Source organism: Rana temporaria, chromosome 1 (genome assembly GCF_905171775.1).
Source record: "Rana temporaria chromosome 1, aRanTem1.1, whole genome shotgun sequence".
In the NCBI taxonomy this organism is placed as follows: domain Eukaryota; kingdom Metazoa; phylum Chordata; class Amphibia; order Anura; family Ranidae; genus Rana; species Rana temporaria.
The window spans coordinates 253,113,776-253,185,864 of NC_053489.1; the positions used below are offsets into that span (position 1 = coordinate 253,113,776).

General features: G+C 42.0%; 2 gene segments (V, D, J or C); both read left to right on the forward strand.

Annotated features, from left to right (window-relative positions):
• The first annotated feature begins 253 nt into the window (after positions 1-253).
• Positions 254-36,651, forward strand: LOC120940888. The segment is given in 7 exon segments: positions 254-301; positions 14,884-15,177; positions 18,070-18,369; positions 19,960-20,283; positions 26,304-26,612; positions 34,234-34,355; positions 36,159-36,651. Coding segments are annotated over 6 exon segments (1,344 nt in total).
• A 14,694-nt stretch (positions 36,652-51,345) lies between these two features.
• Positions 51,346-61,462, forward strand: LOC120911683. The segment is given in 4 exon segments: positions 51,346-51,661; positions 54,285-54,602; positions 57,995-58,321; positions 61,068-61,462. Coding segments are annotated over 4 exon segments (1,356 nt in total).
• The last annotated feature ends 10,627 nt before the right edge of the window (positions 61,463-72,089 follow it).

The following is a 72,089-nucleotide window of genomic DNA, read 5'->3' on the forward strand; positions in this document are numbered from 1 at the left end:
CTGGTAACTCTAGATGTATTCCAAGCATTCACAGAAATCTAGCTGTGGAACCCAATATGCAAACAATGTGGTTTACCATATTCAGTGCTAACATGATTCAGTTTAGATATTACAGTAAATATGTATTGTGCATTGTGTGAAAGCAAGCTGAATAAACAAGGTGTGTACTAAATAAACAGGAAGTGTAATTTCTGAATTGGTTTCATGCGTTTTACTATAGCTTGAACTAATTATGGTAAAAGGAGTGCAATACCTAAGGTGAAGCATTGCTTGGTGTAAGGTACAAGAACATAATGACATGGTAAGCTCTTACATCATATTTCTTTTTGATTAAAGCCCTATTTCTTAATATTTCAGTCAATAGTAGCATTGTCCTAGTTAAATATGCAGCTAGAATTTTTCATCAGGCCTAGAAAGTTCCTAGATTACATCTTCCCTCAGTACATATGTCAAAATGAACCTAAGAAGGATGATTGGTCACAAACCCAGTTTTGGTGTGATGACAAAAACATGAGGATATCTTATTTTCCCTTAACTACTCTACACTGGTCAAAGAAGAATCTGAAAAGCTTATATTTCTCTGGAAATCAATTATCTGATGCCAATTTATCAACAGAAAAAACTACTTGTGGTGAGTATTTTTGTGTGGGAAACTATTAACTTCAGAATTGATGAATAGTGTAAATTGTAGAAGCGGGTGTAAAATTATATCTAGTTTACTTGTATTTCAAGAATATATAATATGCTGTATGAATGTTTTTTTTTTTTTTTGTATGGTTACAAGCTTACCTTCTGCAGTCTGGCAATTTCTTGCTTTTATTTCTCTTTGAATATGCATTGGAACAGATTATTATAGATTTGAAATAATCCTTTGGGTTCAATTTAAAGGATAGCTGTATATGCCCTGTAGTATCCATGGAGAAAGTTACAGCATCCAGAATATCAACAGACCTACCTGAAAATAATGATAAAGGAGTATAACAAATTGGTTAGCAGGACTACAGGCATAGTTATTGAATCACTTATGAAGATGTTAAGTGAGTTGCTAGAGATAAAATCTAGAGAATTGGTACTCTTTTAATAGCTGAGATCCCCCAATTTGCTGGTTGGTAGTGGAGATGTTTTATTTTAACCTCATTTGGGATCCCATGTGGCTTCCAACACACAAGCTGCTGTTTAAAATAGAAACATTGTTCAGAGAATGAAGTGATTTGTGGACTTTATTTAGGCTGCCAGGGTAAATGCCAGAAATATACATTTTGGGCTAATGTAATGCATGAAAAATGTGTATTGATCAATGGAAGATCAGTACAGGCATTACAGAATGTAGTTAAATTCAGACATAGAATGAACCGTGATGGGGCTTATTATGGTTTTATCGTGACCATACCATGTAGGGCAGTGTTTCTCAACTCCAGTCCTCAAGGTGCCCCAACAGGTCATGTTTTCAGGCTTTCCATTATTTTGCACAGGTGATTTGATCAGTTCCACTGCCTTAGTAATTACCACAGGAAATCCTGAAAACATGACCAGTTGGGGTGCCCTGAGGACTGAAGTTGAGGAACACTGATGAAAATTGAAAAGCACAGTAATTGCAGAATACACTTTTTTTTTTAACCAAAGGAGAAGTTAGTAGCACAGGTGAAGGGCTTATTCTGGGTATACAGTGACATGCTACAGTTTACTAGAACAAGCAATACCATGACAAGCTATAACATTCTTAAGAAAGAAACACCATGGCAGGCTAAGCTCAATGCAACACACATCACAATTATGGAAAGCACTGAATACTATGATGGTGGTCACAAATGCAAATGTAGGATTTCAAGTAGGTATACCATGGCAGGATATTGAATATTGGAAAAAGCGCATGAATAGAATGTATGTATTGTAAGCCAAGCAAATAATTAAACCCTATAGATAACCCAGGGTATGGGTTATTGGGAGCACAATAGAAGAGTGCACTGTAAGTAGTGATGAAGGTCAATAACATATGCATAGTAGGTTATAATTCACAGAAACAAACAGGTAGGAAATCCATGTAGGAATAATGCATTGTGAGTGATTTAAAGGGTAGAGCCAAAAGTACAGAGCTTACCCCAGGTATATAAAGCTGTAGTTTGCTAGCATAAATAATGGATTAAAAGAATACATTATAAGGAAAAGTGGCGGTCAAAGACACAGATGCAAGGCTTTCTGTTGCTATCCCATAGAACTTGGCTATAGATCACCAGAGCTTATAGTATGAGCTATCAGCACAAGAATATGTTAATTCTTTTGCAGACCACATAGAGAGTTACCATAGCAGGACTTACAGTACGTATACATGGTACGCTTTAAATTATCTGCTCAAGAACAGGTAAAGAAAATGCATTGTGTACCAAGATATACATTAAATAGAAATATGGGTGAACAAAATGCTGGAGGCACTGTATATAATTGTAGACTTTGGCTTCCTGAGACTAGCAAGGAATAGAAGATGTTAGAAGCATGGGGACAAGGCTGCCTTTTATAGCTTACTAAAGTAGACAAGTAAGAAGAATCAGCGAATGAAAAGAAAATCACTTACTTTCTAAGAATGCACTGTAGGACAAGATGAATATCGTCACAAACTGTACCCATTCTAACTATAGCATGACAGCCTGTTGCTCATTAAACAAGCTTAAGAATAGAAAAAAATCCTTGTAAGTCAGGATAGAAACATTCGTTATGTATATTAGAAAACTGTATTTTACTAAAGGAATAAACTCCACTATACCCAAGTAACATAATTCAGAGAAATGAGCTATGAGTGAAGACTACTGTAGATTTTTATGGAAGATATAGCTTTTTGGGAAAAGCAACAAAATAGAGGAAGGTATTCTCAGAAAACATGGAGATCAGAAAAATAGGTGCATTGCTTGCTATACTGTAGGTATGCCATGACCAATTATAGCCACTGGCCATGGCTCTAATGAAGAGGGATTTACATTTCAAATGTGTTGGCCACACGGATGGTTTCTTCCCATGCTGTTGATTAAGTGCTGCAGATTTAGCGCTCGTGGCTTTATATTCACTGATACGCTTGTTAACCTAATCTGTTTATAAGTATAATATTTGCTTTTATGATATAATAAATGATATATGAAGGCAATTTGCTGAGCTGGTGCGCCCTCTTTTTGTTGTTTTTAAGTACAGTGCATAATGGGATAATCGCAGTCCTAAGAGGGCAGCAAAACGTGTTGGCACCATTTAAGCACAAACTGGAAGAGTGGAAACTTATTAGTCTTTAAGCACCACATTTGAGTGAAGAAGGTTGTTTCTATTAGCAGGGTAGAGCAGGGAGTACTACAGGGCTCAGCGGGAAAGAGTACAGGGGTTTAGCAGGGCAGAGCACAGGGGTCAACAATGCAGAGTACAGGGTTTAGCAGGGCATAGTACAGTGGTAAGCAAAGCACAGGGAGTCATCAAGGCAGAGCACAGGGTTCAGCAGGGAAGAGCACAGAGGTCAGCAGGGCAATGTACAGGGAGGCAGCAGGTCACACTATAGGGGGTCATACAGGCACAGTATAGAGGGGCAGGAGGGCACAGATTAGGGGTCAAGAGGACACAGTATATGCAGTAAGCAGGGCAAAGTATATGTCAGGGTCAGCTAACATGAGATAAGCAGTGTAAGGGGGAGGGGGGCAGCTGAACAGGATTCAGGGCTCAGCAGGGAAAAGTATAATGGTTTAGCAGGGCAATGTACAGGGCTCAGCAGTCCAGAGTACAGGGGGTCATCAGGGTAGAGCACTTGGGGCATCAGGGCAGTGTACAGGAGGTTAGCAAGCCAGAGTACAGGAGGTCAGCAGCACACAGTAGAGGGGATTAGGAGGGCACAGTACAGGGGGTCATGAGGGCACAGTATAGGGAGTCCGAAGGGCACAGTATAGGGGTCAGCAGAGCACAGACCAGGGGGTCAAGATAAAACAGTGCATGGGATCAAATTGGAACAGTACAGGGGGTCAGGAGGACACATGGGGTTAGGAGGGCAAAGTATAGGAGGTCAGGAGGGCAAAGTACAGGAGGTGAGGAGAGTAGAGTACAGGGATTTAGCAGGGCAGAGCACAGGGCTCAGAAGGTGAGAGCACAGGGCTCAGCAGGCAGAGTACAGGGAATACAGGGAACAGTAAAGGTCAGGAGGGCACAGAACAGGGGGACATTGGTTTATAGTACAGATGCTCAATTCTGGGTCGAACTTGAGACAAACAGTGTACAAGGGGGCAGCTGAGCAGAGTACAGGTCTCAGCAGGGCAGAGTACATTGGTTTAAAAGGGCATAGTATAGGGGTCAGCAGTGCAAAGTACAGAGCTCAGCAGGGCAGAGCACGGGGTCAACAGAGCAGAGCACACGGGTTATTAATGTAGAGCACATAGGTCATCAGGGCAATGTACAGGGGCAGCAGAGTACAGTGCAGTGAGTCAGAAAGACACAGAACAGGGGGGGCGGGAGGGCACCTTACAGGGGGTTAGCACAGCAGAATATCCGGGGGCAGGAGGAAACATTACAGAAGGCCAGGAGGGCACAGTACAGGGGCTTAGCAGGGCACAGTACAGTGGGCCAGGAGGGCACAGTACAGTGGGCCAGGAGGGCACAGTACAGGAGGTCAGGAGAGCAGAGTATAGAGGGTCAGGAGGAAACAGTACATGGGGTCAGGAGGACACATTACATGGGGTCACAAAGGCACAGTACAGAGGGGCAGGTAGCTTGGGATCGGAACAATAGAACAATGCATTGTACAATCCCCCCCTCACCAGAACACTTGGCAGAACACTCGCCAAAACACTCTGGTCAGTGCTCTCAGCCATTGGCCGGCTTCTGTTGGACCGGCTGCCGATGTCGATTAAGGCGTATGCGGGGTACACACTATACGTACTAACACATGCTATGTTAGTACGGCGATCTCTCCCACTGAGCTATTGTTTCCTGACAGGGGGACTGCCCCCCCCCCCCCCGCCAGAGCTGATCGGATGCTGGTTTTCTGGCATGCCCGTTTGACAGAGCTGTGGACACACAGCCCTAAAACTGATAAAATAAACTATACTGTATAGTAATATAGAATCATTACCAGTATGGTCTGGCAGAATAAAGCTATGGGGAACCAAGACAATACAGAGTGCTATGTCAATGTTATGATTGCAACTGTGCCAAGAAAACACTGGTAGCCTTTAGACTGGAAATCAGGAGGCTGGACTTTGTTATATGCTCTAAATGCCATGTGTACTCTGTGGACGTGTGTCTGCCTAATTTAATAATAAAGCCAGGTTCAACCACATAACTACAGCTCAAATTGTACAGAAAAATATACATTGTAATAGCGTGTCACTGATCGCCAGCTTTGCTGCTGATTTGTCACCACTATTCCCAAAGACAGTAGGCATGCTGATAAATGTAGTTCCATAGCTTTTTACTTGCAAGGTTTTGCTGATACGGGTTATTCAAAAAGTTCAAGACTGGGTAATCACCTGCTGTTGATTTAATTAGCTACATGCCTGGCTGTTGTTCCTAGTGCCAGGTCCCACATGGAAGTTGAACTCCCACAGGGGCATGTGTATGCTCCTTAGCAGTTTTCCCAATAGGAAAACTGTGGTTTAAAAAATTAGAACATGTTCTCTTTTTTCTCGCCGCGATTCGCGGCAGTTTTGTTCCGCAGCTTTTCTATGGGAAACACTGTGAGGGAGCATACACATGGCCGGTTTTCCCGACCAAAGTTCTCCTGGCAATTTTCCTGTCGGGAAAACCGGCTGTGTGTACAGGGGAAAAGGGACCGAGCCGGTTCCCGGTTTTCCCGGCGGTCTTCCATGTTTTACATGCAGGCATGCTGTGTTCTCCCCTGTTAGTACTAATAGCTATTCTACCGGTCCTGACTCCTCGAGCACCCCAACTGTATCCTGTGAACCTGAATTCCCTGGCATCCCTGTGTACCTCTGTGTTCCTCATACATATACTCAGCATTCCACTGCTGTAAAATACCCCAGTTCTCTTGTATCCCTGAGAGGCCAGCATCCCAGTGCTTTAAGTGTCTCTTTCCAGTATACCTGTCTACCTTTAAGACCAGCACCCAAGTGCTACACTACACTCCTGCCATTCCTGTGAGTCCCTTAAGCCCCATACACACTATTAGATTTTCTGAAGATTTTTGTCTTCAGATTTACCAAAACCATATAATATGAGGTCAAACCTTAAGGGCCCTTTCACACGGGGCAGATCAGTAATGGTCCGCTCCGTGAACTTCCGCTTGCTTAGCGGGGATCGCTCTGTTGATCCCCGCTGAGCCAGCGGAAGACTGGGCAGTCCCCGCACACTGTGCAGGGACCGCCCTGTCTTTTCTACGCTCTCCCCTATGGGGGGATCGGATGAACACGGACCGACTGTCCGTGTTCATCTGATCCGCAGACGGAAGGAAAAATAGTGTTTTCCTCTGTCTGCAGAATCGGAGGAATGCGGAGGCGGGCAAGATCGGGTGTCAGCGGATGTTAATCCGCTGACACCTGCGATCTCATAGGGACCAATGTATGTCCCTTTTTCATCCGTACATGGATGGATGAAAAAGCGGACATACGGTCCGCCCATGTGAAAGGGCCCTAAGAGTTTCAAATTGTATGCAATCAGGTAGGCCATTCCACTACTTGGTTTTGGTAAATCTGAAAACAAATATCTGCAGAAAATCTAATAGTTTTTTTGGGGCCTAACACCCCATTCACACCTCCACGACAAAACGCCCGACGCCGGATGCTCGTGCCGCTGGAGGGGAGAATTCCCATTGCTGTCTATGAGATGGTTCACATCTCATAGACGCCTGCCGCCTGCCGCCTGAAAAAAAGTCCCGGACACTTTTTTTCAGGCGGCATTGGCGTTCGGCCATACAAAGCAATGGGAAGGATTTGTAAAAAAAAAAAAAAAAAGAAAAAAAAAAGTTACACTATTCGCGGCAAAATACGCCGCGTACGCGGTGTTACTTGTCGCAGAGGTGTGAATGCAGCCTAAGTCTGTGCTTTCTCAGATCCTTGTCTCCTGTGCTTACTGGTGCCAGGCCATCTGTAGCCTTCCAGGATACAGGCTGCACAGAGGGTCCATGATTCCCAACCATTCATGGTAGTCCTGTTTGTGGCAGTCTGTGATTTCTAAAGAGTTTGTATGATGTAGTAGCAGTGTAGAAGACAACTGATGAGCCACATACATGTGATAAAAGCAGATCGTTAGTTCCTTGATCAGGCAGTGTATGTGAGAGGTAAGAATACAAAAAGTGGTGTACTGAGTGCTTGTACAGCACCAAAAATATGAATGGAACTGTAATGTTTTCATAACAGTTTTTAAGAGGTAAAACACGATTTTGTCTTTCTGCCACTTCTGGAAGATGTGGAAATATCTGTGAAGATGGACCGGGGGATTTATTTTTTTATATATGATAGCAAGCGTGTCCTTATTAAGTTGAAGGTCAAAAACTCTAGTGAGTGATCGAGGAAGGCACTAGTGTAAGGAACAGGAGTGATTTGACGTGGATTCAAAGTGGTGGTGATAACCTCTGGGAACTAAAGGAAATACTGGAATAATGTTTTTAGAGACTTTTATTGAAATACAGGTACAATTTATGCTTAATTATAAATGTATTGTAGATATTTTTGAAATTCACAATTGAGGTGGTTTACAATTACAGGTATATATACTGAATGAGATATTATCACATGTATTGTGGCAGTACAATTAATGTAATTTATACATTGTTTATGGTATAATGTACAGTACAGTATATATATTTAGCACAAGGGATCAGGGAGTTGGCACTAATATTAGAATATAACAATTGGTGAGTGTGTATTGAACTTTGTTTGAGCAGCATTTCGTTTTTAGAAAAGTGGGTTTGTCCAAAATATTGCGTGTCTAATCATGGAGTAGATCTGCATAGAGGGTTTTCATAGCATGAAAACAAGGTTGCTTTTGCAAGCTTCCTAAATTGGGTACAGGGAGACTCAGCCAAACTAGATGCAGACACAATAAATAATTTTCCTGCTGAATACAGTACAGTAGATCATAGTGAAACAAGGAATTATATACTGTATAGCTTCACATTTTTACTGACAAGCAAAATGTTTAATAATTCAGGAATAACAGACTAGATTTATGTTAGACTGGATGTATGCTGACAGATTTATTTATACAGCTACAATAACACTTAGTTTGTACAGATAAAATACAGAAATATATAGTATTTTATTATACTGCTGTACTACTTACGTTTTATACTGCTATACTACTTAAGTTACTGTAAGTCGTGTAAAAAAAGTTTTCTTTCTAGCACTGTATGTTTCTCAAAATGAATGTAGTAATATCAAGAATAGGCAAATTATGTGGGTGTGAGAAAAGTGCTCCATTTTGCCTATGAATATGTCATAATGAATCACATGTATCTTCAAATTTATTCTGACCACTAGCAAAATTACTCTACAGTCTACATGTCTTCAACATGATAGTAGCAAATCTACAAAGGCAACAATGTTGATTAGAGTCTCAATATGTCAGCTATATGTGATGAATGGGCAAAACATTAGTAGAATTAGCTAAAATGTACTCCCTGCCAGAAATATATAACAAAAGGTATTTTTGCTGTGCCATATTGTTACTGCAGCATAGAGGTGGTGAACTAAAATGGGGGTATTGTAGGATCTATTGCCTGATGCTTGTCAAAGGTATTGCAAAACTGACATACAGTACATACAGGGGTAGCTACATACTTTGGTGAAGATAATGCTATGGGTGACAAAACTGATAAATAGATGGTCAATATCGCCGCACTATCTATATTTATGGTCGTTACCCTCTGACCGAGAGAGATGTGGATCACATAAACACGCGACAAGACTTACAACATAAATAGACCTGAAGTGTGCCTTGGTGGTCTGGTCAGTATGCCAAGAAAAGGGGGCATACCCAAGGTAAGTAATGGGTAGTTAATTGAAGAAGGATATGCTGAGAAGTGCCCCGAAAAAGGGAAGGGCGGGAGGGTGTCGAATGCGATTGAATGCGCAGACTCACGGACATGAGGTGAGCTGGAAAGAGTCGGCCCAGTGACGTGTAGTATCGCACACTGAACCGACAAAGAGCATGTGTGAGTGGGCTGCTTAAATACCCTCCGGGCTCCTCCCATAAACTCAGGCCACCATACTGGCCTTCTTATATATAAAACTCAACGTGTGTGTGTGTGTGTGTATGTATGTTCCAGCATCACGTCCAAACGGCTAAAGATATTAACATGAAACTTGGCACACAGGTTACTTATATGTCAGCAACAAACATAGGATAGGTGGTTTAACCCTTACCCACCCCCATTTGCCATGGTCGGGGTTTTTCTTTAAAGTCCCATTCAACTCTATGGGAAATACATGTTACTTCATGTTCCAGCATCACGTCCAAACGGCTAAAGATATTAACATGAAACTTGGCACACATGCTACTTATATGTCAGCAACAAACATAGGATAGGTGGTTTAACCCTTACCCACCCCCATTTGCCATGGTCGGGGTTTTCCATTAAAGTCCCATTCAACTCTATGGGAAATACATGTTACTTCATAACTTCCAAACGGCTGTAGATATTTCGATAACACTTGGTCACATGTTACTTATATGTCCACTTAAACTATAGGATAGTAAATTTATCCCTTAACTACCCCCATTTGTGAGGGTCGGGGTTTTTGTTTAAAGTCCCATGCAAATCAATGGGAAATGTATGTTCCCACATAACTTCTGTACGCCTGGAGATATTTCAATAATACCTGGTACACATATTACTTATATGCCAAATAAAAATATATGACAGTTAAATTAACCCTTACCTACACCCTTATATAAAAGATGGGTATATTTATATTACTATGATTTTCCTCCCCAAAAGGTTAAGATAGGAAGACCGGGCAACGCCGGGTATTCAGCTAGTAATATATACATTCAAGCCAAGAAATTAGTTTGTGATAGTGACAATACAGGGCTGCTTCAATGGAAAGCTAGAATAGAAGACATCTTCAAAAGAATGTTACAATACAGGACAGCTCCAAGCAATACCAGCAAAGTATTGTTATTCTGGGAAACATTATTTTTTTTCTATAAATAATTAGGATATCTGACATAAATTTGTTATTAGCTCCAATGTGCTGGCAGGGAACTGATACAAAGCTATAGGAAGTTTAGAGATTATTGTGTTTTTTTCAGGCATATCAAGATTTCCATATTATTTTAGCTGCCTACATCTGCAGATCTACATTTTTTTTTACTTTTTACCTGAGGTTCTCAGAATGGTGATAGGCTTACTTCACCTAAGAGAAGCATTATATTCTTATTAACTTTGTCTAACACTAGCATAAGGAAAGCTGTAATGTTTCCTATAGGGTAGCACAGTGGCTTAGTGGTTAGCATTACCTGCATGGAGTTTGCATGTTCTCCCTGTGTTTGCATGGCTTTCCTCCAACACCTAAAGACATGATTTGTTACTTGGCTCCTGTGAAAAAATTCCCTAGTAGATTATTTTACTTAGTGTGCCCAAGATGGTTGCCCCAACAGCATATAAAGTACTTTGCTTGCCCGGGGAGAAAGGCGCTATAGAAGTATTACTTGATAGCAACAAGTCAGGTGTTTATTCCTTTTTGTAACTTACAGCTGACAATTTTTAACCTTAATGCATTCTATGCTTGTTCTGCAGTCTTATATACATGCAGAAATCACTGAGACCAGTGTGTTGGCCTACATGATAGGTAATAAATGTAAAAAAAATGGTGGTGCTTATATTTCTCTCATGGCATGTTTGTTCAAAAGTGGAGCCAATGAAGAAAATAGATTCCTAAAGCCAGTTTATGACTTAAAAGAGAAATATGAGCTTTAAAAAAAAAACAACCTTATACTCAGATTGATGAAGCGTTGGTCAGATGCTGCATTTGTCCCCCACTGGCTCTGTAATAAGAACTGAGCGATCAAGCATCTCTCAGTTCCTCCCTCCACTCTGAGCAAAGAGCCGTGTCTGTCAGTCAGCATCTCTCTGCTCTGCCCCTCCAGTGATCACTGGAACGCAGGGCTGTGGAGGGGGCAGGAGGGGCTGGCTTAGGCTCTTGGCAGATCACTGAGCCAGGTGCTGGTCCAGGCTGCTGCGTGTATCCCGACCATATGGTTGGGAGCTTTTCAGAGCCTGGACAGGCTTTGTGATGTCAGCCAACAGCAGGCTTTAGCCCGCTGTTGGCTGAAACCGAGTCACGCGATTGCTGTAATCCACAGGAGAAGCATAGTCAAAAAAGCTTTGGCTATACTTTTCTTTTAAATGATTTTTCAAATGTATCCAGTTTAATCTCCAGCATTGCATTGGGCTAGATTCAGCATTGATTTACGCCAGCGTATCTATAGATACGCTGCGTAAATTCAAAGCTGCGCCGGCGTATCTTTTTTCTGTATTCAGAAAGCAAGATACGCCGACATTAACCTAAGATCCGACTGGCGTAAGTCTCTTACACCGTCCTATCTTAGGGTGCATATTTATGCTGGCCGCTAGGTGGCGCTTCCGTCGTTTTCAGCGTAGAATATGCAAATGACCTAGATACACTGATTCACAAATTTACGTCGTTTACGTTAGGCTTTTTCGGCGTAAGGTTACTCCTGCTATTAGGAGGCGCACGCAATGTTAAGTATGGCCGTCGTTTCCGCGTCGAAATTTGAATTTTTTACGTCATTTGCGTAAGTCGTTTGCGAATAGGGCTGGACGGAATTTACGTTCACGTCAAAACCAATGACGTCCTTGCGGCGTACTTTGGAGCAATGCACACTGGGAAATTCCACGGACGGCGCATGCGCCGTTCGGGAAAAACGTCAATCACGTCGGGTCACCAAGAATTAACATAAAACACGCCCCCTCATCCACATTTGAATTACACGCGCTTACGCCGGCCCCATTTACGATACGCCGCCGTAACTTAGAAGGCAAGTGCTTTGTGAATACAGCACTTGCCTCTCTAACTTACGGCAGCGTAGCGTAAATACGATACGCTGCGCCGCCGTAACAATGCGCGCCCCTACCTGAATCTAGCCCATTGTTTGAATTACACTGGCAATGGAAAGGCAAAAGTACAGACTCATTTGAAAATACCACTAGAGAGAGCAGTCAATTATATTACAATAGTGGGTAATTCAACTCATAACAGCCAACAGGCACAACAATTTCAAGGATCCATTAACAAGGATACATTTAACACATGCATTGTAATATGCTAAAACACATGTGTTTAAGTTCACAATACTGTTAAATTATGCCTTTTCCTATCAATCTGCTGTGTTGCAATACATTTTTGAATATGGCTCATTTAAATTTTTTATGCGTGGTTATTAGTCAAAAGTTCTATAAAAGTCACTGGCAACGCATGAAACTTCACTCCCTAACAAGCTGTAAAATTGCATCAAAATGTACACACATAGGTGTAAATGGGCCATAGCCTTGTAAGTTAACTAATGCTGTCTTTAAGAAATACTATAAAGGATAATCGCACCTTTTGGAACATGTTACATGTTCCACCCATAGTTAGGGTGGAACATGTAACATGTTCCAGCAGCTGCAGTCATTCCCTCTCTCCCCAGTGACAGCGGGCAGGTATCTTCTCCAGACACCCACTGTCACTCTTTGAAACTAACTTGGCCGTGTGGGACTCCGCCTGCCCGGTCTCATCATTCATTCACTGTCCTCTGTGAATAGAAAACTACAAGTCCTGACAGGCTTTGCGGCTGTCAGCTTGTAGTTCTCAATGAACTACCAGGGCACTGTTGAGCGCTCTGGTAGTTCATTCATTCTTCCTGTCAGAGAGGTATTTGCTTGCCTGTGCGAGGTACAAGCAAACAGATACACTGACCGGTCTGCAGGAGTCCTGCATGGTACCAGCAATCTGCAGATCTCAGGTGCAATGCTTTACAGTCTCCCAAAACAAAAAATAGTAAATGCAAATTTTTTACCTGCAAAAATGTTTTTGTTAAAAAGGTGGACTTATCCTTTAAAGGGTTTGTTAACCCATATAACTCAAACTCTCTATTAGAGCCTGGCAGAGCACATTGTACCTTTCTTATAGAATGTCTTCAGGCTGGTCACATGACTCGCGGCTGCTGTACAGCCCTGATGAAGGGATACTGCAGGAGGGGCCGTGATCTTCCTCTGACATCAGCCGGGGAGATCAGATGGCTGCTCAGCCTCTCTGGCAGTAGCCATAGAAAACGGCCGAGAGTCACGTGACTGGCCGAAAGACAGCTCTAAAACTGTATTTACAGTGCTCTTTTTTCTAAAAGAAAGGTACAGTGTGCTCTGCCAGGATATGAAAGTTGCTGGCAGTGAGGAAAAAAGATTTAACATTTTTCTAGAAGCGGCAGGGGAGGTGGTGACGGAGGCACAGTCACAAGCTGACATGCAGGAAGGAGGAGGGTGAGTGGGGAGAGAGGAGAGCAGAGGGGACAGCAGCGTATGGTGGAGGCCTGCAATAAGACCACAGTGATCAGGGCGGAGCTGCCCTGATTTTTGTGGTCTAATTAGAGAGAGGATACAGGAAGTGATAGATTCAGTTTTTTTTTTATAGTTTAGGGAGGGCAGATTACACAGCACAAGCACTGTGCTGTTTAATCTGCTTTAAATCTATATATATTTTGGGGGGTAATAAACACTTTAAGAGAACTGAACACGAATTTGAGTGATATTTGCTAGTCTTTGAAACTGGAAGTCTTAAAAAAGGTTGTTCAATATATAAGGAGGTAGGAGAAATTTGAAAACCCATACAATAGATCTGAAAGATATTACTGTTATAGCCTGAGCATCTAGTTCAGAATCTATGATATACACCATGTAAATGCGCTGCTTCTTTTTATTCTTTTCAAGCTGCAAACATTAGCAAATGTTTAATCATACCAAAATTAGCTCTTCTGAGTACATGACAAATATATATGGCCCCAACAAAAAGTCAATTAAATACTTAATGGGGGTTATGGCCGAGTGTATGGAATTTAAAGGGGTTGTAAAGGTAACAATAAATAGCTTCCTTTACCTAATATTTCACTAATATGCGGCACTGATAGGCGGCACAGATGGGCATGGATAGGCGGCACGGATGGGCACGGATAGGCAGCATGGATGGGCACGGATAGGCAACACAGATGGGCACGGATAGGCGGCATTGATGGGTACGGATAGGTGGCATGGATGGGCACTGATAGGTGGCATGGATGGGCACTGATAGGCGGCACGGATGGGCATAGATGGGCACGTATATGTGCCACTAATGTTTGTGTTGTACTAATAGATGCCAATCAGTGCCAAACAATGCCTGCCAATCAGTGAAGCCCGTTGTGGGCACTGATTGGCATCCATTATGGGCACTGATTGGCATCCTTTTTTTGTGATTGTCATCCCTGGTGGTCTAGGGTGGCATACCTGTGGTGGGAACGGTCTACAATCAAATAAAGAAAGAGAGGTATCACTGGGGTAATAAGCCTGGGAAATATTTAGCGAAACTAATAAAAAAGAAAAAAAAAAAAGCTAATTACATAAAGAAAATACAAGTACTGGGGAATTAAGATACAACACAATAGAAATAGCTAATACTGAGTACATGAGAACCAATGATAAGAAAATCTTCCAATAATATAGATTAACTGCAAATATGTTGTTTGAAATGCTTCATTGCATCTCTATAGCTGGTTTTAGAAAAGGCACCTTTATTCTTTGCAATATGTATAATAAACTTCAGAGGAAATTATTGGTTAAGAGCAACATCAACTTTTTTTCTATTTGCAGTTTTCTTGATTTAGGATTCTTTGTTATTTTTTCGTGTGGTCTAATAACATTATTGTTTTAATCCACAGCTAATCCAAGTGCTCCATCCGTTTTCCCCATGTTGCCCAACTGTAATACCTTATCCTCATTGACAGAAGTCACCATTGGGTGCTTGTCTACTGGCTACCTTCCTGCTCCTGTGGATGTTACTTGGAATTCAGGTTCCATAACCACTGGAATAAAAAGCCTCCCTGAGATACTTAGTAAAAACGGAAATTATATCTCAAGCAGCCTTTTGACTATTTCTGTATCTGATTGGAAAAGCAAGAAATATACATGTAATGTGAATCACATGGGCAGTAAAGTGGACAAGACTATACCAGGTAGGAACAAAACTATTTATTTTACTGGTAATTTTACCAATATTGGGGTACTTGTCTTGACAACACAACAAAGAATTTGGTGAGCAGTAAAAAAAAAAACAAGGTTCCTAAGTATAGCAGCAGACTGTTAGGCCTCGTACACACGACCGAGGAACTCGACGGGCGAAACACATCGTTTTGCTCGTCGAGTTCCTTGTTAGGCTGTCGAGGAACTCGACAAGCCAATTTTCTCCATTCCCGTCAAGGAAATAGAGAACATGCTCTCTTTTTGACTCGTCAAATTTCTCGACAGTTTCCTCAACAAAAATGTACACACGACCGGTTTCCTCGGCAAAAAAATATCTCCCAGCAAGTTTCTTGCTGGTTTTTGCCGAGAAACTCGGTCATGTGTACGAGGCCTTATACTGTTGTAACATGTTACTCAGGGTTACTAGCAAAAAATAGTATTTTAACTTAGCCAGTAATTGGTTAAAGTTCATGTTTTCTGTGTATGGAGTATAGAAATGCATGTACCTGTAGAAGCTCTGATTAAAAAAGATTCCCCCATCTTTCCCAGTAGTGAAATCTGGTAGTAACTTAAGCATATGAGACCTTACATAAACATGTAAAAGTCTGCCAGTATACAGGTCCCAGATCAAATTAATTACATAACTAATTTATTCTAAAGTAAAGAATAATGCACAATTAAAACAATAATAGGATTTCCCAGGCATAAAAATCTCAAGGGGCTGCAAGCAACTGTCATATCATATCCCTCGTGGTACGGAAGACTATTTTACATACGTAGGTATACCCAGAACCCCATTCTATCTCTTTATTTATAGCTCAATTATCCTATATTTTTCACATAGAATGGGTGGAGGCCTTCCTGCAAAGGGAACTAGAGTTTAAAATTTTCTTCTTCAACGTTTGGGAATCTTTCATTCAATCCTTGCCCGTATAAATGTCAGTAATCTATAATGCAATGCTTTTAACATAGTCAATGGTATCTACTCAGACCCCTATCCAATAATCCTCCAATTTACATTCATCACCTCTCTTAAATTGAATTGCACTTGTTATATAAAAAATGAGGCCTCCTTCTTTTCCCTTTGCTTGCTACTTACTAGTATAACCGTCATCCATTTAAATGTTTCTTAAGGTACACCAGTAGACCCAGCACTGTTAGGTCTGTCTCAACCTACACTAACATACTGTATATTGTCTTTTCTGATTTGACTTGTTGGCCAAATGTTTCGGCCCCTTGTTCTTGTTAAACGCATTCTCATAACAAATAAAAAAGGGGGGGGGGATAACAGGGGTGATGCATACTATCAATAACAGTTATCATAGAAATTCATAAGTCTTCTTATTTGATATCATGCAGATACAGAATGAGGTTATGAAAATGTTTTCCAACGTAAGGCATGTTTACAAAGTTTGCATATCATTTCCTATATAGCCAGAAGAATGGATAGATTGATTTAGGCAAAGCTCATTAAGCCAAAATTAACTGAAATAGAAAGTCCATTTTCTTTTCGCTGAATAATTTAAAGCGGAGTTCCACCCTAAAAATGAACTTTCTATTAACAGCTTGTCTTTAATGTAAAAATAAATAAAAAATCTTTTTTTACTCACTTCTATCTGGCTGTTACTAGGCAGATTTCGTAATATGCCTAGTTCCTAGTCCTAGATTGTTCAACTTCCTGTCCTAAGACCCCATTGCCTCCTGGGAAATTATGACACTCATTTTCCAGGAGTCTCTGGGCATTACTGGGCCTAAAAATCGCCCAGCATGCACCTCTCCCTGAAAACCAGGAAGAAAAAGGAACTGGGCTTCACATACCCACACATATGATGGATACGGCCACAACATGAGCTGGAGGATATAAGGCAAGTGTTTGCAATGATTTCTGGAACGATTGGGGAGCTATTAATATGTTTTATGGCCGGAACCCTGCTTTAAATTTCCTAAAAAACCTTTGTTAAAATTAATTTATATTTTTGCATAATTTACATTCATTGTTTTATTTACACAGGAGCCAGCAAAGCATCATACCCGCAATTAGTAGATCGTGGGTGCACTGCCAGGCTCCTGTAGTCCCGTTCTCTAGCTTTATAGGTTTCCAGGCTCCAACAGACTTTTAGTTAGAAAGCTGGAGGAAGTGTCAATGAACTACAAGTTTGCTGGTTGGCGCACTCATACGGTAGTTTATTGAGAACTATTAGCTCTCTGCCACAGTGGCAGACACGACTTGTTTAACCATTCACAGATCTCTGACGATTTTTACATGTGACAGTGGCCCTGGGGAAGAGGAACATGACAGTACTTAAACTAAAAGGCCAACCACAGCAGCAAGTTGGAGTGTATTTCTGTAGGGTGCAATGCTGGATAGGAGGTTAAAAATTGCAAGAATTTGTAGAAATCTTCAGAACTTTGCTTTTGCCTTCACAATTCACTAAGGCCCCGTACACACGACCAGTTTCCTCGGCAGAATTCAGCTTCCGACCGAGTTTCTGGCTGAATTCTGCCGAGAAACCCGGCCGTGTGTACAATTTCGCCGAGGAAGCCGACGAGGAGCTCGACGAGGAAATAGAGAACATGTTCTCTATTTCCTCGTTGTTCTATGGGAGCTCTCGGCCCGCCGAGCTCCTCGGCGGCTTCAGGGCTGAACTGGCCAAGGAACTCGATGTGTTTGGCACGTCGAGTTCCTCGGCCGTGTGTACGGGGCCTTACCCCATACAAATTTATGCTGTGTATGGGATAAGTAGGTGCCTAACAGAAAAATAAGAATCGCTTTACAATGTATCACACTCATAACTAATAAATTGTTTAGCACTAATACATTTCCCCAAGTATATTTGGAACACTTGGCTTGTTATACTTGACTGATATTTTATCTTTTCATTTAGCGTTCAAATCCAACTTACCCATTGTGGAAGTTTTACAATCATCTTGTGGGCGAAATGGTTTGGTTGACCTTGTTTGTCTTATTAGTGGAGCCTCACCTACAGACATTAATATAACATGGCTTCAGGATGAAAAGGCAATTTCTGTGGTCCCATCAAACAACATGGATAGCCAAGGAAAGTTTATATCAAGCAAACTTAGCGTTTCCCAGGCAGATTGGAATGCTGGAATTGTTTACGCTTGTAAGGTGAACCATCTAGCAAGTTCTACCACAATTAAACAAAACATAACCAAATGTAAAGGTAAGAATAACATGTCCTGCTGTAGACACATGCACAACAAATGTAGTTACTGACTACATGCTGGAGAAGTTACGGGAAACAACCTGACAATGCTTAATATTGGGAAACATTGCCAGGTCATTCCAGATTTATCAATCTCCATAACAGCCTGTCTGTCGGAGAAAGTCTGTAAACAGCAACATGCATGACATCAGTCTCTTAAATCGCAACATGCTATGCTAGCTGCCTTATGCCACCGTGCAGAGGAGGGAGGGTAATAAAACATTGATGTGTGCAGACATAGTTGTTTATAAAAGCACTAATATATAACATTTGAATTTTTTTTTTCTTATTAAGTAACCTCTTATAAAGTTAAGTCCCACACTTACTGAAAGGGAACAGGACAGACCATTCCTAATCTGAAAAAAAATAATATGATACTATTAAATGCTTGTACTTTGAATTTGCTGGGGTGTTCAGAAGATAATGTATCAAAACCAGAGGAAGATAAAATGTAATGTAATCACATTTAAAATATCCAAATGTTATTTTTAAAGTAAAACTGTAAAAGATGGTAAGAGATCTGATTGGTTGCAATGGGCAAATCTCCTCTTCTTGTTTTACCTTCAGTTTTCAGTCTTCCCTAAGCATTCAATGATAATCCCTGAAACAAATATTAGTTTGGTATAAAGGTGTTGATTTACTAAAACTGGATAGTGCAAAATATGGAGCAGCTCTACATAGTAACCAATCAGCTTCTAGGTTTTATTGTCGAAGCTTAATTAAACAAGCTGAAGTCAGAAGCTGATTGGCTACCATGTACAACTGTACCAGATTTGCACTCTCCAGTTTTAGTAAATCAGCCCAAACATGTTTATAAAAGTAGTATTGGAAATTATAATACTTAGGGTTACAAAAATGGCATAGTAAAGCCTAGTATACACTTTTAGTTCTACTGAAGAGCTTGCAAGGAGATTCTGTACTAACTATCCGATGTTAGTACAGCAATCTCCCCCACTGAGCTATTGCATTATGACAGGGGGATGCCTACCCCCGCCAAAACAGACCAATCAGCGCTCTCAGCCATTGGCCGATCAGAAGGTCATGCCCCTTTGACAGAAGCCGGACATTTGGCAGGCTTCTGATGGACCGGCTGACGTACATACGGTCCAAAAGTTGGCCAGTTTCTATTTAACACTGCTCTGTAGCAAAATCGGGGTAAAAACGCATATGATATTTGTGTGTTTCAGATACATTTCTGGCGCATTTTTAGCCCACCTGCAAAATATAGACATGTGACTCAAAAACGCACCCAAAACGCAAATCGCGGCTGCGTTTTTTTACCAAGGTTTTTCTCACGGTTTTGCCACAATTTCCATTCATTTCAATGGGAAGCTGCATTTTTGGTGCACACCCACAGTGCAGTGGTGTGAAAAGTCAAAAAGGATTTAAAGGGAAACATTTTTCCTGTGTTTTTCTTGCAAGGTAAAAACGCTGGAAAAATGTATCTGTGTGAAAGGGCCCTAGCTTTTTAATCTGTAGGTGATTTCATTTGTTTATTGCCAGATATGAGTGGCTATGAATATGTAACACTGTGGCTTTCATTTTCAGAGTCATCCTGTTTCCATCCAAGGGTTTTCCTTCTCGACCCTTCCCCAAAAGACTTGCTGATCACGAAAAAACCAAAACTTACTTGTGTGGTGTCAAGTTTAACCTCTACAGAAACTTTAATCATCACATGGAAGCGCAGTGATAACAAAAATGCTCAGGGAGATACATCGAACCCTTATAAAAAATTTGATGAAACATATACTGTTAATAGTACCCTCAACATTAGTTTAAGCGACTGGGAGTCTAAAGTATGCTTTACCTGCCACGTTGAACACAGGAATCTTTCAATCCCAGTAGAAAAGTCAACTAAAAACAAGAGACAAGGTACAAATGTTTACTGTCACATTTACAGTATATGTTATTTGTTATTTATGCTATTAGGTGTTATTTATCATGTGTTAATTAAAAAAAGAAATCCTATATAGAAAAGGGTTAAAATAAAGTCTGGCACCTGTTAAATGAATGTCAATGTTTTCCACTGCAAGTTACATGTATTGAAGTTAGGTTGAGTAGACAATTCATTTTCTGCAATATTTTGTTGAAATTAGCTATTAAAGTTCATCTCCAGTCAAATATTCTACCCCTCTCCCCAAACCATACCCACAAAAAAAAAACATCCTAAGTTCTTCTTCTTGGGCCAGTGGGAGATTCCTCTATCCACACAGTTCAGCATAAATGGAGAAATCTGTTCCACTTTTTCCATCTAACCATAGAAAATCTGTAGATAATCTAACGGTGTATGGCCAGCACTAGGCTGGCAATATATATTGAATTTTCTTGTACAATTTCCCTTTAGATATTTAGTTCAAGGGCCTTCCTAATTGAACAAAAAATGAAAGTTGTTTAATTTTGAACTCATATTATATGTTTTTTTGGTAAATACCAAGGAAAATTGTACAAGGAAAATTAAACATGTTCAGCCAGCATACGTTTTGGATAGAGTGAGGCTGGAAACTCAGTCATGTTGTCTGTTGGAGAGATTTACCTTTATATCCTATTCTGGTAATATCCAATTGTGTCCTAACATAGGGTGTTACTGCACTGGAAACAAAGGGGGTAAAAACATAAACAAAAACCTAATCATTCCTAATAAATATATATATTTTTTTTAAAGTGAACCGTTTTGCTCAGCTTAACCTCTAAAGAGTTATTTGGTCCAAAGAGCAAGCATTTCCAGGTACATGGGTTTATTTGTTGACCACCCAAGCAATATCTCGCTTTCTCTATGTTAACCGCTTCAGCCCCGAAATAATTTACCCCCTTCCTGACCAGAGCACTTTTTGCGATTCGGCACTGCATCGCTTTCGATGACAATTGCAAAATTGACGTCCTTTTTTTCCCACAAATAGAGCTTTCTTTTGGTGGTATTTGATCACCTCTGCGGTTTTTATTTTTTGCGCTATTAACAAAAAAGAGTGACAATTTTTAAAAAAAGCAATATTTTTTACTTTTTGCTATAATAAATATCCCCCAAAATATATAAAAACACAATTTTTTTTTCCACAGTTTAGGCCGATATGTATTGTTCTACATATTTTTTGGGGGAAAAAATCTCAATAAGCGTATATTTATTGGTTTGCACAAAAGTTATAGCGTCTACAAAATAGGGGATAGATTCATGTCATTTTTTTATAATTTTTTTTTAGTAATGGCAGCGATCTGCGATTTTTATCGTGACTGTGACATTATGGCAGACACATCGGACACTTTTGACGCTATTTTGGGACCATTTTTATTTATACATCGATCAGTGCTATAAAAATGCACTGATTACTGTGTAAATGACACTGGCAGGAAAGGGGATAAACACTAGGGGGCAATGAAGGGGTTAAGTGTGTCCTAGGGGGTGATTCTAACTGTGGGGGGGTGGGCTACAAGTGACACGACAGTGATCACTGCTCCCAATCACAGGGAGTAATAGATTACTGTCCTGTCGGCGAACATTGAGTTTGCAGGGCCCACGGGCACAGTCACAGAGAGCGCAGCGGGCGCGCACAACCCTCGCACAGCTTCTTAAAGGGGACGTACAGGTACGCCCATTTGCCCACCGCTGCCATTGTGCCAACATATATCGGCGTGCATCGGTCGTCAAGTGGTTAATTTGTCGAAAAGGATCAGTTGCCAAAAAGGTATATATATTGCAGTTTACCAATAGTAGTTGATCCTGCCGGTAAAACACTTTGGGGTTTATTTACTGAGACTGTAGAATCTGGTGCAGCTCTGTATAGAAACCAATCAGCTTCTAGGTTTTATTGTCAAAGCTTAATTGAGCAAGCTAAAGTTAGAAGCTGATTGGTTACCATGCACAGCCGCACCAAATTTTGCACTCTCCGGTTTTAGTAAATCAACCTTTTGTGTCAATTGTGTCAGTGCAGTGACAATGCACACTCACTGCACTTTATCTATGGAGGAGCAGCTTTGTCACATAGGACAAAAAGTGTGTTAAGACTACAGAATGCCCCCCTCTCCTCTTCTTCTTAGGGAGGAAGTGTTCTGTAGTTCACAGAGGTGAACTGGGAAAGTCTAAAACCATTGCTTGAGCTTTCAAAGCAGGACGTTACTGAAGTCTCTTAAAGTGTAAGTCCACCCTAACACTTAAATTCTCCCCTGCAATCATTAATGTGAGCTAAGTTCCGCCTTATGACTCAAAATGTCTAAAAGCAGGCAGTGGGTGTGATTACTGAAAGCTAGTGACATCACTTTCAGGAAGGGACCCTGTCCCTGTGTAGCCAGTGGGTATATACAGGATGGGAGGAGCTGATCATAGGTTCCCATTCAGTGTTCTTGCATCAAGCATTGTACATCGTAATTCAAGACCTCCACACAGGACACGGGGGGGGGGGTGCAGTGCACATACAGTATAGCTGCGCACAAGAGAAGTTAGCTGGACACAGGGGGTAGGTGGGGGGTGACTGTCAGTGTAGCTGGAAGTGCTCTGGGGTCTCAGCTCACAGTCTACATGTCATGCGACTTTGGACACATAAAGTTGCATGACAAGCCACAGCCCATTGATTTCAATAGCACCCATTCCCATCTATGTGACTTTGAAAATCAGCGACTTTGAAAAGGTGCCTGCACTACTTTGATTCAGAGAGTGTAAAGTTGGACCAAAGCTGCACTCAAAATCACATCAAAGTCGCACTCTAAATCATGCAACTTTGGGGTTGTAATACTGGAACAGTAGAAATGTACACTAAGACCCCTTTCACACTGGGGCGGCGGGTCCAATAGAAGTAAAGCGCCGGTAGTTTTTAGTGGTGGTTTACCGCTGTTATAGCGGCACTATGGCGCCGCAAGGGGGGTGCTTTTAACCTTCCAGAAAGTGGCGCCCATTCATTTCAATAGGCTGGGACGATAGCGGAGCGGTGTATACAGCGCTCCCGCACCGCCCCAAAGATGCTGCTTGCAGGACTTTTTTCCCGTCCTGCAAGCGCACTGCTCCAGTGTGAAAGCACTCGGGCTTTCAAACTGGGGCTGCAAGGGAGGCAGTTTACAGGCGATTTACAGGCAAAACGGGGGCGGTTAAAATGAACAGTAGGCATGCCTGTGTATGAGAGAAGGACAATGTTTTCAGGAAGTGAGAGGCAGCATGTAGAATTAAAATAAAGGGAAATAAGGTTGTCCCTGAAGAACAGGAAGAAGCTGATTGTCTGGCTTTGATTAGACTTTCTAAGCTTGGTGATCAGCTATACAGAAAATGAATAATATCAAAGATAAATATATTTTACATATAATTAATAGAAAAATGTTCATTTTTGACTGGACTTGAACTTTAACGTAACAAACAGGTTACCCAGGTACAATTAAAATTTGTGTCTATGGGCCAGATTCACAGAAGGGATACGACGGCGTATCTCCTGATACGCCCTCGTATCTCTGTTTCTATCTATGCGACTGATTCATAGAATCAGTTACGCATAGATATCCATAAGATCCGACATGTGTAATTGTTTTACACTGTCGGATCTTAGGATGCAGTACCGCGGCCGCCGCTGGGGGGAGTTTGCGTCGTAAACCAGCGTCGGGTATGCAAATTAGGAGTTACGGCGATCCACGACGGATTTTCGCGTTCGCTACGTCGCCGCTAGTCTAGTTTCCTGTCGCAAAGTTAGTCGTCATTTTGGGTGCCCTAACTTTAGTCAGCAATCGTATTGCTGTCTAAAGTATGGCCGTCGTTCCCGCGTCGAAATTTAAAATTTAACGTCGTTTGCGTAACATGTCCGGGAATACGGAAGTACGCTACGCGCGCCGCCATTCGAAAAAATTACGTCACGGCGCGCAAAGCACAACGGGAATTGTGAAACGGAGCATGCGCAATAGGTCCGGCGCGGGAGCGCGCCTAATTTAAATGGCACACGCCCATTTGAATTGGCCCGCCTTGCGCCGGAGGCTGCCAGCGTAGTCTTCATCGCAAGTGCTTTGTGAATCAGGCACTTGCGATGAAAACGTGCGGCGGTGTAACGTATCTACGATACGTTACGCCGCCGCTCCCCTACGTGAATCTGGCCCCCTATGCCTGAGAATGTTCTCATTTATAATGAATTTTCCTTTTCCTTTAAGTGTAGTGTAGCGCACCCCCTAGGGAGCCGCAAGTAGAAAGATCCCCCACCCTGCACAGCCAAGCACACCGCATCTTCACAGCACATTTGAGTCAGAAGAACAATCCAGTGTTTTGTTTTTAAGTTTTATTGATGTGGATAGGGATATTATGGGATGCCCACTTGATCAAAGTAGCAGAACTCTTCAGTGACACAACTATATACTGTTCCTATATACACTTCTCCTTCTATCTCCAGCACAATCTTACCTGTAAAATGACAGGCACTGTCACTGGCTGGCACTGTTTGGATAATCAAACAAAGGCTCAGTTAGACCGGTAGCCCGCAGGCCCATTTAGTAGTGTAGCAGCTGTCCTTCTTCTGTGGCTACTGATCCCAGCGCTACCTCTTCAGGCACCGCCATCCAACCTGGCTGCAGCTGCCCCTTTCACTAGCCCTCCTGGATAATCTTCCACAGTCCTCCCAGACTGACTATGCCTCCATCCCAGACTGCTTGCATCCAGTCCTCTCAGGCATGGCTCTCAGTCTCACTCATCAATGCACCTGCCTGTCTTTCTCCCTGGAGATTTGCCCGGCAGTGTTCTCCTCCTGCTGTCCTCCACTTTCACCCGTGCCTCTGGTCAGAACAGAGTCCCTTCCACACCTGAGCCCAGGCCCAAGGTCAACCCTCCCCCAGACTAGGGGGCATATACAAGGGCCACCAACAGCCTAATACTCCATCTCCAGCTTCCACCCGAACTCCACTGTCCCAGCTAGGCTGACCCTTAGTATTTGAGGGGGCCCGCCCCACTGCCAACCCATCTGTTGGGGATTGGTCAGGGCCCTCAGAATACTCCAGGCAGCTTCTCCTCTACTCCATTCTTTTACAATCTTCTGTACGTTTCTAGACGTAGAGGGAGGTCTTAGGCCCCGTACACACGACCAGTTTCCTCGGCAGAATTCAGCTTCCGACCGAGTTTCTGGCTGAATTCTGCCGAGAAACCCGGCCGTGTGTACACTTTCGGCCGAGGAAGCCGACGAGGAGCTCGGCGAGGAAATAGAGAACATGTTCTCTATTTCCTCGTTGTTCTATGGGAGCTCTCGCCCCGCCAAGCTCCTCGGCGGCTTCAGTGCTGAACTGGCCGAGGAACTCGATGTGTTTGGCACGTCGAGTTCCTCGGCCGTGTGTACGAGGCATTAGAGATGCTGCCTGTGAGTGATTCAGCCCTTAAAGATCCTTCAGAGTTTTTCCGACACTTGCATACATATAGGATGATTATATAACTCTGTGGGGATTTACTAAAGGCAAATCCACTTTGCACTACAAGTGCACTGCAAGTGCACTTGGAAGTGCAGTCGCTGTAGATCCGAGGGGGGACATGCAAGGAAAATAAAAAGCAGCATTTTAGCTTGTACATGATTGGATGATAAAATCAGCAGAGCTTCCCCTCATTTCAGATCTACCCCTCAGATCTACAGCGACTGCACTTCCAAGTGCACTTGTACTGCAAAGTCGATTTGCCTTTCGTAAATAACCCCCCATGTGTTCTGCTTCTCCACTTTGTTTGATGCTCTTGTGTTTTTTCTTAAACATGAGGATGTTTTAACAAAAGTCAAGTCTATGTAGCCATACACTTTCAAAGCACACCTGAGATGTCTGAGTTCTTTGTCTTTAGACTTTGTGTTTGTTATTATCATGTCAGTTGTTTTTGTTTCTATAGAAACCCTTTATATAAATAAAAAAGGTGTTCTAACATAATGTTAAAGAAATGTAAATGATATTTATGTAACAATTTTTTCCTACAGATCAACCAAAGGAACCAACAATCCATATGTACCCACCAGCAAATGGAACAGTTAATGATCATTTTGTGAGTGTTATTTGTCTGTTTGAAGGCTTCAGTCACAAGGATTTATATGTTGAATGGAAGAAGAATGATATAACCATAAAGGAAGGAATGTACATGAACACTGAACCCATATTGACCGACGATAATGAAACCTATATTATGTTCAGCAGAGCCCTTGTTTCTAAAAAAGACTGGAACGAAGGGAAGACAATTGTCTGCTCCGGAGGACTTAGAAATATTTCATCAAAATTCATCAATAAAAGTGGTAAATGACCGTGATAGCTTCTATATCTAAAGTTGTTTCATTGGCTTTATCTTTTTGTTACCAATGAAATGTTGTATTCAGGACATGCCATCACTTTGGTGTGTTGTCTGTCTATCGGTCTGTAGTGTTTTAAAGCCACAGAATTATGCCAATGTTAAGGCAATGCAGCTTTTACAGTTTAAATTGAATTATATTGAACAGAGGAACAGAGTCATATAATTTGAAAAGAAGTGTTGTCAACATTGCACATATCATTATTGACAATGATTTTTATCTCCAGACAGAAGCTGCATTGTAATAACATTATTTATCAAGGTCTCCAGCAATCTCCCTTGTGTATGTAATCTGCATCCTTAGCTTGCATATACCCTTCCCTCTGCTTCCCTCTGTGTGAAACATTGGATTTCACTTTGTGTCTGTCATGGCATGTGCTTTTTGCTCAATAAACTCTTGTATAACATTACCTTACTAAACTCAGTCTGTCTTTATGTATCTGGGTTCTGATAAGGCATTATGAAATGTATGCTACACAAAGAAGCAGAAATTAAAATGATGGCAGTGATTATTGTTGTTGTCAGAGTACTGTATTACGATGATAAATATACATTAAAGTTTATGTACAGCCACAACATTTTAATGGCTTTGGGTGCTCAGTTACCTCCACCTCCTGTAATGCTGACAATATTTTACCAGACAGAAAGTGAGAATTCTCCAACAATAACAGACAAAAATGTATATAAAAAGGCTTTTCTTTAGTAGAGTAAGGGGAAGCTAGAACCTCTCTTAAATTTTAGTTCTGTGCCCCTATTTGCAAATTTTTCCAAGCTGGTGAACCATTGTTAGTAGGACAGAAAGTGAGACCTGTTTTAATGCTTATGGTGCAAAGTAGAAGTAAAAGTTTATCCTTGTGTCCCAGAACATGGTGTGCAGGCTTGTCCTGATACCAATCCAGGGGTTTGGTAAATGTAAAGAGGAAAGGACTGCCACTACTCCCAACCAGCCCAGGTCAATTAACGATCAAGAGTGGCCTCAGCATATATGTGTCCCCCAAACCACACACCCTGATGCCATGCAGGCTGAGGCCGCTCTTTATCATTTATTCACCTGCGCTGGTCGAGAGTAGCAGTGATACACGAGTAAAATGCGCAAGAATCCAATAACGGCAGAAAATTCTCGGTAGTATATTATACGAAAATAAAAAATATATATATAATAAATAAAAATAGTGTACAGGGAAGTGTACAATCAAATGGCATAAAAGAGTCCAAGCTCAGGGGGTATAAGAGAGAGTCCAAGGACAAATGTAGGAGAGTTGTTGCAGGGGTCACATATACATTCTCAGGGCTGCCATCATGGGGGGAACAGAAACCATGTTCCAATACTGTGAACAAAAAGAAAGGGAAGAGGCGCCTCTAAGTGTAGACGTTTTAAAAACAATTTAATAATCAGGTTAGTACAGACAACTCACATTTTGCGAGGTAAAAGTAGGCATTGTACAGAATCCATGAAGAAAGATCATCAGGTCAGTCTATCTGCTCCTTCTCCTGCTGGGGAGCTGTGCTGCGTGGAAGCATCATTCACCGCTGAGAGATGGTAACAGCCTGCGGCGGTGGGGGAGCTTCAGAGCGAGACCATACTCCAGGCATCGCTCTGAAGCTCCCCCTTGCTTTTAGTTCGGGAGTAGCAGCGATCCTTTCCTCTTTACATTTTCTAACCCCCAGAACAGAAAGTGAGGTTAGATCACTCTAACTAAGCTCAAGATAGCACTAAAAACCTGAAAATCTTTTCCCACACTTAAAGGGGTTGTAAAGGTTCATGTTTTTTCACCTATGCATTAAGTGAAAAAACACCTGGCAATCACAGGCCCCCAGCCCCCCCGTTTTACTTACCTGAGCCAGTTCACCTTCTCGGCGCGTCTTCTCCACGGAGTCTCGGCGTTGATTGGATAGATTGATAGCAGTTCCCACTGCTGTTAATAAAATCCAATGACGCGGCCGCCGGGTGGCGGGGCCGAAACATACACTCGGCGGCTATGGACGCCGAGTGTATGACACGGCAGTGCGACCGCAAGGTAAACATTTTTAAATAAACACCTAAGGACACCTGTCCTGCATGCTGAGCCACTGTCTTCTGTGTCTGCATCCAATCGAAGCTACGCATAGTAAGCCTATAGAGGTGAATGTAGATGCAATAGCTGCAGGGACACAGCCACATTTTAAAATATGACATATGTTCAGGAGCACAGATGGAATGCACACTGTCTGCACGCTGATGTCAGCGACTATCTGAAGGAGCCATTATATTGTGAATATAATAGTGTGAATATGTGTACATTATTGCTGCTTTTTCATTTCTAAACTCCTAACAAGGAAACTTAAAAAAAAAAGGGTTTGGCACATACTTCTATATCAGAAATATAGAGATTTGTAACATACACAGGGCAGCTGATTTCATCCTTAGAACATATTTAGGGGAATTTGTAAAGGATGAATTCCATTGGGTACATTTATTCTTTCATATTTGCACTGGGGACCGAATATCTGCACAGGCCACTCCCTCCCCAGTGCCCCCCCCCCCCCGGCCCCTGCTCAAGTCACACTGATGGTAATATAGCTAAGGATTTTTATTCTAGGGTGGGCAGAGCCTGATGGGGAATTGAGAGACTAGTTCCTCATTAGGTCTGCTCCACTTCTGAATGGGCAGTGGGCAGTTCCATAGCCATGATTTAGTCCAATAGTGGCTTTGTACAGTGCACTGTCACTTAAAAGTGGAGTGGACCTGATGGGAAACTAGTCTCTAACTTCCCAATCAGACTCCATCCACCCAGTGACAAGTCATTTCCCAAATACAGATAGCATTAACAGACATACACATTAGCTCCTGCATTGGGAACACATTGCACAGCTCAGTCAGAGGTCCTCGACAGCAGCTCTGGCATTGGCCAGATACTGCGAGAGGGACCATGCTCCTGCGTCTGCCTCGCCTGATCCTCTCCGTAACTTTGGCAGTCACGTGATTGCCCACATATAGTGGTAAAAGAAAACAAATAACTCATACACTTTATCAGTATAACTGCAAATTCCAATACGTTATCTACTTTTCATTGCCAAGTGCACAGCTCCTTCATATAAAACAGTGTTGTGTATTTGTCTGCTATTACCTTACTTCAAAGTAGACATTTAGTTTTAAGTAAAAAACCGTGGCCCATTCCTCATGTCCTGCTCATTATCCCTAAAGTTAAATGCCTTTGCACCATTGATAATAGTCACCCTATTTCAACATTTGTACGAGTGCACTACAGTTCTGTGGAAGTAATAGTAATTGTACAAGTGCCAAGCAGGGTATTGCTTTCTACAGAATTGCAGTGTGCATACCCAAACTTTGAAGTTTAGGTGCCAGTGTAAGCGGTCAGTGCCGATCCTGACCTCCCTGGGGCCCTAAGTGTAATGACATGCCACATTAAAGTTGAGAAGCGGGGGGTGCTGACTTCTTACCTCTTCTCCCATGCAGCCAGCGAGTTGAGGGGCCGAAAATGACTTCTCACCAGGCGGCACCTCTAGTAATTTGGGGGGGCCCTCCGCAGCTTTGCGGGGCCCTAAGCGGCTTGCATAGTGAGCCTATAGGGCAGATCGGCCCTGTAAGCGGTGCACATACAGTAAAGCCAGAGACAAGGCCTGTAAACACTGCAGGGAAATGGGCAAGCTGAGCCATGCATCTGCAACACCCCTAATTTCCACTTTCAATCACTTCAGATTTCAAAGTGGGTGAAATTATGAGAATGTGGCACACCCTTATAGCAAATTTTTCCATGTCACTGTGAATTTGTACGCTGCACAGCATTTTGTTCAATTAGAATGTAGCAGTGTGGCTCATTTATGACAAGAATTTAACCAGGTATGATGTAACTCCTGTGCGTATGTGCAGGAATTACAACATTAATGACCTTCCAAAGGCCAAAGATGAGTGTGACAAGAAAGACACAAAAGAAGCAACACTGAGTGAAGGGTGGACCTATCACCTCTAGAGGAGGGCACACTGATTATACTTATACTGATTACTGATTTCCTGATAAATGCACATTGTGATGAAATCTTCCCCTGTACACAGTGACACTTAATAGGAAAACTTAATGTAAAGCAAAAAAATAAATGAAAAGTACATAGGTGACACGGCTCACCTGCTATGTGCTTTTGGCACCTTTCACTTGACCCTTGGCATTCGCTATGAAGGCCTTGTGGCTGCTACACTCTCCCACACCCATCTGGTACACAATGCTAAGCTCGTCATATTTGTATACCTTGCAAATCACTGAAAGGCATGAGGTTTAGTAACCCCTCCTGACACTGCTTTCACTTACCAGGACACATAGTAGTCTAGTTTGCTTCCTAGGCACTGAGTGTGCCGAAATTTCCTCTGGCTGCCAGATTCTGGAGGACTCTATTTGATTCTGGAGGACTAGCCTGAGAAAATAAGTGAAAAAAAATACACATTTAGGACTTCTTCCACACTGGATAAGCACAGATTCACCGCCAGGGCACATAAAAAGCAGTTGTTCATACTACAACGTTGGTGGGATGTGTGGTGCAGTGCACTGTTGGAAGTGAAACATGTCAGCAGTTTTCTGCAGCGCACTAGATGGCAATGCAGGTCACCACACTGTAATGCAATGTACCGCACCACTTTGCAGACACATGAATGAAGGGTCACTATGTGACACTAGTGTTGCTCACGAATATTCGTATTGCGAATATTCGGCTCGAATATGGCATATTCGAGTATTCGCGAATATCTCGAATTTCGCGGCCAATATTCGCTATTCCGAATATAAAAAAAATATTGCGAATTTATTGCGAACATTTTGCAATTTTTTTTTTTTTTCTGATTGGCTCTGATGCAAAAGAAGGGCGGAGAAAGTATTCTCGAATATTCGGAAATCGAATATTCTGAATATTTTATCAAAAAAAAAATGTTGTGAAATATTTTAACAACTGTGGTAGGAGAACTCCGATTGGCTCTGATGCAAAAGAAGGGCGGAGAAAGTATTCGCGAATATTCTGAAATCGAATATTGGTGATATTTTATCGAAATTTCGCTAATGCGAATGCGAAATTGGTTGCAAATTTTGACAACTCTAACTGGCTCTAATGCAAAAAAAGGGTGAAGAAAGTATTCGCGAATACTTTCTCCACCCTTCTTTTGCATCAGAGCCAATCAGAGTTCTCCTACCACAGTTGTCAAAATATTTCACAACATTTTTTTTTTTGATAAAATATTCCGAATATTCGATTTCCGAATATTCGAGAATACTTTCTCCGCCCTTCTTTTGCATCAGAGCCAATCAGGAAAAAAAAAAAAAAAAATTCGCAAAATGTTCGCAATAAATTCGCATTAGCGAAATTTCGCAATTTTTATTTTTTTTTTAAATATCACGAATATTCGATTTTAGCGAATATTTCACGAATATTCGGCTATATATTCGTGATATATCGCGAAATCGAATATGGCGTATTCTGCTCAACACTATGTGACACTACAAGTAAAGTTAAAACAAAAGGAAAAAAGTAAGGGATGAGGCGAAAAGTTCTTTGCGCTACCCCCTGCCGGAGCCGACACTGTGAGCTGCCCACACCGTAAAATGCTGTGTTTTACTGTGTGGGCTACTATGAACATAGCCTTAAACTTACATTGCTTATCCTGTTACAAAAGAGGACTGTTCATAAGAAACATATTTTTATTTTAATTTCAGTCCATACTCATTTTTATATAATCATATACATTTTCAAAAGACTGATAAAAACATGTAAACTTTAGAAGCAACCTATATATATATATATATATATATAAAGCTTATGTATTCACTTTTGCACCAGGCCCAGGGATTTTAGTCCAAAAGTGAACCCTTCTAAAAAAAACAAACAAAAAAAAAAAACAGAAAGAACTTTATTAAAACAAATTATGTTCCAGAGTGGAAAAAAGGGGCAAAAATTACATATGAAAAGTAACATAACATTTTACAGCGTGAAACAATTAGAAAATGTATATGTATATTATGTATATTACTGCCAATTACTGCCAATCCAAGGTTACATAAAGAAGTCAACCCCTCTCATACCTTTTCAAACTTAGCTGAGCATCCGCAGTGTAACTATATAAGATGCTCTAGGCGCATGGATTGTCCACAAACCCTTCCAAATCGCAATCATGCAAACCATTAAACACTCCATCAGCTGTTTCAAAATTACGTTTTCTCTCCTCAAAATGCACAAGTTAATTTAAGAACTACCTTCAAAGTTTAAACATTATTAGATGCCGCAAGCAAGACAATCTCAGCTATCAAAGAATTAGATACATATTAAAAACTGGAAAAATCATGGACTTTAAAGGCACATTTGTGTAAAAAAAAAAATTTTTTACTGTATCTGTGTTAACATTTTTTGTTTACAATATAACAGTTAAGTAAAAAAACGTTTTCTGTTTAAAGAGTGGACACTCTGTCCGTGACCGATATTGTTTTAAACAGAAGACGTATTTTACCTAACTGTTATCTTGTATACATTTGTTTTTTAACACAGATTAATAAAATGTGTTGGTTTTATACAAATGTGCCTTTAAAGTACATGATTTTTCCAGTTTTCAATATGAATCAAATTTAGGTCATGGCATGGCTAAGATGCAAGGTACCCATGGGCCACCAAATGGGTACTAGACTCATTTATTCAAACTAATATCAAAGAATTAGAGCAGATCAGCTCTACATGTGATTTACTTGGCCCTCTTCTCCCCTTGTCCATGCACAGAACGGCTTGCATTTTGTAAAAAGAATAGAAGATATTTTGTGAATGGACGAATGAAGAGGTTGCTACAGTTGCTAGCAACCATCTGCAGTATAGTCATTTGAGATAACATCTTTATTTGAGGGGTTTAATATTTTTCTAGAATTGGGCTTTAAATTACCACTGTCTGCAGAAGCCATAGAGGTCAATGAGGAATCTCTAACACCTAGACTGAAAACCTAGCGTTCACATTGCGTGGCATGGGAATTTACATAAGCAAATCAGAGCTATATACAGTAGGCGAGTCATACCACCTGTCAGTAGAACTGAGCTTTAAAACAGATTAATGTCCCTTTAGCAGGGGTAGGCATCCTCTGCCCTCCAGCTGTGGTGAAACTACAAATCCCATAATGCCTCTGCTTTTAGGAGTCATGTTTGTGATTGTCCGAGTTTTGAAATGTCTCATGGAACTTGTAATTTCAAAACAGCTGGAGGGCAGAGGTTGCCTACCCCTGGTCTACAGCTCCTAAACTCCTGAAGGAGAGTCTTCATTTATAGCAGGGATATGCAATTAGCGGACCCCCAGCTGTTGCAGAACTACAAGTCCCATGAGGCATAGCAAGACTCTGACAGCCACAAGCATGACACCCAGAGTCAGAGGCATGATGGGACTTGTAGTTTTGCAACAGCTGGAGGTCCGCTAATTGCATATCCCTGATTTATAGTCTCATCTGATGCTCGGCCTACACCAGTGACTGGGGACCTTGATGCATGAAAGTAAGAAATTGTGTGCCTTCCTTATGTTGCCTAAATCCCAGTAAATTAATAACGAATCTCTCCCACTTTAGTGCACTTCATCTGGGAGAACAGCAGTGAGGATGACGAGGATAGTCTATGGTACACATCTATTACATTCTTCATCCTCTTTATCTTGAACTTATTTTACAGTGCAGCCATCATGACTGTAAAGGTAAGTGAATATCACATCTTTCTTTTGGCATGTACAAATGAAGAGATGATAGTGCTTAATATGTGTCTTTTATCATTGCTTGACAAGAATATATACAAACATATTTTTATCAAAAACTCCAATTAAAGAACCTTCTGGGTACTTCTAGATAGGAATGCAAAGCCTCTCAGCAGCTAAGGACAGGTGGTTATCAATGGAAGAATTACATTAGACCTCATGCACATTGGGCATTTATACCCCCATGCATGAGACTTTGGAACTTTGGCATTTAGGTGCATGCGGAAGGCACATCACACCATCCAGCCGCAACCTGTATTAGGCCTTGTACACACGACCGAACATGTCCGCTGAAACTGGTCCGGGGACCAGTTTCCGCGGACAGGTCCGACTGTGTGTAGGGCCTAGCGGACATTTTTCCGGCCTAGCGGACAGGTTTCCAGCGGACAAAAGTTTCTTAGCATGCTAAGAAACTTGTCCGCTGGAAACCTGTCCGTCGGACATGTCCGCTGGTTAGTACGTCTAACCAGCAGACCGAAATCCCGCACATGCGTGGAAGCATTGTACTTTCATGTTAGAGAACGTCGGTTTTTTTCTACGTCACCGCATTCTCTGTCCGCGGGGATTTGGGTCTGATGGTGTGTACACACATCAGACCAAAAGCTCCCAGCAGACATGTCCGATGAAAACGTTCCGCGGACCGTTTTCATCGGACATGTCTGCTCGTGTGTACAAGGCCTCAGAGGCAGAAAAAATGCTTCTGTTGCTGGACAGAGTTGGATGGTGTTTAGAGTGGCAAAATTGTTATGGGCAGAATGCATCCAGGTACAAATATTCAAAATGCAATCAGCCTGTTTTCCGAGCATTGGTCCCTGGGTGCATAATGCCCTAAACCAGGGATATGCAATTAGCGGACCTCCAGCTGTTGCAAAACAACAAGTCCCATCATGCCTCTGCCTTTGGGTGTCATTCTTGTGGCTGTTAAGCCTCGTACACACGATCGCTCCATCTGATGAGAACGGACCGATGGACTGTTTTCATCGGTTAACCGATGAAGCTGACTGATGGTCCGTCGTGCCTACACACCATCGGTTAAAAACACGATCGTGTCAGAACGGGGTGACGTAAAACACAACGACGTGCTGAAAAAAATGAAGTTCAATGCTTCCAAGCATGCGTCGACTTGATTCTGAGCATGCGTGGATTTTTAACCGATGGTTGTGCCTACTAACGATCGTTTTTTTCCTATCGGTTAGGAATCCATCGGTTAAATTTAAAACAAGTTGGCTTTTTTTTAACCGATGGTTAACTAACCTATGGGGCCCTCACACGATCGGTTTTGATCGATGAAAACGGTCCATCAGACCGTTGTCCTCTGGTTAACCTATCGTGTGTACGAGGCCTTAGAGTCTTGCTAGGCCTCATGGGACTTGTAGTTCTGCAACAGCTGGAGGTCTGCTAATTGCATATCCCTGCCCTAAACGTTAGCTCCTTCCAGCAACAGCAGCTTTCAGTCTTTCATAGAGTTTTACAGGCTGCTGGCAGTGGAGCTGGATTGTGTGCTTGTGCCTTCCACCTGCACCTAAATAACGGAGTTTCATCCTTCGAGGCTAAATGCCCAGTGTGCATAAAGAGGGATGCACCCATTGATGGCTGCTGAAAACAAGTGCATATAAATACAATGCCAGTGGAAGGGAAAAGAAAGTGGTTTGAGACATTTGCTTTAAATATTGGGACATGAGTAGTATTAGGTTTTTATGAATTCATACTAGTACAACTTACTGTTCTTTTTTTTTCTCTCTATAGGTAAAAAAGACTTATCTTACTTGATGCACATTTTGTCATTGTAATGGCTTTTGCTAGTCAGTGAAGAAACTGAAAATCAAGTCAAGAACACTCCAGTCAAGACAATTTGCTTCATATGTACCTTTTGCATAGGGACTTTAGGATTTTTTTTGCCACATACAGTGTATTCACAGGAGGTTAGCTTGTCTCATTATTACTATAGCCCATGGGGGCCCTACAAACAATCTAGACCTTTTATAAGGAATAAGAATTACATTTGTTTCATACTATACCCATGTAGATATACTGCTTATTACAAATGAGTGAGCTCATGACTTACAACTATACATCGCTCTCCATATGGAAAGGACAGTGCTTAATGGGATTGACTCGGCCTCAGCAATCCTATTGCAATATGATCAATGATGATTGCGATGATTCTTAAACAGTGAAAAACTGACTAGTATTTTTAAAAATCCCATTCTGTTTGAATAAAAATGAATGAATTGGATAATATGATGCCTGTAAATGTATTCCTACTTTCTCTTATCAGGACATGAAGTGATACAGTCCTGTTTTCTTTGCTGGATTAATGGTTCAAAATAAGAGTGAGGTGGTGAAATTTCCTCTCAGGGTCAAAGTTCTGAGCATTGGATACACTGGGAATATTGGGACTGTTAAACTTTGGGAGAGGCTGGAAGGAGCTGTTAGGTGCACCAATAGGTTATAACATTTAGAGTGCTTTCATACTAAAAGTGCCCGGGCATCGGCGGTAAAACGCTGCTATTTTTAGCGGCGCTTTGCCATAGTTTTTCCAGAGCTTTTAACCCCTGCTGGTGGCCAAAAAAAAAAGGGTTAAAAGTTCCCGCAAAGCGCCGCTGCAGCGGCACTTTGTCTGTGGTTCAGCAGCGCTGCCCATTGATTTCAATAGGCAGGGACACTTTAGGAGCGGTGTATACACTGCTCCTAAAGCGCTGCAAAGAAGCTACTTGCAAGACTTTTTTTGACACCCTGCCAGCGCACTCGGGCTTTCACACTGGGATTGCAGCTGAGGCTTTTTTCAGGTGCTATTTTTAGCGCTAAAGTGCCTGAAAAACGCCTCCAGTGTGAAAGGGGTCTTAGGGCAGCATGCGCCCAGGGACGCATGCTCAGAAGGCACAAAGTTTACATTCTGGACATTCGCCTGGGTATACATTAATTTTCTGCTCAGTCCTAGGATTTCCCAAGTCTTTCATAATGTTAGTAATGCTTACATTTTGTCACACTGTGTTTTTTCCATTGTAAAGCCCAACAGATTACTTGTTATGGACATTGTTCATTTTTAAATATTGTTGATATTTTTAAAAAATCAACCCTATTTTTCTAATAGTAATTTCTGTCATATTTTAGGTTATCAGTAAAAAATGCACTCTATCAGTAATTGTTTTAAGTCTTTTCAGTAAAAACATTTTTTTGGGGGGTGGGGGGTGTCAGCCCTGCTGGGAAGGTGCCAAGCAGGAGTGAGATGGTCGCACAAGTCAATTAACCCAACAACTGCTTATAGGAGCATAGGAACATTTTTACTTTTCTACTTTTCACTTGTTTCCTTTTTTTTTTTTATCAAGTAATTTTTTTATTATTATGAAACATTAAATACAAAAACATACATATACATCATTGTAGGGACAACCCCAAAAAAATAATTAACTTACATCATTTCAATCAAATTAAAGGGGTTGTAAAGGTACAATTTTTTTTCTTAAATAGCTTTCTTTACCTTAGTGCAGTCCTCCTTCACTTACCTGATCCTTCGATTTTGCTTTTAAATGTTCTTATTTCTTCTGAGAAATCCTCACTTCCTGTTCTTCTGTCTGCAACTCCACACAGTAATGCAAAGCTTTCTCCTTGGTGTGGAGTGTCGTGCTCACCTCTCCCTTGGACTACAGGAGAGTCAGGATGCCCACTAACACACAGTTCCTTTCTCTATCTGAAACGTAGAGAGCATCCTGACTCTCCTGTAGTCCAAGGGAGGGGGCGAGCACAACACTCCACACCAGGGAGAAAGCATTGTATTACTGTGTGAAGTTACAGACAGAAGAACAGGAAGTGAGGATTTCTCAGAATAAATAAGAACATTTAAAAGCAAAATCAAAGGATGAGGTAAGTAAAGGAGGACTGCACTAAGGTAAAGGAAGCTATTTAGTAAAAAAAAATGTTTACTTTTCAACCCCTTTAATTAACTAAACTAAATCCATAAGAAACAAAACAAAAACAAACATAACAAACAAACTCAAAATAAAATCATATACAGTGGAACCTCGTAGACAACGGCGCAGGCGCACTGAGCGTGCTGTTTTTGACAATGGCATTATTGGTGTTAATGCCGTATTTCCACGCATGCGCGGGGACCATCCGGTGCCCCTGCATGCGTGGGAGTGACATCATCGCCGCTCCGGTCAATCACAGCGCCGGAGCTGCGATAACAGGAAGAAGATGCGAGGGGACATGGCGGCGGCGGAGAGGAACGAGGAGGACTTTGGGGGATTTGATCTCAGGTAAGTGCCACATAATGAGCTAGTATGCTATGCATACTAGCTCATTATGCCTTTCTCTTGCAGGTTTTTTTTTCCCGTTTTCCGGGGTGAGGGGTTTACTTCCTCTTTAATGTTTAACATTTTTTCAAAAGTTATATATGTAAAACTTTAACAGAAGTTAAAAAAAAAACGGTTGGCACAAAACAAAAGCAAAATTGCAAAACCATCACTTTTAGAAAAACTAGCACGAAAATATAATCAAGTCAGGATATATTATTATGCCTCTTTCTACAATCAGTGCAAGTGCACCAAACTAATGACAGAGAAAAACAAACTCATGACAGACTACATAAACTATATTGATGTTGGGAATGTTGTCTATGTACAGAAAATAACTAAAGCTGTGGCATGAATGGCTGAACAAAAATACGAAGGGAACTTGGATAGCCGCACTCCAAAAGCGTTCCTTTTATTAAAATAGATCACAGAATAAACATGCCACAGCAAAAATTGGAACAAAAAGCTAACGTTTCGCACGGTGACTTCAGTGCTTAGTCATAGCTAGTATGGCTGAACCTTTCACCTTGAAAAATATAGAAAAATATGGGCCATTGTTACACTATAAGGCCCCATACACACGAGAGGATTTATCCGCGAATACAGTCCAGCGGACCGTTTCCGCGGATAAATCCTCTCGAGGATTTCAGCGAATTTCCAATGCGATGGAGTGTACTCACCATCGCATTGAAATCCGCGCCGAAATCCTCTGGCGATGACGTGTCGCGCCGTCGCCGCGATTATGACGCGGCGACGTGCGCGACGCTGTCATATAAGGAATTCCACGCATGCGTCGAATCATTACGACGCATGCGGGGGATCCCTTCGGACGGATGGATCCGGTGAGTCTATACAGACCAGCGGATCCATCCGTTGGGATGGATTCCAGCGGATAGATTTGTTTAGCATGTCAGCAAATATTTATCTGCTGGAATCCATCCCAGGGGAAAAATATCCGCGGAAACAGATCCGCTGGAGTGTACACACCATATGATCTATCCGCTGAAACCAATTCGCTGGGATTTTTCAGCGGATGGATTCTATCGTGTGTATGGGGCCTAAGAGTAAATGCCTTATCAAGGATCTTCATGGCAAGATAACCATGTATTAGATCATGGGTTTACTTTAGGTCAGGGCTGGATGACTAATGCAGGTAAGTGGTGCCTCCTCCTGGTTCTGGAAAGTTGGAGAATGTTCTGGATACTGGAGGGCGGAGGCTAGGAGGGTTGTCCTGTATTCTCAGGGGACCCTGGCTAATCCCCAGGGATGAAGGAGCTGGACCAGCACAGAGAGTAATTATACACCCCTGGAAAAGGAGTAGTGACGTGCAAGGAAGGGGAGGGGCTGTCCTAGAGCATTGACTTTTCCTGGAGTAGTCACATTCCCTAGCAAGTTCAAAGTCATGTTTTATGGGAATAAAATCACATTTATGGAAAGGAAAAACACAGCAAGTAAGCATTTAAAGTGTCTGTAAACCCTCATGCATTCTATGCATAAGGGTGAAAAATCTTCTGTCATGCAGCACCCCCCCAGACCCCTGTTTTACTTACCTGAACCCAGTCTTTATCATCCAGGGGACGAGCCCAGCAGCTCTAGTCGATGTCTTGTGTCCCGATTGGATAGATTGATGGCAGCGCAGCCATTGGCTCCCGCTGCTGTCAATCAAATCCAATGATGCGAGCATCGGGGCGGGGCCGAGTCCTGCTGTCTGTGTCAATAGACACAGCAGCATAACTCGGGAGCTCTCCCGCACTGGTGTCCCGAAGGAAAGCGCTTCTCCGACGGGGTACTCGAGAATAGGAGGAGCTACTAGCACTTAGGAACCCCAGAAGAGGAGGATCAGGGCCACTCTGCAAAACCAACTGCACAGTGGAGGTAAATGACATGTTTGTTATAAAAAAAAAAGAGGGTTTAGTAAACCTTTAAAATGCTTAATTTCTTGTGCTTTTACCTTATTTTTATTTTTTGTAAACTTCACTCCCAGTATGATATAGGAGAAATGTTACACCCTTAGGTGAAGCAGCAAAGCAACCTAGCATGCATTTATGAGCAGAAGTGAGACGAGACAGCAATTGGGGAAGTATGTATATGATATGTGGTATTCTGGGAGGTTGCACAAATTTGGGAACTGTTGTACCTTAGGTGTTACAAAAATCCAGACTAGACGTGGGTTACCACATAAGCCACAAGTCTTACTAAATTAAAATCACAGCCTGTACACTCTACACATCACAGACTCTCCACCTACCAGAATTCCCAATTAGAGACTTGTCTGCTAATCTGACTTTCATCAATGTCATTGCATGGCGACCTTCGAAGCAGGTCAGACAAGTGAATAAGAGATAGATAATGCTGGTGGAGAGAAAGCAGGAGGTAAGAACAATACATCGAACAGGTAAAATGAAATATGGGATTATCATACAATTGGTTTCACAGAATCCTTTTTTGTGTGTAGTAATTGATTCAACAATGACTTCTCATATATTTATAGTATACAGTACTTAATTCAGATTTAAATTTTTCTATTGTACAAATAGAAGTGAAGGTTAATTATATGCGTTCTTGTGATTTTTAAGAAAAGTTATGAATACAATTTTTTTTTTTATGACTATGTAACAATTCGTATTAAAGCGTATTGTTGTGTATTTCCATACGCCTTTCTAGCTGTAGGATTGCAGTTATATATTTTGCAGTAATAACATTTACACGCATGATGGTCTGTAACCCTAACTATTGTTTGCAATCTATATAAAAAATGTAATCCAATTTTTATTTTTATGTTTTTCCTTTTTTTGGTAGAACTTGGTGGGATTGTGTCTTTTTTCAACCAGACTAACTATGTACAGTAACTATGGAGTATGCTCATTTCTTTGATAAAGCTTCAGTAAACTAATAACATTCACAGGTATAATTCTTAAGTCAAAGTTACAGATCTGGGAAGTCATGATTTTTCTGCGAAAAGTTCTAAAGTGCCGGCATAATGGAACAGTGTAATGATGATGTACAGTAAGTATTGGGGATATAATTCTGAATAGCTGTGGTTACTGTTTAGCTTCAGAACTACGAAGGGATAAAGCTCTGGGACATTGTGATAAATATGTTGATAAAAAGTTTTAAGTCATAAAACAGTGAAAATGTATAATCATATTTTAGCCGAAGAACAGTAAGTGCTAACTTTATTGATGGCTATGTTGACCATATACCAGAAGAGTTCTACCAAGGGATAAAAAGAAGCCATGGAAAAAACATTGGGAGGAATATGCAGCTTCATAGCTTTAATAAGCTCTAAATAGCTGGGATGGTCCTTAAGCTGGAAAGGTCTATGTAGGATGATGCTATGGAAAAAAAATATTATATCGTAGATGGATTCTGTGATGTTTTTGCAGCTGCCAATGTCTAACGAGGACCACAATCCTGAACAGTTATTAGATCTATCAAACTAAGAGTTAAAGTGAGGATAATGTCAGAAAAAGCTAAAGAGCGCTGAAAAGGCATACTTTTATGAAATGCTGCAATGAATATGAAGAGCTCTAGTGAAGAAAAAACTACAGCTGTACAGTTCTAAAGATAGATAAAACTCTACACAGCCGTAATCATTATTAAGCCGAAAAGATCTAGCAAGAGATCGCAATATGGATTATGCAGCTGGCCAATTTACACCTCATATATTATACAATATATCTATATATACTTCCAGCCAGGGCTACAGCTTTACAGAACACTACCAGGGCTACAGCTTTACAGAGCACTACAGGGGCTACAGCTTTACAGAGCACTATGGGGGTTACAGCTTTACAGAGCACTATGGGGACTAAAGATTTACAGAACACTAACGGGGCTACAGCTTTACAGAACACTATGGGGACTAAAGATTTACAGAGCACTACCGGGCTACAGCTTTACAGAGCACTACAAGGGCTACAGCTTTACAGAGCACTACAGGGGCTACAGCTTTACAGAGCACTATAGGGGCTACAGCTTTACAGAACACTATAGGGGCTACAGCTTTACAGAGCACTACAGGGGCTACAGCTTTACAGAGCACTACAGCTTTACAGAGCACTACAGGGGCTACAGCTTTACAGAGCACTACAGGGGCTACAGCTTTACAAAGCACTACAGGGGCTACAGCTTTACAGAGCACTACAAGGGCTACAGCTTTACAGAGCACTATAGGGGCTACAGCTTTACAGAGCACTACGGGGGCTACAGCTTTACAGAGCACTACGGGGGCTACAGCTTTACAGAGCACTACGGGGGCTACAGCTTTACAGAGCACTACGGGGGCTACAGCTTTACAGAGCACTACAGGGGCTACAGCTTTACAGAGCACTATGGGGGCTACAGCTTTACAGAGCACTGTGGGGGCTACAGCTTTACAGAACACTATAGGGGCTACAGCTTTACAGAGCACTACAGGGGCTACAGCTTTACAGAGCACTATGGGGGCTACAGCTTTACAGGGCACTATGGGGGCTACAGCTTTACAGAGCACTACCAGGGCCACAGCTTTACAGAGCACTACCAGGGATACAGCTTTACAGAGCACTACTGGGGCTACAGCTTTACAGAGCACTACCAGCGCTACAGCTTTACAGAGCCCTACAGGGGCTACATGGGGCTTACGTTTTACAGAGCACTACAGGGGCTACATGGGGCTTACGTTTTACAGAGCACTACAGGGGCTACATGGGGCTTACGTTTTACAGAGCACTACAGGGGCTACAGCTTTACAGAGCCCTACCAGGGCTACAGCTTTACAGAGCACTACCGGGGCCACAGCTTTACAGAGCACTACCGGGGCCACAGCTTTACAGAGCACTACAGGGGCTACAGCTTTACAGAGCACTACAGGGGCTACAGCTTTACAGAGCACTACAGGGGCTACAGCTTTACAGAGCACTACAAGGTCTACAGCTTTACAGAACACTATAGGGGCTACAGCTTTACAGAGCACTACCGGGGCCACAGCTTTACAGAGCACTACCGGGGCTACAGCTTTACAGAGCACTACAGGGGCTACAGCTTTACAGAGCACTACAGGGGCTACAGCCTTACAGAACACTACCGGGGCTACAGCTTTACAGAGCACTACCAGGGCTACAGCTTTACAGAGCACTACCAGGGCTACAGCTTTACAGACCACTAACGGGGCTACAGCTTTACAGAACACTAACGGGGCTACAGCTTTACAGAGCACTACAGGGGCTACAGCTTTACAGAGCACTACAGGGGCTACAGCTTTACAGAGCACTACAAGGGCTACAGCTTTACAGAACACTATAGGGGCTACAGCTTTACAGAGCACTATGGGGGCTACAGCTTTACAGAGAACTACAGGGGCTACAGCTTTACAGAGCACTATGGGGGCTACAGCTTTACAGAGCACTATAGGGGCTACAGTTTTACAGAACACTATAGGGGCTACAGCTTTACAGAGCACTACAGGGGCTACAGCTTTACAGAGCACTACCAGGGCCACAGCTTTACAAAGCACTACCAGGGCCACAACTTTACAGTGCACTACCAGGGTCACAGCTTTACAGAGCACTACCGGGGCTACAGCTTTACAGAGCACTACCAGCACTACAGCTTTACAGAGCCCTACAGGGGTTACATGGGGCTTACGTTTTACAGAGCACTACAGGGGCTACAGCTTTACAGAGCACTACCGGGGCTACAGCTTTACAGAGCACTACTGGGGCTACAGATTTACAGAGCACTGCAGGGGCTACAGCTTTACAGAGCACTACCACGGCTACAGCTTTACAAAGCACTACCGGGGCTACAGCTTTACAGAGCACTACAGGGGCTACAGATTTACAGAGCACTGCAGGGGCTACAGCTTTACAGAGCACTACATGGGCTACAGCCTTACAGAACACTACCGGGGCTACAGCCTTACAGAGCACTACATGGGCTACAGCTTTACAGAGCACTACCAGGGCCACAGCTTTACAGAGCACTACCGGGGCTGCAGCTTTACAGAGCACTACCAGCGCTACAGCTTTACAGAGAACTACAGGGGCTACAGCTTTACAGAGCACTACATGGGGCTTATGTTTTACAGAGCACTACAGGGGTTACAGCTTTACAGAGCACTACAGGGGCCACAGCTTCACAGAGCACTACCAGGGCTATAGCTTTACAGAGCACTACCGGGGCCACAGCTTTAGGCCCCTTTCACACGGACGGATAGAATGGTGCTTTTAGCTGCAGATTTTCTCATTTTCTACCGCAGCTGAAAGCACACAATGCTTTCCTATGGCCCCATTCACACACTGCATTTAGCTGCGGTTTCGTTACATGCGGTTTGGTGCAGATAGAAAAAATAGATTTCACTGCGTCCAGGAACGGCTTTGCGCAGCAATCCGCGAATAACTGCAGGTAATCGCAGTGATTTCTGTCAGCTGCGGATAGCAGCGTGAAGGTGTGAAAAAAAAAAAAAACAGGAAGCACATCATAATTGCTAGGTATACCTGGGAATGTCACAGGAAGTTGATTAGAGGGATAGAGGAAAGAGGAAAGAGGAGAGGGCAGCATGGCGATGGCGGCAAGAGATCACTGACATGAGGCCATAATAGCCCTTGTCCATGACCGACCAGAGCTATGAGACACAGGTTAGCATGCAGAGGACCGAAATGCATCATGGGTAGATCAAGGGACAAGGGACGAAAGGTTTGCTGTGGGAGTGACTTTACTTTCCTAACCGCCGTTAAACACAACCACACGTAAACGCACGAAAACACATGTAATCGCGGTGTGCAAATGCAGCTGATGGCTGTGCCAGGAGTCTTGAATTTCACATAAAATATTCATGCTTTTATCTGCGACAAAACAGCCACCCGTGTGAAAGGCGCCTTACAGAGCACTACCGGGGCTACAGCTTTACAGGGCACTACCGGGGCTACAACTTTACAGAGCACTACAGGAGCTACAGCTTTACAGAGCACTACAGGAGCTACAGCTTTACAGAGCACTACAGGAGCTACAGCTTTACAGAGCACTACGGGAGCTACAGCTTTACAGAGCACTACGGGAGCTACAGCTTTACAGAGCACTACCAGGGCTACAGCTTTACAGAGCACTACAGGGGCTACAGCTTTACAGAGCACTACCGGGGCTACAGCTTTACAGAGCACTACAGGAGCTACAGCTTTACAGAGCACTACAGGAGCTACAGCTTTACAGAGCACTTCAGGAGCTACAGCTTTACAGAGCACTACAGGAGCTACAGCTTTACAGAGCACTACAGGAGCTACAGCTTTACAGAGCACTTCAGGAGCTACAGCTTTACAGAGCACTACAGGAGCTACAGCTTTACAGAGCACTACAGGAGCTACAGCTTTACAGAGCACTTCAGGAGCTACAGCTTTACAGAGCACTACAGGAGCTACAGCTTTACAGAGCACTTCAGGAGCTACAGCTTTACAGAGCACTACAGGGGTTACAGCTTTACAGAGCACTACAGGGGCTACAGGTTTACAGAGCACTACCAGGGCTACAGCTTTACAGAGCACTATGGGGGCTACAGATTTACAGAGCACTACAGGGGTTACAGCTTTACAAAGCACTACAGGGGGTACAGCTTTACAGAGCACTACAAGGGTTACAGCTTTACAGAGCACTATGGGGGCTACAGCTGTACAGAGCGCTACCAGGGCTACAGCTTTACAGAGCACACCTGGGGTTACAGATTTACAGAGCACTACCAGACCCACAACTTTACAGAGCACTACCAGACCCACAACTTTACAGAGCACTACCGGGGCTACAGCTTTACAGAGCAGTACGTGGACTACAGCTATACAAAGCAGTATAGGGACAATGGCTATACAAATCAGTACTGGGACTATGGCTATACAAAGCAGTACAGGGACTATGGCTATACAGAGAAGTACAGGGACTACGGCTATACAAAGCAGTACAGAAACGATGGCTATACAAAGCAGTACAGGAACTACAGCTATACAGAGCAGTACAGGGACTACAGCTATACAGAGCAGTACATGGACTACAGCTATATGGAGCAGTACAGGGACTATGGCTATACAAAGCAGTACAGGGACTATGGCTATACAAAGCAGTACAGGGACTATGGCTATACAAAGCAGTACAGGCACAACGACTATACAAAGCAGTACAGGGACTACCGCTATACAGAGCAGTACAGGGACTACCGCTATATAGAGCAGTACAGGGACTATGGCTATACAAAGCAGTACAGGGACAACGGCTATACAAAGCAGTACAGGGGCTACAGCTATACAAAGCAGTACAGGGACTACAGCTATACAGAGCAGTACAGGGACTATGGCTATACAAAGCAGTACAGGGACAACGGCTATACAAAGCAGTACAGGGGCTACGGCTATACAAAGCAGTACAGGGACTATGGCTATACAGAGCAGTACAGGGACTACAGCTATACAGAGCAGTACAGGAACTATGGCTATACAGGGCAGAACAGGGAATACAGCTATACAGAGCAGCACAGGGACTATAGCTATACAGAGCAGTACAGGGACTACAGCTATACAGTTTAATCCAGTGGTGTGTACTAGTGGTGTGTACGAGGCTTTAAAGCTGAAGCTGTTTGTATCACTGCTGTAGGTCTCAGTAAAGCTGTGGCCCCTGTAGCTCTCTCATTGTCTGTACTTCTAAAACTGTAGCTGATGTTGTTTTCTTTTAAGCTATAGCTCTCTTTAACACTGTAGCCACTGTACTTCTTTATAAATATATAGCCATTGTTGCTTTTTTTAAAGCTTTTGCCCCCATGGCTATATAGCTCTTTGTAAAGTCATGGACTTGTTAGATCCCTGTAAACCTGTAGCCTCTGCAGTGCTCTGTAGAACTGTAGCCCCTGTACTTTTTTGTAAAGTGATAGATGCAGTCCTTAGCTTGCCTTATCCAGCCCTTGGGGCACTTTTCCTTGCACTGATACAAGACACTATTCCTCCAACTGACACCAACGGTGGGGCACTATTTCTCCCACTGACGCCAACGGTGGGCCACTATTTCTCCCACTGACACCAACGGTGGGGCACTATTTCTCCCACTGACACCAACGGTGGGGCACTATTTCTCCCACTGATGCCAACGGTGGGGCACTTTTTCTCCCACTGATGCCAACGGTGGGCCACTATTTATCCCCCTGACGCCAACGGTGGGGCACTATTTCTCCCACTGACGCCAACGGTGGGGCAATTTTTCTCCCCCTGACGCCAACGGTGGGGCACTATTTCTCCCACTGACACCAATGGTGGGCACTATTTCTCCCATTGATGCCAACGTGGGCACTATTTTTCCCACTGACTCCAACGATGCACAGTCCAGCCCCTCTAAATTCTGGAGAACAGTAAACTGGCCCATTTTTTAAAAAGTTTGGAGACCTCTGCTCTAGAGCTTCCTTTAGAGCTCCTGTAGTCATTCGTAAAGCTGTGGCCACTGTAGCTCTATGGAAATATGAATCCTCTGATCTCTGTAGCTGGTGGTAAAGCTGTAGCTCTCTATTCATTATACAGCTGTAGTCCCTGTAAAGATGGAGCTCTTTTAGCACTGTGAAAAGCTGTAACCCCTGTAGCTCTTTGTAAAGTTGGTGTCCCTGTAGCCCTTTTCAAAGTTGTAGAACCCCCGGGGTTGGTTTACTAAACGCAAATAGGCTACTCACTTTGCAAGAGAGTTTTCCCCTTAGCTTAGTGAAAGTAGAGAAAATTCACTTTGTTAAGAATACCCAATCAGGTGCCAGGAAAATAACATTTTAAAAAAGCATTTTTTTTCTTACATTTGATTGGATGGTAAATGTCAACAGAGCTTCACTGCATTCACTAAGCTAAGGAAAAATTCCCTTAAAAAGTAAACAACCTATTTGCCTTTAGTAAACCAACCTTTCTGTCTCTGTAAATCTTTTGCCCTTGTAACTCTATGTTAAACTCTATGTTAAGCTAATGCCCTTGATGCTCTTAGTAAAGATGTTGTAGCCAAATATTCAAATGTGGTTAATAAGGAAAACAAAAATTAGGGAGCCACAGTAACAGCTTTACGTAGTGATCTTTAGTTGAGTATGTGTATATAGATCTATGAAACAACATACATTTTATTGTAGCTGGTGAAGTGTTATTGGATATATTGCTTGTCCAAATCTTGATGGATTACATTGCGTATTTTGTGGTAATGTAGTAGTTAGGCATCTATTATGCCCTAGAGTTTATTCATGCTGAGCTCACTTCCATCTATATACAGTAAAACCTTGGATTGCTAGAATAATTCATTCCAGAAACATGCTAGTGAATGCTAATGAATACTAGTTGCACCTTCAACTTAAGGCTAAGTTTAGACTTGCATCTAAAAAGCTGCACCTTGAAAAAGCGATCCACGTTCTGTTTGCTTTTTAGAGGTGTTTGACAGGCAGTAAGGAGGCATAATGACACCTCTTAACCACCTGTTTAAAACCCCTAAATGCTTGACCAGAGTGCTGCAAACATGTGCATTAAAGCCACAGGGGGGGAGGGGCAAAGCAAAGCATGATGACTGTGGCTGGTGAACACCCCTGTTCGACTGGGGGCACTAAAAATGCATCTCAGCTGTGCACTTTTAATGCCCCATCAACCACAAGTCTGAACACATCCAAAATTGTTGTCTAAAGCATGCTGCAGCAAGTCATCATGTCTCTCTTCAAGAGCTAATCTTCACATATTTACAAGTATTTCAGGTGCCTAGTTGCCTGCTGCAAGCTGTCTTTCCTGCTGCCAGCCTCTACATTGAAGGTGTACTTATCCTTTTGTCCTCCCTCCCTTCCATACCTGAAGAAATGCACCCTCTCAAATCTTCATCCTTGCTCCTTACTAACCTCCATCTTGAAGCCACTGCCTTCTGCAATATTTACTTATTTGCTTTGGCCATGCCTGCTTTTATTGACTTCTATGGTGCCATGTCATACAGAAGGATGGCGTACTTAAGGTTGGGGAGGTTAAAAATAATAAATTTACTTCATTTAAAGGTGCACTTATACTTTGAAGGTTAGAATTATATATGCATTGGCAACAGCATGAGCCTCCGTAACATTATCGATAGGTTGAAAGGTTTATACCAGGATGATGCCGGCATCTACAGGCATCATCCCAGTATAATTTTTTTCAGCTGGCAATGCTCTGTAATGTAAAAGTGATTCTAGCAGTTAATTAGCTGTTGGATTGCTTTTACAGGTGGGAGAAAGGAGTCCCACCCTCCTGCCGCCTTTCCAGGCTTATTCATCCCACCAGGGAGCCCAGGACTGAAGACAGTGGTTCCAGCAGCTGACCATAGAGATCATAAGGCCAGGAATGTCCCATATCATCTCTATGGTTTTAGACAGTGGTTCTCATCCTCAGGCCTCGTACACACGACAGAGGAACACGTCGTAAATGAAACATAATTTTCCTCGACGAGTTCCTTGTCAGGCTTGTGGAGAAACCTGACAAGCTTTCTTTGCGTACACACTGTCAAGACCAAATCTCCTCGTTCTCAAACGCGGTGACGTACAACACATACAACGGCAGGGGAAGTTCGATTCCACTGGCACAACCCTTGGGGCTGCTTTTGCTAATCTCATGTTACTGCGTGTTAAGTAAAAGTTTGGTAAGAGATGATTTGCACTTTTCAGACTGTTACAGCGTGACAAATGTGCCATCTCCATTACAAACGCTACTTTTACCGAAGGTGCGCTCCCGTCTCATAATTTATTCTGAGCATGCGCGGGCTTCTTAGCATACACACGAACGTGTTTCTCGTCGAAAACCAGCCCGACAAGGAACACGAGGAAATTGAGACTCCCATCGAGGAAAAAGAGAACTTGTTCTCTTTTTTTCTCGTCGAGTTCCTCGACAGTTTTCTCGATGAAAAACATACACACGACCGTTTTCCTCTGCAAAAAAGCTCTGCCACCAAGTTTCTTGATGGATTCTGTCGAGGAAAACGGTTGTGTGTATGAGGCCTCAGTCCTCAAGTACCCCCGATGGACCATGTTTTCAGGTTTTCCTTTACTTTGCACAGCTGCTTTAAATCAATGAAAATGGTATTGATAAGAACTTTTTCATCTAAGGGAAGTTCCCCAAAACACAGCCCGTTGGGGGTACTTGAGGACTAAGTTGAGAACCACTGGTCTAAGAAACCTAATTATTTTGACACTTCCAATTTCAGCTAATGCAAACATGTCATTACCAGCTAATGCTTTTAAGGACAGAGGAGAGATCTGGGTTCTAATAGACTCCAGATCTCTCAGTAAAGAATACCTGTCACTTCCCATACTATTAAGAGGATGGTTGTTCATCCCTTGTGACAGCAATAAAGTGGATTAAAAAAATCTGTGAAAAAATATAATTTTTTTATTAAACAAAATAATAAACATTTTTAAAGCAAGTCCCCTAACTGGAAGCTGCCCAAATAGGGACGGTTAACTTGCTGCACATTGTTACTTGAACCACAAGTTCTAGTTGACACTTTTACAATTTGTAGCAAATTTGCGTGTCAAGTATCTAGCAAGCACAAACAGGCAAGCAATTTGGCTACTTACAGTATACAACAAAATTTGATCATTACACCTAGTGAATATACTGTTGTTTTGGCCAATAATTTCACCATCACTACATGTGATTCCAATCATGTTCTTTATTGTAGATGGAATAATCCACCCTCAAGTGTTTCCATTGGTCCCTTTTCATCAAGAACATAAAAGCGTTATCACATTTGGTTGCCTGAAAAAAAACTACTTGCCCAATCCGGTGTCTGTGGTATGGAACGCATCTTCTGGGGGTACACTTTCTGAAGAAAAGAATATCCAATTCCCCCTCTCTGGAGATCCACTCCGTTACAGCTCGGTCAGCCTGATCACTGTTAGCAGTTCACAGTGGGACAGCAATACTTACATTTGTGATGTGAGGCATTTTTCCAGCAGCATCCAGAAAACTATACCGAGAGGTAAGTATACACTAAATTCTAATCAAGACTTTATTATTTTTGGTAAAATTTTGTAAATTTGTCATATACTCACAAGCGAGTATGCAGTATCTTACACATGAACATACACAAATAGTACAGGCATGCAAAACTCCAAGATGTGTAAAAGCAAAATTAAGTTATACTCAGAGTGTTCAGGCATGTACAGTTATTTTTTGTATAATTGAACTGACACTTGTCTAGTACAAGAGAACAAAAGGGTGAACCGCTCCAGGTTGTGTACTGAAGAAAATGCCCTCCTAAGTGGAAGCCAGGAGCAGGCTCAGCACGAGCAATATTGAAAAAATGGATTCTGGACAGCCGCACTCCGATAAAAGCCTTTATTGTAATGAATAGTCAACGTTCATATGACAACAAAAGCAGGACAAATAGCTGACTAAGCAACAATGATGTTGTGAAACGTTGAACGTCCCCTAACCACAGCAGCTCCTAAATGATCCTCCATAGGCTTTTATGGAGTTGAGTTTAGGATCTTTGGCAAAAATATGCCAAAAAGAATGTTAAGGTGCTGCTACGGGAACATGGAGGCTAAAGCTGTAGTCATAATGGGTGCAGTGCATGTGGTAACACACATGTGTAATGTTTCCCTTTGCAAAACACACTTAAGCTCTGTACACACGATCAGATATCTGATGGAATCCAATCCGATGGATTTTTTCGTCGGATATCCGATGAAGCTGACTTTCATCAGTCTTGCCTACACACCATCAGTCAAAAATCAGACCGTGACAAAACGCGGTGACGTACAACACTACGACGAACCAAAAAAAATGAATTTTAATGCTTCCGCGCATGCGTCGACTTGATTCTGAGCATGCATGGATTTTTGTCCGATGGAGTTCCACACAGACGATCGGATTTTTCTATCGGTTTTTTATCCATAGGAAAAATTTAAAACATGTTCTATTTTTTTTCACTGATGGAAAAAAACCTGATGGGGCCCACACACAGTCCATCAGTCTGTTTTTATTGGACAAACCGATCGTGTGTACACGGCTTAAGTTGCAGCACACACATGTCAAGCAGCCACACCACACTTAGATGTCTGCTTGAAATTCATTTTCATGCAGAAAACACAATTTGCTAAATGAAAATGGACAAGTGTGAAGTGAATAGGCACTTAGAAATCATTTTCAAGATTGCAGTACTTTGGAAACCAGTCTTTATTAAAGCAAATGATATGTATACATACACACACACACATATACATATACATATTATAGTGCACATACACACATTTGAGCATTGTCATTGTAACTTTATTCCAAGAAAGGCTATTAAGATGTATTCAGAAGGTTGCTGAGCAAGATGGAATACAAGCTGTAAAATGTAAAAAGAAATTTACGCACATACATACCATACATGATATACAGACCAATTGAGACTTAAATTTGTATTACAATTATAAAAAAAACATAAAAAAACATAAAAATTTGATTTAGAAAATGTCTTTTTTCAAATAAATGATAAACATCGTACCACTTATTAAAACTTGAAATAGATATGGAAACCACCCAACAGCATGTAATTGGAATAGACAAATCATCAATCAGTACAGGTTAACTGATGGATTTAACTAATGGCCCTAAGGCCCCTTTCACACTGGGGCGGGAGAGGCGCATTGCGGGCAGTATTGCAGCGGTTTCCCATTGTTTTAAATGGGAAGGAGCAGTGAAGGAGCGATATACATACCGCTCCTCTCACCGCTCCAAAGAAGCTGCTGACAGGAGATTTTTTTCTCTCCTGCCAGCGCATCGCCTCAGTGTGAAAGCCCTCCGGCTTTCACATTAAGGTTGCAGGGCAGGAGTTTTTTAGGCGGTATAGCAGCGCTATTTTTAGCGCTGTACCGCCTGAAAAACTCCTCAGTGTGAAAGGGGGTCTTACTCTTGATGTTGCTAAACTGGAACAAAGTAGAAATCCAGACTTAACCTAACTAGTGGTAAAAATGTCCCCTTTCCCCTCCTAACACATATACTGACTAACTTGTAAAAAAGATGTATATACAAGGGGTCTTCAAAAAGTTTCTGCACTTTTATATATATAACATAAGTTAACTATAACTATAATATTAACTATAAGTTAAAAAAAAAACGTGCAGGAACCTTTTGAAAAACTCTCAAACTCACCTATTTTCAGCCCTTTCCAGTCATGCAATCCTCTGTGTCTGCCATGGCTGCAGGGGAGAGTGCTTGACAATGGCTGGAAATACCTTGTGGCAGAAATATCACCCATAGGCTTCCATGTCCCAGACATTGTTGGTGCTCTCTCCTCTCCCCTGCAGCTGCCAATCTCTGACACGGGGAGCAGGATCACATGACCCCCCTCTGGAGCAACCTGAAAATAAGTAAGTATATACATGTTTCTTATACAGGTTAGTCAGCATAGGGGTTAGGAGGTGAGAGGGGACATGTTTTAGACTACTTAGGTTTAGGCTGGAATTCTGCTTTACTTATTTGTGATTGACTCAATTTAACCGTACAACTTTATTAAAGCCTTATTAATAAATGATATCTTCCTATATTAGTGGTGGTAAGGACTTCAGTGAGCCACTTTCTACTATTTTCTATGTTACTGTATCTTTTAGGTTTTGTTACACCTCCACCGTCACCAACTGTCCACATCCTACAAGGATCCTGCTTTAGCAGCACAGATGAGCAAGTCGAGCTTACTTGCCAGGGATATAACCTAACCTCTAAGGATGCCGAGATAAAATGGTTCATCAATGAGAAGGAGAGACCTCTTCCTCAAGACATACTTTACCTGGAGAATTCCTACCTATATGCTTTACATAGCACAGTGAGCATCTCTATGGCGGAGTGGAATAATGGTGTTCGTGTTAAATGCCAGGTGACAGATACAAAAACAAGCAAATCTAGTGAGGCTACATCCAGGAAATGCTCAGGTATGGAATCTGCTGTTTTCTTTATATTTGTATAAGCCATATACCCTAAACCCCACCAGCAGACAGTGATTATGAACCCTGCCAGTTGTTCCAATGGTTGACGTGTCTATGAAACATGACGTGACTGTAGTTTCCCCCCAAGGCCATCTAGTTCAACCAATAAAAGGGGAAAATAAAGAAAAAATATATATAAAATTGTATATACACAATCCTTTACCCACAGTTGATCCAGATGAAGGCAAAAATAATAAACCTACCAAAGCATCATCCAACTTGCTCCAAATTCTAACCCTCCTCTTTTCTATCCAAAACTTTTAAAACCTTTTGGCTTTATGCTTCCTGTTTTAGCAATGATTCATAAGAACAAGATAGATTCTTTGGTCACCACAAAAGCATATCCTTTTTTTTCTAATCATGTAATCCTTAGTTAGAAAATGTTCTCTTTTACAAAACACTAACATTCATCACATTCATCTCAAAAACTACCGTATATGTTCATAAAACACTACTTTTTATGGCATTATATATCTGTACATTACATTTTCTCCTTATAAAATTCCTCATCATCTATCACTTTATAACTTTTTTTTGTCTTTTATCCTCCAGTTGCCATTTATTACAAAAAGCTTAAAGAGAGTTTATTTATCTTCAATAATTCCATCTCTTATCTTCCCACATATTCCTCAATTTTACTCCTTTCTTTTAATTATTCCCTTTTATCTCTTTCTCTTAAGGCCCCTTTCACATGGGATGGATCAGTAATGATCCGCCCCGTGAACCTCCGCTTGCTCCGTTGATCCCCGCTGAGCCGGCGGATGACAGGGCGGTCCCCGCACACTGTGCAGGGACTGCCCTGTCTTTTCTCCGCTCTCCCCTATGGGGGGATCGGATGAACACGGACCGTCTGTCCATGTTTACCCGATCCGATCCGCAAACGGAAGGAAAAAATAGGGTTTTCCTCCGTCTGCAGAATCGGAGGAATGCGGAGGCAGGTGAGATCGGGTGTCAGCGGATATTCATCCGCTGACACCCGATCTCATAGGGATTAATGTATGTCCCTTTTTCACCCGTACACGGATGGATGAAAAGGCGGACATACGTCCACCCGTGTGAAAGGGGCCTTAAAGGGTCACTAAAGGAATTTTTTTTTTTTGCTAAATAGCTTCCTTTACCTTACTGAAGTCCTGGTTTCATGTCCTCATTGTTCGTTTTTGCTTTGATGTTGCTGTAATTCCTCTCTGTTCTGGACACTTCCTGGTTGTCTGTTTCCTGATCACCACAGTACTGGGAGATTTCTCACTGTGGTGACTAATCAAGGAGGTGTAATTACTGTGTGTCAGCACCAATCCAGTTTTGTTTTACAAAGCATCACTGCCCTCTATTGGCTCTTTGTCTCTGTACATCAGAGTACCAGGAAACAACAGCAAAAACTAAACTAAACTGCAGGCACATTATATAATTGTTTTTTATCTATTTTTAATCATTTTTAAAGGGAATCAGTTAACTATTATGTCTCTATACCCTGTAAACAGTCATTTCAGCTATAAAAATGTTTTCCTTTAGTGACCCTTTAATAGTTATTTTCCTTGTTTAAAAAAGGTTCCTGTGTTTTCTTAAATACTCCAGCACAAAACACATACCATCTTCACCCCTAATGAAGTACCGGGAAACAAAATGTGTACACTTATGCCACGTACACACGATCGGAGTATCCGATGGTCTAAAATCCAACAGATTTTTTCATTGGAATTCCGTTCAAGCTGTCTTGCATACACACTGTTAGACTAAATTCCGACCGTCCAAAACGCGGTGACGTAAAACACTACGACGTGGCAAGAAAAAAAAATGAAATAATAAACTGTTAGCGCAATCACTGGTACTGTAGAGCAGTCACAGTTCAATAGGTCATATAGTGTACAAATGACCAATCCTAAAAAGGAAGGGGATAGGAGGATGGTGTGCGGCAGCTGTCCTCAGAGAAAAGCCAACTCTGTTAAGGAAAGACAAGGAGACAAAAAGGGAAGCGCCACCTAAGTGCAATATGTCAGATGCAAAGTTTTAATCTCAGAGGAAATGCACTTACAAGACACAAATGTAAAAAGGGCTCATCAGGGTCTCATATAACACGGTGAGGTCCGGTCTCAGGTCCATCTTGATCCACGGATCTGCAGGCAGGGTGTAAAATCCATCCTGTCGAAAAAATTAATCGATTTTTCTACGACAGAAATTCCACACAGACGATCGGAATTTCCCACCGGATTTTTTTCCATCGAAAGAATTTAAAACATGTTCTATTTTTTTACTCAGATGGAAAAATCTCGGAAAATCCCATCGTGTGTATGCAGCATTATGTGTGTACAGCCTTTTGCATTAGGGCATGCACCCCAAATATCAAACACAGAGGAACAGAGGCAGTGGAAAGGGGTGTACACATGTCATGGGAGCAATGCTATGCTTCACAGCCATGACAACAATTACAGTGCAAAGTGCATGTGAAAGAGTCATTTTTTTATTATTACATTTTTTTTTTTTTTTTTTTTACATTTTTAACTACCCTTTTGGGGTCTTTGGTGATATATCAGGGTTCTAAACAGACCCCTGATGTCTTACATTTAATACTGATAAAGGGACTGAGGACAGGATGGAGGCACAGATGCTAGAACAGAACGGATCCCCCTGCAGCGCAGCCAAAGGGATGGAGTGGAGGAGAAGCCGGCAGTGCTGCAGGAGGAGGAACAAGAGGATCATCATCTGCAATAAGGCAGTACAGCCAGTCCTCCTGCACGGCAGGTGCCCGGGCCCCCCTTTAGAACTAATAGGACATGGGCCCGGTACAAGAGGGCAGGCTGTACTGCCTTATCATCGGCCCTGCCGCATGTAGTGATTAGGGTGTGCCAAGGCAAATCTGGCACAACCCCTGCTTATGCCAATGTGTGCACATATATTTAAACGAATAAATAATGTTTCTAAACTGAATTATGTTTCTAACCCTGAAACAGTGTTTTCCATGTATGTTTCCTGGTTCAACAAAAGTCACGTTCTTCAACATCTAATCAGTAGGGCATTCACTTACAGGCCTGCCTTGTAAAACATTGCATTGCCCAGCAGCTCCATCTACTTTTCTTAGGGTTATAAACTTGTAAGTGGTAATGAGGGTTATAATCTTGTAAGTGGTAATGATATTTATAATAAAAGTCTGGTTCTTGGTTGGATATTTTGTGATATGTGTTTTATATGAATTTTAAAGACAATGCCAGTTACACATTCGGACATGATAGTCAGGAGCTCATCAACTCGTTCCTCGTTTCCCTGTTATATTATTCCTTTAAGTTTTCCAGAAATATTGTTCTATAGACAGGGTTCATTGTTGTTGTTGTTGTTTTAATCAACAGATATTGCCAACTGTTTGGAAATCAAAGTGATAATGGTACCTCCCACTATTGAGGATCTCTATGTCCAAAAACACGCCCCTATAGCTTGCACGGCATACAACCTAAAACAGCCAACCGGTTCTTCTTTTGAATTTAACTACCCTGGAGCTCCAGACACATTGGATAGTCAAACTGAGGACCCTCATCGGAATCTAAATGGCACTTACAGTGTGACCAGTTTCCTCACTGTGACCCCTGAGACCTGGCAATCGAATACAGAATTTACTTGCATTTACCGTTTCCCAGGGCTTACTAAACCAATCATTAGAACAATCTCCAAGAAGACAGGTAAGTGTGTAAGATGCATTAAATATAAGATGTAGATCTAAAATCATGTGCATTTGTTTTTAAATGAGGAAACCAAAAAAAAATTTAAGGAAACATTTAGTGGCGTTTCACACCAGTGTGGCTGACATCTCTGCACAACTTCATCGTGGCTTGCTTAACAGAAGTCAAAGCAAGTCGTAATGAAGTTGTCACAAAGTCATGCAGGAACCTTTTTCTAAGTTGGAGCGACTTGAGTAGCAAGGATTAGAACGGTTCCATTGTCGTTAATTCCTTTGCCATTGCCGTCACGGCAAAGTGAACTGGCCCTAAATCAGTATTAACCCCTTCCCGACCAGCCCCCACAGTTGTACTGAGGCAGGTTGGCTCCCCTGGGCGAAATTACTTACTTCGGTTCGCCTTTTGACCACTAGGGGGCACGTGCTGTCAAAGGTGAGGAGAGCGATCTGTTGTTTATACTATGTATGAACAACGATCGCTCACCTCACTCAGGCAGTCCCATTCCCCCACAGTTACAATCACTACCTAGGACACACAATTAACCCCTACTGTTAACCTTTTTCCTGCCAGTGACATTTACACAGTAATCAGTGCATTTTTATAGCACTTTTATAGCTGTATAAATTCCAATGGTCCCAAAAATGGGACAAAAGTGTCCAATCTGTCCGCCATAATGTCGCAGTCCTGATAAAAATTGCTGATTACTGACATTACTAGTAAAAAAAAATAATAATAAAAATGCCATAAATCTTTCCCCTATTTTGTAGATGCTATAACTTTTGCGCAAACCAATCAATATACGCTTATTGCGATTTTTATTATCAAAAATATGTAGAAGAATACATATCGGCCAAAACTGAGGAAAAAATTTCCCTTTTGAAAAAAAAAATGGAGATATTTATTATAGCAAAAAGTACAAAATATTTCGTTATTTTCAAAATTGTTGGTCTTTTTTTGTTTATACTGCAAAAAATTCGAACAGCAGAGATGATCAAATACCACCAACAAAGCTCTATTTGTGGGGGAAAAAAAGGACAACAATTTTGTTTAGATACAACGTCACACGACGCAATTGTCTTTTAAGCCGTATCGCAAAAAATGGCATTGTCATTGAGCAGCCAACTCTTCCGGGGCTGAAGTGGTAAACTCGACAACACATTTTTTACTGCCACATTCCCGCAACCACTAACATTTACGAATGGGGGAAAAAAGTGTCAGTATTTTTCGGACTGTCCGTAAAAATACGGACGGTTGGCAACACTGTAAGGTACCGCTGTTGCTCCTTCATTCATAGTGTAGACACTCTAATACCATAGCTCCTAACTGTCCCTGATTTCGAGGGACTGTCCCTGATTTAGAGCAATGTTCCTCTGTCCCTCATTCCTCCTCATTTGTCCCTCATTTTGGTCTGATCTATATAGATGTATATAAAATGCACTTTTTATCTATCAAAAAGGGTTTCCCAGGACTAAACCTTTCATCCAAATTCTAAATTGCTGCATTTGTAAATTCCAAAAGCCAGTATAAAGGAATAGTAAAAAAAATTAAAAAAAATTAAAAAAGCACTTGTGGGTTCAACCAATCTTGTTTTTTTGTACAATTCTCCTTTAAGGGGGCGTGGCAAAGGGATGTGTCATATTCCTGCATACTTTTGCTGATAGGTGTCCCTCATTCCGATCTCAAAAAGTTGGGATGTGTGTCTAATACAGTAAGTGTATTGCTGGCCAGATCACCAGGTGAAAACAGAGACAAAAAAAGCCTTAAAAGAAGAAAACTAATACAGTCACCACATCTAATGATTATTAAAGCATTAGTAAACCGTTCTTTATTTATTGTTGGTTTGATTTTTAAAGTGTAAGTAAACCCCCCTATCGTTTTCAGGCAAGGAAGCTGCCATGTTTGCCTCTGTTTAATCTACAACTGCCATGATGCTGCACATGTGATCAGTTATGACACCAGCCATCGGATGGTTTGACAGTTTGGTTGAGAGCACAACCAATGGCAGTGTTACATTTCTGGCACATGCCGGAAATGAAAATGTTTTATGGATGGATTTACTTGCCTTAGAACAAATCCCACCAGCAGCACGCTGTCACCACTAAAGGCGTTTCCATCTTCACTTGTATAGACGATCCGCCGGACCGTTTTGAGCGGACATGTCCGCCTGGAGATTTCTGTCTGATGGTTGTACACCCCATCAGACAGAAATCCCAGCGTACAGGATACGCAGGGACGTGGCCGCGCCGTAGCCGCGACGATGACACGGCGATGTGCACGGCCCTGGAAGTTCAATGCTTCCACGCATGGGTTGAAGTGATTCGATGCATGCGAGGGATGGTGGCCGCTCGGACATGTACGTGAGTCTGTACAGACGACCGAACATGTCCGACGGACAGGATTCCAGCGGACATGTTTCTTAGCATGCTAAGAAACATTTGTCCGCTCGAAAACGGTCGGGTGGACAAATGTCCGCTGGAAACCTGTCCGCTCGGCCATACACACGACCGAACATGTCTGCTGAAACTGGTCCGTGGACCAGTTTCAGCAGACATGTTCGGTCGTGTGTACAAGGCCTCAGTCTTCCTCCCGGTCTCACGGACTCCGGCTGTGTGAGTGGCCAGAGCTGCAATGACATCACTCCCGTCACTTATGCTATTTATATCTCCATTTAAATAATTTATCTATTGTACCATATTCAAATTTCCGATGAAATAAAAATAATAAAAAATAATTTCTATTTTAAACACAGAGACAAAATTGATATTACCAAACATTGCAATATACCCACCACCTCCAGAGGATATAACCAAGGATGAGCTCTGTGTAATAACATGCATTGCCTATGGCTTTTACCCTCAACAAATCTACATGGGCTGGGTAGATGAGGATGATTTGGAGATGTCCAGGGATCAACATGTTAACAGCGAACCAAAACGTAACGATAGAAATCAGAGTTTTTCAGCAAGCAGTCTACTGAGCGTTCCCTGCAGTGAATGGAAAAAAGGCAAACGTTTTGGATGCTTAGTGGGCCATGAAGCCATCCCGATGAAATTTATGAAAAAAGCTATTGACATACATTCTGGTAATCCATCAACGGTCCATGTGTCTGTCGTCATGTCTGATACCACCTTGTCTTGTTATTAAGAGTGTCCTATGCATAGTCCTTTGCTTTTCTCTTTCTCTACTTCAGTAAAGGAATGTCCAGAGTTCACTCCCTCCAAAAATGTTTCCTTTTTTTATATACAACGGGCTAGAAAATACGTCTTTGTGCTCCTCTGTCTGTAATATCTGTGTTCTACGTTCACTCTTCCCAAAAACCCAGAATCTTCTAGAACGTACTTGTGATTTTGCTGTGACAAAAATGTGAGGGCTGCATTTTGTAAATGAACTTATTCTGCAATAAATATTATAAAGATAAATCTGTCAGAAAGAGGTCTGCTGCCACTACAGCTTTGCTTAATGGTTAATTTACAAATCACTTTATTAATAATTAGGTTATGCTTTTGGCATTTACTTATGTGTGGATCAACATAAATGAACACAATAAGCAGTGTATATAGGTTTGCCACCCGTTCAGGATTCACCCGGACGGTCCAGGATTGAATTTGTGTGTCCAGGTTTTCGCACCTCCTGAAACCCAGACACATTTTTGAGAATAGACTGCAGTTCCCCAAGTAACTGAGTACCACAACCGCCAAGTACGGGCCCCATCCCCATACATGGACAGGAGAGGAGAGATGGCTTGATTTCCTCTTGCTCCTTCTGCCCTTACCCCTCTGTCTGCCCACCCGCACTCCAATCCCCGGCATTCAATGCTTGGGAAAGGGAAAGGGCTGGAAATTTGAAGCCCAGCAGACGGAAGATACATTGTGGATGAAAGGTGTCAATGCTTGAGCCTCCATCCTCGGGTGAGTGCGCTCACTATCCAGTGTCTGAAGTCTCCCCCCTTCCTTCCTTCTATCTCCTGCCTCTGAGTGAGTGTGTACACTGAGGCCTCGGCAAAAACCAGCAAGAAACTTGCTGGGAGATATTTTTTTGCCGACGAAACCGGTCGTTTGTACATCTTCGTCGAGGAAACTGTCGAGAGACTCGACGAGCCAAAAAGAGAGCATGTTCTCTATTTCCTTGACGGGAATGGAGAAAATTGGCTTGTTGAGTTTCGACGGCTTCACAAGGAACTCGACGAGCAAAACGATGTGTTTCGCCCGTCGAGTTCCTCGGTCGTGTGTACGAGGTCTAAGATAAGAGGGACTCAGATATAAGGGGTGCCCGGTGGGCTCTGATGTATCACCTAGGGAAGCCTGATGTAGGGGAAATGCTGGAAACTCTAAAGTAAGTGGTAGCTTTGGTGAGCAGAAACCCCCTTACATCAGAGCCCAGAGCATTCTCCCTTAAAATAAATTGTTGTGTGCCGCAAAAAGTGTTCGGGTTTGGATTGAAGAAGAACCCTAAGTGTATGGCAATCCTAAACAAATAATTATCAACCAGCTTTTTGCAACAGAGTGAAATGACAACTGATATATAATCTGATTAGGCCCCATGAGTACTGTGAGTACTGTGCGTTTAGTTTGGGTGTGTCCAATCCCAGCATTATAATGCTCAGTCTATGGCAGACTGAATTCTGCTGTGGTGGTACTGAGTAGTACTTACATTTAGGGCCCTATTCTATCAGCATAGCTCCCAACTCGCCCTGATTTTGAGGCTGGGTTTGAACTGTGTGCGGCAAGGGGCACAGCAGGGGTCCGATGCGTCCTCATTCACTGTTTTAGATCCACATTTTTTTCTGAATTTGCTCCTGAAACAGAGCCAAAGACACACAAGATCCTTCTGCTGTGCGCTCTCCGCTCGCCCCGGAGCTGTGTGAACCTTTCCACTGAGAGCCAGTCACAGTCTCCTGTCATGCAAATTGGATACAGGGAGACCCGCATCAATTTTTTTTAGTGCATTTTGCAGAAACGCACTACAGTCCACTTAACATGGTTTGCTACGTGGGACACGTGTTTGAACGTGGGACACGTTCACATCTATGCCTTTTTCAGCCGCTGCCTTTTTGGAACGGGTCAGGGACTTTATTAAACACGACACAGTGTGTTTTTGGTTAAAACAGACTTGCATCAAAAAACATGTGAAAAATGCACTGCAAAAAGCACCCGAAAAACTGATGAAACTGCATAACTGTGAACCAGGCTTATTACCTAGGGAGTGTTTTTAGTTAAAGTGTATCTAAAGCCAAATAAAGTTTGAACAAAGTAGGATCGGGTTATTCCCTTTGTCAGGTTTTTTGCCATCTGTACCTCATTGGGGTTAACCTCCCTGGCGGTATGATTCTTTCAGAAAAAAGGTGCTGAAAGCGGTACCATTATTTGCAAGGAAATTTGGCGTTTTATACTGTAGGTCTGTAATTTTTAGGAATAACTCACTTAAATCTGACCAAACAAGAGACTAATAGGCATCCCGTGTATGACATTTTTTTAAAAACAAAATTATAATATAATAAATAATTATAAATAATTATAACAAATAATAATATAATTCTAATAAAAATGATTCAATAATGTAATCAACTCAAATCACTGAAATTTGCTCAGTTGCAGAATTGTCGCTGTCATTACTTTTATTTTTTTATGACGAATTTCCCCACAAATCGCTATCGCACAATTCTGCAAGTGATTATAAATTTATTATCGCTGTTTTCTAGCTGCTCTAAAACCATTTTTGACATAAAGGGACACTTTTGGTTGCTATGGACAATCAACAGTTTGCAGGGAGAAAGAACAGTTTTTATTATATAAAAGTACATGTAGGACACTGGGCAGACCACTAGGGACAAGGGGGGGGGGGTGTATTTTTTACATACAGTACTGTAATCTATAAGATTACAGTATACTGTATGTAATGTGTTTGTTTACGTTTTTGAATTTGGCGCCATTCTCCGCTCCCGTGCGTCGTAACGTCGCAGGGAACGGAGATCGGCGGCACAGGAGGACGCTGAGTGAATCGAGCGAGGTCCCGCTCGCTCACACAGCGCGGTGGCATCGCTGGATCCAGGGACAAGGTAAGTAACTTTGTTTGCTGCTGCAGCGAGGCAAGCCCGAGTCTGACTCGGGGTTACCGCTTTTGGTATGAAAATCTCACCCCGAGTCAGACTCGGGAATACCGCCAGGGGGGTTAATTATCGATACTTCTTGTCTCAATGGGAGAGATTTACTAAAACTGGTGTACATAGAATCTGGTGCAGCTCTGCACAGTAACCAGTCAACTTCTAGGTTTTATTGTCAAAGCTTAATTGAACAAGCTGAAGTTAGAAGCTTATTGGTTACTATACACAGCTGCACCAGATTTTGTGTGCCCCAGTTTTAGTAATCTCCCCCATAGATACAACAGGAAGTAAGGGTAAATCCATCCAAAATAGGGAAATTCCCCTCTTATTCGATTGTCACCAGAACAAATTTACCCCATCATCTGGTCCAGTTACAACTGTAAAATTGTGGATTTTCCCAATGCTTTCTGTCCAGGTAACAATGATAACCAGGACAAATAGTGAGAGTGAATCTCCCTAGCGGAGTCACAGATAGTAGTAATAATAATTCCAATGCTTTCTCCTCTTATCCAAAACTAAAAAAATGGTTTGTCTCAAAAATACACTTTAACAATATATTGATATTTCACCAAAGCCCCCTAAGGCCTCCTAAAAATATAAAAAATAAAATAAAAAAAACTGTAAAAATAATAAAAAATTAAAAATAATAGAACTACAGGCACAGTCCACTGCCCTACTGACATCAATCACTTCCCTACTGACATCAATCTCTGCCCTACTGACATCAATCTCTGCCCTACTGACATCAATCTCTGCCCTACTGACATCAATCTCTGCCCTACTGACATGTCCACTGCCCTACTGACATCAATATCTGCCCTACTGACATTAATATCTGCCCTACTGACATGTCCACTGCTCTACTGACACTGTCAGTTATATAAAAACACATGCACACACATATGTGTTTGAGCTTTGGGGTGCACACAATGAACACCTATGACAGAGAACCTTCTTTCATCACACTTCCTTGTATGCTGCTCTTGCTGGGTTGGATAAATAGACACTTTATTCATAGCCTATCCATAGAAAGCTTGGCGATATTAGAAAATACATTTAGTGCTATATAAATATACATTTTAAAAGCTATTCCCAATAATTGATAAATGTGCAAGCTGAACTCCAGGAAGATTAAAAATTCTCCCTTGCAATGAGGCTGTACCCACACTGCAATGGTTAACTGCTTGTTTGGCCTTAAAAAAAAAGCACTTTTACTTACCTAATCCTCTGCTCCCCTGGCAGACGGTACTCCCCCATGCTCTGGCAATGGTCTTTTCCTTAGCACCCTCAAATCCAGTGCAGGGTCCATAGCATGAACCCTGCAACAATCTTGATGATGTCAGAACCTTAGACCGCCAGAGCATAGGGGGGAAGACACTGTTTTGACTGGTCTACCAATGTGGAGGGGTCCTGCAGGAGCAGAGGATTCGGCAAGTAAATCTACTTTTCCATACCGCCTAGGCCTAACAAGCAGTCAACCATTGCATTGTGGGTGCAATTTTCAAGTTTCCTGGAGTGTAGCTTTAAATATAAATACTATTACCGTATTCAGTAAAAGAACACTCCATCCAGGACAGGGGTGATATGTGTTTGCTGTGAATTTAAATCATTGCTGCCTATTTATACTTCTCAAAACCCTACCAACGAGATGTCTCCAACAGCCAAAGCCAAATAATGGAGCCTCACTATTTTTGAAATTAATAAAGTAATTTAACAAACTATCACAAAAAAGTGGTACCTTACAAATTAATTGTAATTCTGTACAGATAGTCTTGTGATTCACACACCTCCTGCACAGTTAAGCAGGTGATACAATTATTAACTGGTTGAACTTTCTTAAAGGGTAAGTGCACGTTCACACAAAGTCCCTTTTGTCCCCTCCCTCATTGTTTTTTTAATCTAGCCCCCCTCCCACTAAGAAGCATTCCCACCAAGAATTTATGCTTGCAGCCATTGGGTTTGTTTACATCCCATGCTGCTTTTCTGTGCAATGGAACAGTAATTTCCCATAGGGACAGATGGATACATCTTTCTATTCAGGCGCAGTCTGTTCATGGAAGATCTGCAGCAGGATATAAACAAATCCCAGAGGCTGTGGGTATGACAAGTATGTTTGCAGCTTGGGAGAGGGGGAGTACTAAGTTAGCACAGTGGCAGGAGAAAATAGATGTTAAAAAGTATAAAATGCTACATGAAAGTGCACGTATCCATTAACCTGTCATTAAATTCTAAAAGTTGAAACTCTATTGTAAAGTTATAATACCATAAAGGCCTTGGTTCAGGGCCGATCCTAGGCAGGGTGCGCAGGGTGCTTTGCACCCAGGCGCCTGCAGAGGTGGAAGCGCCGAAGTGCCAGAGTTCTCCCCTCCTTCTGGCAGTGCTCGGGGGAGGGGCCCCTCCTCTTCCTGACACAGGGTTCTAGTTTTCAGTGGCTGCTGAGTGCTGATGTGCAGGAATGAATTCCTCACACTGGGAGTCTGAGATCCCGCACTGTCTCTACCAACTCCAGTTGGAATGCTTCCCCCCTCCCATCTCTATCTCGGGCTGCAGAGAGAACCGAGGTGAGTCTCAGTGTGCTGGAGGATGGCATCCCCAGCGTCCCTTTACATGTGCTCTGGGCTGTCCCTGCTCTAGATGTTTTATGGCATGATAGATTGCATAGGATACACAGCCCCTGTCCCTTCCTGCACCTCAGTAGACCATCTACAGATGTGAAGTATAATGAGATGTACTAAGAGCCTTTTCACAGGGCGTCGCCGGCATATCGCCGCTAGTTATAGCGAAAATGTTTTGACGTCCTGCCAGCGGACTACTCCAGTGTGAAAGCAGCTCTGAAAGGACACAATAATGATGTAGCATTCAATGAGGGGAGAGACAGTAGGCATCATTTATCATCCACAGTTGTCACCTCTGCACCACCTTTATCTCTATCCACAGTTTTCACCTCTACATCTCCCTTCATCTCCATCCACAGTTATCACTTCTGCACCCCTTTAATCTCCATCCACAGTTATCACCTCTACACCACCTTCATCTCCATGCACAGTTGTTACCTCTGCAGCCCATTCATTTCCATCCATAGTTATTACCTCTACATCCACCCTCATCTCCATCCACAGTTGTCACCTCTGCACCTCCTTCATTTCCATCCACAGCTGTTACCTCTGAACCCCCTTCATCTCAATCCACAGTTTTTTACCTCTGTGTCCCCCTTCCTCCATTAGCAGCTGTCACCTCTGCATCTACCCTCCATCCACAGTTGTTACCTCTGCATCCCCCTCTATCTACAGCTGTCACCTCTGCATCAATTTCCTCCATCCATAGCTGTGGCTCTTACACCATCTTCCGCTATCCACAGATGTCATTTGTCACCTCTGCATAACCCATCCACAGTTGTCACCTCTGCACCCACCTTCCCCCATTCACAGTTGTCACCTCTGTAACTCCCATCCACCATCCACAACTGTCACCTCTGCATCTTCCATTCACAGTCGTCACATCTGTATCCCTCATCCACAGATGTCACCTCTGCACCCACCTTCCTCCATCCACAGATGTTACCTCTGCAACCACCTTCCTCCATCCACAGATGTCACCTCTGCAACCACCTTCCTCCATCCACATATGTCACCTCTGCACCCACCTTCCTCCATCCACAGATGTCACCTCTGCACTTATCGTCCTCCATCCACAGATGTCACCTCTGCACTCATCGTCCTCCATCCACAGATGTCACTTCTGCACCCACCTTCCTCCATTTACAGTTATCCCCTCTGCATTCCCCTTCCTCCATCATCACCTCTACATCTCCCCTCCAACCAGAGCTGCCACCATTGCATCATTTTCCATCATCCACAATTGTCACCCCGGCATCTTCCTTCCCCCATCCACAGTGCACTCTGCACTACCATCCAACGCCCGCCCCCCCCCCCCCCTCTTTCCCCCTACACACACACCATCCGCAGCTGGGTTCATCTTCCTCCATCCACAGCTGTCATTATCATCTTCCTCCATCACACAGTTGTCCCGATGCTGAATTCTCTTCAGCATCGAGATTTGTGATCGGTTACACATTTCAGTGAATGAATGATTATGTTCTCTGAACTGTTTGACCATATTAATTTCAATCACTGTGGCTGTCATTCTCACCCTGGCAGCAATCGATTCCTGAATGTTCCAGGAAGGCCCCTTGGGGAAGCACAACTATAACTGAGTAGGAGTGGGGGGCACCACCCTAGATCTGGCCCTGAGCAACATTAAAACATACTGGCACTTCACTGACAGTGCCAAGATCTAAAGGTCCAGCAGCCCAGGGATGCTAGTGGCAATATTATATTACGCAAAAATGAATTTAAAAAAGACTGATTTCTCTTTAAATGTGGATTATAATATGCGTATAAATGGCCTGTTACTGTGTTATGAGCATGAAAAGGGAAAACCGCATGTTAAATATTTACTGACTTAATTGGAAATAGTATTTGAGACATTATCAAAAACCCCAAATCTTTATTATACCTCTAACTAACATAGCATAATAGAAAAGCGTTTTTTTAAATATTCCATCTTATTGCTAAAACTCACCTGCCATTTGCCATATACATTGAGCAAATACCCTTCTTTACTCATTTTACTTAGGCAAAGCTATCCACCTAGTATTACTAATTTGATTTACTTTAACAGCAAAAGTGACAAGGATTGAGAGCAACCATTTAAAGACACTTTGTCACTTTAAGAATACTGAAAGCTGCTGACAGGTACTGTATGAAATGTTTGTGTGGCCCCCCAAGTGCCTATACAAATGCATGCTGTACGGGCACTTGCATAAAGCCTTAGTGGGACAACCAAGAATATTGTTCTAGTGGCAGGACTAGACAGCATAAACTGTCTGTAAATGCCTCTTACCTTAACATTTGCCCCTGAAACATGGTACAGAGCCCTCTCAAAACTGGCTATGCAAATAGCAACAGTGTAGTGGTGACTATGCATAGCTTGAGGCTTCTATACCCCATGGGACAATGCACAGGCCTGCTGAGAGGTCAATATTGTCTAGGTAATTTCATAGCTCCCAACTGTCCCTGATTTCGAGGGATCGTCCCTGATTTGGAGCAATGTCCCTCTGTCCCTCTTTCCAGCTCATTTGTCCCTAATTTTTGTCTGATTTACATAGTTGTGTATAAAATACACCTTTTATCTTTCAAAAGGTGTTTCCCATTGCTGAACCTTTCATCCAATTTCTAAATTGCTGCATTTGTCTATTTTAAAGGTCAATATAAAGGAATAGTAGTGGTAAAAAAAGGGACTCTAATTAACCCTTTTTTGAGGGTTATTTCCACTTTAAGGGGGCGTGGCTGGGGCTTGTGCTATGCCTACATATGTTTGCTAGTAGATGTCCCTCATTCCCATCTCAAAATGTTGCAAGGTATGGTAATTTTATTATTGGTATAAGGACCATGCTTAATCCTCCGCACCAGGAGAGATGGTTAATACTCTGGGCAGTGCTAGAGGGACAGGAAATCTGTATCAAGAGAAATATATAGGTAGACATTGCTGATTTCCTTCTCAAATTTCTGAGTGTTGTGTTACGCACTGAACTCTCACTGGGGTATAATCGCAGGCAGGGTACATTCGCAAAAAGCAGCAAACAACCTTAGAGTCAAAAATAAAAAAAATGGACAATTAACAATACGTATCCCACCTAAAGAAAAGTGTACCATACAAAAAACATGCAGGTGCTCACAACCTAATAAGAGGAACTCGGTGTGGTTGTAAAGCAGTTCTGTTTTTGGACCTTCGGAGGAACTGAAATTCACACCATGTCAAAACAAGATCTTTTTGCTTTATTTTAAATGAATAATGAAATAAATAATATAAGAAATTTACATTGTAAAGATATATTCTGGGAGGAATAGGGTTATGCAGGTCATCATGTAATATTCTAGTGCTATAAAAAAATATCTAAATATTGAGCAGGAAGATCAAACTTTACACTATTTGTACTAAAAGCAAGAGCACTTCTTTGTGCTCATTGCATTGTGCAGCAAAGATGATTTTCTTTCATCCTTTGTTACTACACTAGTAGATTGAGAGTTAGGATCTATGCTACAGGCAACAACAGTCAGAGGTATTTACAACACTTTGATAAATAGGACACAGTCCAGAATTGTTTTATAGATATACTTTTTTAAGGCATACTAGTCTTATGTGCATGTACAGTGTTAAGCACAATATATATATATATATATATATATATATATATATATATATATATATATATATATACATACATACATACATATATATATATATATGTGTGTGTGTGTATATATATATATATATATATATATATATATATATATATATATATATATATATATATAAATTATAAGGCGAGTTACTCTAAATGACATGTGCTAACATATATGTACCTCATTCAGTCTGTTGCAAGAACATAATCTGGGAAGAGGAAGGAGAAGAAATTGATAACCGCTGGGAGATCGACCCAACATTCATGTCCTTGTTTATAATAAGTCTGATTTATAGCATCACTGTAACTTTATTCAAGGTAAGAAACAATCCAAGTTAAACACTGTATCAAGTACAGTTGTTTGTTGTCCCCCATTTTACTGTACCTGTACTTCTGAATAGTGACTAGCTTCACTGAACATTGGCCCAAAGTCACATGCATCTCTAATAAGCCTTTGTGTTCTACTGCACATTGCTTACAGCTTAACTTCAGGCATAACATTTTTTCATTTAAATATATTCCTCAATAGCCACAAAGGATCGAAATACACATTGTGAGCACCAAATGCTTTTGCATACCCAGTTATTGCCTTATGAAAGTAAATGTGTGCTGCACATAGCCCCTACAAAGGTCAAAGCTGTAGGAGGGATCCTGGAGCTCCATCCACTACAGGCTGTCTGCAATAAACTACAGGAGGGGGTGGAGACAAGACCAGTCACCCTGCACATGGAGAGAGGGTGACACTGACTGGTCTTCATTACAGAAAGCTTCTAAACAGAGGCACATGTTCACTGTTTACTGTTGCCACTATGGGACAGGGAATGAGGGAAATATCCCAGCTGAGTCACAAATGGCAACAAAAAACATACAGGGGTAAGAACCCTCCCTTACTTGATCCAAAGTGAAAAAAAAAAAAAAAAAAACGTTTTGCCTTTAGTTCAACTATAAAAAACATTTTTAGGACACTCACATACAACTTACCATATTCAAATACATTAAAGTTGACTTACTTATATTATATACAATAACCCCTTTTTTCTCCAAGTTATTTATTATAATAATAATAAAGTAACCCTGTCCAAATAATAAAAAATGTAAAAGGACGTCCCTACAATAGAAGAGGTATTATACTCAGCCTTTTGGTGGCCCATGTCTAATATCATCCCTCCATTCCAGAGCGTCAACCTTTGTTGGTCTTCTTAACATTCAACACTTCTGAAAGTGGCGGGTGGCTGTATCCCCCACCACACACTGTAGTCCCATCCCCAGACCTTTATGTCATTGCTGAGTACTGTAGAAATTAGAGTATGAAACCATGGCCACTATAACCAAGCCTCTTTATAATGTTATATAGTAAATAATGGGACTGACTTACTAAAATTGGAGCATGCAAAATCTAATGCAGCTCTGCACAAAAACTAATCAGT